The sequence below is a fragment of the Dreissena polymorpha genome, chromosome 1 (genome assembly GCF_020536995.1).
Source record: "Dreissena polymorpha isolate Duluth1 chromosome 1, UMN_Dpol_1.0, whole genome shotgun sequence".
Classification (NCBI taxonomy): domain Eukaryota; kingdom Metazoa; phylum Mollusca; class Bivalvia; order Myida; family Dreissenidae; genus Dreissena; species Dreissena polymorpha.
This window is the reverse complement of record NC_068355.1, coordinates 73,473,337-73,534,284: the sequence shown is the minus strand read 5'-3', so window position 1 is coordinate 73,534,284 and position 60,948 is coordinate 73,473,337. Positions and strand designations below refer to the sequence as shown.

General features: G+C 36.1%; 2 protein-coding genes and 1 long non-coding RNA gene across 6 annotated transcripts; 2 read left to right on the top strand and 1 right to left on the bottom strand.

Moving 5' to 3' along the window:
* The first annotated feature begins 1,685 nt into the window (after positions 1-1,685).
* Positions 1,686-4,495, top strand: LOC127835132 (uncharacterized). 3 transcript variants are annotated; one of them, XM_052361444.1, is made up of 3 exons: positions 1,686-1,768; positions 2,563-2,782; positions 3,550-4,495. In XM_052361444.1, the coding sequence occupies exons 2-3, from the start codon at positions 2,587-2,589 to the stop codon at positions 4,245-4,247; spliced, it is 894 nt and encodes a 297-aa protein (XP_052217404.1). In that variant the 5' UTR covers positions 1,686-1,768; positions 2,563-2,586; the 3' UTR covers positions 4,248-4,495. The 3 variants fall into 3 exon arrangements, with proteins under 3 accessions (XP_052217404.1, XP_052217398.1, XP_052217411.1); XM_052361438.1 differs by lacking the exon at positions 1,686-1,768 and having other exon boundaries at positions 2,323-2,782; XM_052361451.1 differs by lacking the exons at positions 1,686-1,768; positions 2,563-2,782 and adding an exon at positions 2,984-3,110.
* A 1,641-nt stretch (positions 4,496-6,136) lies between these two features.
* On the bottom strand, positions 6,137-37,246 carry LOC127835111 (1,4-alpha-glucan-branching enzyme-like). The gene is made up of 16 exons (XM_052361429.1): positions 37,104-37,246; positions 33,103-33,272; positions 31,525-31,640; positions 27,532-27,648; positions 24,484-24,628; positions 24,244-24,334; positions 23,636-23,845; positions 21,098-21,213; positions 20,464-20,594; positions 18,957-19,055; positions 18,509-18,619; positions 18,053-18,224; positions 14,990-15,177; positions 12,193-12,326; positions 10,506-10,623; positions 6,137-8,799 (listed from the first exon to the last, which is right to left on the bottom strand). Exons 1-16 carry the CDS (start codon positions 37,190-37,192, stop codon positions 8,752-8,754), a joined length of 2,055 nt encoding a protein of 684 aa, XP_052217389.1. The 5' UTR covers positions 37,193-37,246; the 3' UTR covers positions 6,137-8,751.
* Positions 37,247-37,272: 26 nt separating this feature from the next.
* LOC127835204 (uncharacterized) lies at positions 37,273-49,405 on the top strand. Of its 2 annotated transcripts, none has more exons than XR_008028413.1 (3): positions 37,273-37,425; positions 43,612-43,710; positions 48,146-49,405. It is a non-coding gene; the product is annotated as an uncharacterized LOC127835204 (long non-coding RNA). The 2 variants fall into 2 exon arrangements; XR_008028414.1 differs by lacking the exon at positions 37,273-37,425 and adding an exon at positions 37,442-37,587.
* Positions 49,406-60,948: the final 11,543 nt, after the last annotated feature.

Here is a 60,948-nt window from a genome sequence, read left to right as displayed (position 1 = left end):
TTAAAACACTTCACAATAAATGAGAAAAATTGTAGAAAGTTATTGAGAATCCCTTGATGCATAGTCATGCCATGTCTAAATTATGAATAATTCATCAAATTTGTGATCTTTGACCTCAATGTATGATCCTGACCTAACCTTTTGAATTATTTGACTATTATTATTAAGAAAGAGTGTGGTAAGTTGCATGGCAGTGGCAAAAGAAAGATATTAAAGTAAAAAATGTCCTGATCCGGGTTTCATTCCACAAGTCAACGACCAAAATGAAGTCGCTGTTGTTTCGTGTCAATTACTTTCTTTCAAACCACATGATACATATTTTTTCTGCTTAAATATATTCAGCTTAGAATGCAATGTTAGGTATGGATGATGTATCTATGTACAAAAAGATGCATTTATATTTCGGTCATAGTTTTGGCTTTTACATTGAATTCCATAAGAATCTGTATTAGTTTATTGTGACCTGTAAGCATTGCTGTTAACCACGATCTATTGTTTAAATGCGGAGGATTCCGGTATGGCGTACCATTTGTGTCGAAAGTCAACAAGACCTACCAGGTAAAAAGAGAAATGTACTTATATATATCATATGTACGACCAAACCAAGGAGGCTATTATACATATTTTTTCCCGCAATCGTTCGATTACTGTTTGGTTATGCTAGGTTTACATCTGGCCACGATTACCACGATGTCCCCGATTCCAGAGCATCGTGGAGAAAGTAACAGAACGTGGAGTCGAATCGGGGTGATCGTGGGGGAGCGTAACGGAACGTGGTTGAATCGGGGACATCGTGGGCATCGGGACAGATTTTAAATCAAACTTAAATTTCACCACGATTGCCCCGATTCATTTTCTAATCTCAAATCGTAGGTCAAATCGCAGGAGATCGCAACAAAGCGGCTTTGTCGTGGGAGATCTTAACAGGACGTAACGGAACGTGGTGAAGCGTGGAAGCCAATCGTGTTGATCGCAACAAAGCGTAACAGAACGTGATGCAAATCGTGGGCTCGATCGTAGCAACAAAACGTGCTGATTTCGTAATAAGGAAGCGTAACAGAACGTGGAGTATACCATTTAATCGTAGAGCTCCCCGATTTTTTAGCCTCTGGCTAATCGGGGAGATCGTGGTCAGGTGTAAACTTAGCATTACCGTTTGGAATTTCCTACACAGTAATGCGCTGGACCGTGATACTCCGCTCCGCATGGTCAATAAATACTCACAATATGCTTGATAATTTTAATTTTAAAAAGGTAACCTTGAATCTTCTTCATTTTGGTATATAATCTATTTCAATGCATTAAATACTTGAAACTTCTTTGTTTTTTGTTTTCAATTTTGATTTTTGTTTCATTTGTCTACAAAAAAGAGATTTTAAACATTTATTATGAGTAAATCTGAAAAAAAGCGGCTCAAGAGGCGAGTGTTTTGATTGGCTGGTTAGAAAATTTGTACGTCGAAGAACAAATATGTACGTCGAAGTACAAATTGTACTTCGACGTACAAATATATACTTCGAAGTGTATTTATTATTTGTACGTCGAAGTACAATTTTTGTACTTCGACGTACATATTGTACGTCGAAGTATTTCTCTTTTACCTAGTAGGTCTTGTTGACTTTCGACACAAATGGTACACCATATTCCGGAGGATTATGATTACTGTTAATCAGGCAGTGCGCATGCGCGGAAAATCCAGATTGTGAACAATAACAATCACCTGATTCATTGATTGGCTTAAACTTTAAAGGGACCTTTTCACGAATTGGTAAAAAAACTAAATTTAAAAAATGTTTCAAATTTGCAGATTTTCGTTGCAGTTATGATATTTGTGAGGAAACTGCAATACTGAACATTTAACATGCTCTAAATTATCCATTATATGCAATTTATGGCGATTTAAAATCCTGACAATTATAACGCGTTGCAACGCGAAACGATTGAATAATTTGGAGAGTTCTGTTGTTGTCGTTATATTTTATGACAATAAGAGGATTGCTTTTATTAAGTGTTAAATACATCACTCATTGTTTGAGCACGGATGGCCGAGTGGTCTATGTGTTAATCTTTTACTATGTATACATGTAGGTAAAGCAATAGTTCAGAGCTTAGCCGTTCGATGTCTTGTCATGATATAACAAAAACTTGTTATGGCTCTACGGTAATGACTTATAGTAATAACATTCGTTTAAAAAGGTCAGTTTTAATTGAATGTAGAACATAGGACTATCTGCTTTAGTTTACACCATTCGCATTAAGCACATATAGATCCACGATATCAATTCAGTACGACGTTTTAGTAAAACGGGACACATGCTATCTTTATCCGTGAAACTAAAGATAACATTGTGTTCAAGTGTAGTTCATTTGGGTCAGATGAATTCTGCTATACTCTTAAATACACATTGCCTGATTTTAGTACTTTATTTTCAAACATTTACCAACCACATTAATCAAATTAAACATTAAATCCGTGTAATAAGTGAATGCACGAAAACCAATTCGCTTGGTTTCATATGAACATACATGTTTGCGCAATTAGCGGTAGATTCATATTTACAGCACAATAATCCAGAGGAAATCCGAATGTCAGGCAACAACGTCGAGTGTTTCCGACCCGGTGATATCAGTATTCGGGCCCATCGTCCCGGGGAGGAGCGGGTCATGCTGGAAATGTGGACCAGGCAGAGCGGGGACGTGTCGAGGTACGACTACAATGCCTACATGGCCATCGATCCAAATAACCTGCTGGTGGCAGTGGACTCAGTCGGCGAAATATTAGGTACGTGAACTGAATTAGTTTAAACCAGTTATTTAAGCTCGATTGCACCGAAAGCTGGTCTCTTATTGAAACGCTCTCGAGTCCGTTTCCTGTGTAGAACCAGTAATTGTTGTCCTTGGGGGAGATCTAAAGAACGCTCCCACAATTGAGATCAAACCCGTGACCTCACGATCGCCATATCCATTACGCCACGTACTGTGACCTTGATTGTACTACCAGTAAATATAGCAGATGTTAAGCACATCACTAGAGAATGTTTTGCAGACAATGTTTTAATATTTGTACAAAAAATAGTCCATGTTAAGAATTGAAGATTGTTACAAAAATGGTACGTAAAATTACGTTTAACGGTAGAGGGTACATGTTTTATATACATGTATGTCGAATCTATGTTTAGATGCATTAAACATGTAGTGTGTATGTTTTTGTGACATATGTCTGTAAACCAGTCGGATAGTTATTTCTTGCGGAACGTTTTGTTGGACGTTGATGAAATGTTCGTATTTACTAGCTTTAAAGATGTGTCAATGCTATGATAACGCATGATTTGTGTCATGGAATAATTTGAAATACGCTTATGAAAAACCCACAGCTACAACAAACACGTACATGAACATGTACTGTTGTTGCAAATAAATAGATAATTCGTATTCAGTTAACCGGTACACTGTATCTCCTCCGCACCACACCACATATGTATGCAAATGTATTTTAAAAGTCATTGACTAGGCGTGAATTGCGGTCATTGCACATTTTCTATGCCACAGGTTTTGGCGGCGTGTATCATCACGACGCAGATACCGTTTATGTCGCACACTTTATTGTGCGCCAAGATCTGCGTAAGAAAGGCATCGGGAAACAAATCTGGCAGGCTATGATGACGAGATGTGGAGAGAAAAACATCGCATTGGACGGGGCAAAAGCGATGGTGGAATTCTACAGAAAGCAGGGTTTCGTTTACAGCACTACAAGGGTGATTTTGTACTTGTTTGTGATACCAGAAACTATAGAAGTACAAATACCGCCAGACATTGACATGAGACCTCTGGAAGAAGACATGTGGCCGGAACTGCTAGAATACGACAAACAGGTGTATGTCAACTTCGACAGAGCACGCGTTTTAAGGGCATGGTACTCGCTGGATGACGTCACGGTAATGGTCGCGTTTCAAGGAGAACGAATTGTCGGTTACGGCGGTATACATAGGAAAACCGATACAACGTTTGGTGTTCGTAACGTCTTGGCTGACGACGAACACGTCGCTGAACTCATAACGCGAATACTGTTGCAAGACGTTCCAAAAGACTCCACGGTCTATGCGTGGATGGTGGAAGGAAAGCCAATCCCCGACTTTCTGCTGAGGAATGCACAGCGATCTCAACGACATTGCGAGAGGATGTACAACAAACGCTGCATTAACGTCAATCGGGAGAAGATTTGGATAGCTTCTGCACAAATCCTCTGATTTACATTGTAAAAGACTCACGAGTTTTTATGAAAACGCAAGATAATAATATTTGTTGAGTAAATTGCCATTAGAAAACATCAACGTTGCAACATATTATCTATAATTTAAGTATAGGGTAAATATTTTTTTATGTAGCTTAGTATTATTATTCAGCATTCCATTTCAAACAGGAAGTTCCGGATAAATGGAACTGAGATGCAAATAAACTCGTCATATTCCTCTATAATTATATATGAAGAAACTCGCGTGGTGACGTCTTCTTTTACTTAAGTCTCAGACTGCATTACAACGCAACTACCCTGAAAATATTTTTTTATAAATCCTTGTTATAGAGGTTCATACTGAAATAACGAAATACAAGTTTGTATACCGCTTATTCAAGCATTATCACAGTACCACATTTCAAAGTTATGTGCTCTCTGGTTAAAAATGGTTTTGGAAGTTATTATAATATTTAAGTTCACAACACCTGGTAGGTCACATATTTACTCCAGTAAAATTATTTAGAACAAACTTGGTAGAGGACCACGATTCGACGTAACATCACAAATACCAAACCTTCTGGATGTTACGACTTTTGGTGAGAAAACATGAAAGTTTTCACTGAACTGCACTTTATGAAGTTGCGAGTTAAACGGTTTTTGAAGCAATAAAAGAACAAGAGCTGTCAGAGGACAGCGCGCTCGACTATTCGAGTGCTTGACAGTATAACGTAAGCCATCATGGGGAAATTGTTCATATTCAATAATTAATTAGACGGAAACAAAAATATTTTTTTTTTTGGGGGGGGGGGGGGGGTGAGAGGGGGGTATAATGTGGGGTGTGGTAATTTATTAGATTATGTTTAAAAAAAAAAATTGGGGTGGGGGGGTGGGGGTGGGGGTTAGGGGGGTATAATGTGGGGTGTGATAATTTATAAGATGATGTTTAACAAAAAAATTGGGGGGGGGTGGGGGGTGGGGGGGGGTGAAAGGGGGGTATAATGTGGGGTGTGGTAATTTATTACATGATATTTAAAAAAAAAAAAATTGGGGGGGGGGGGGTGAGGTTGGGGGGATGAAGGGATTCTGGTAGGGGCGTGGGGTATTATTTGGGTGGAATCCATTGTGGTATTCAGGTAAGTGTTGTTTTGTCAAAGTAATAATAAAATGTGATCATAAATAAAGAAGTTATGGCAATTTAAGCAAAATGTTCAATTATCTAAGTGTAAAAGGGGCCATAATTATGTCAAAATGCTTGATACAGTGGTCTGCTCTTGTTTATAGGTTGGGGTCATGTTGGTAAACAAGTATGCAACATATAAAAGTAATATGTCAAAGAATATAGGAAATATTTGGGGTAGTACGCAAACTTTAACATAGATTTATCAACAATATGCATATTCTAAGTATAAAAGGGGCAATAATTATGACAAAATGCATGATAGAGTTGTCTGCTCTTGTTTATAGGATGGGGTGATGCTGGTAAACAAGTATGCAAAATATAAAAGCAATATGTCAAGGGACAATGAAAATAAATGGTCTAGTACGAAAACTTTAACATTTGCTGCATATTCTAAGTGGAAAAGGGGCCATAATTATGACAAAATGCTTGATAGAGTTGTCTGCTCTTGTTTATAGGTTGGGGTCATGTTGGTTAACAAGTATGCAAAATATGAAAGCAATATGTCAAGGGACAAAGAAAATATTTGAGGTAGAACGAAAACTTTAACATTTGCACGCAGACGCTAACGCCGACGCCGGGGTGAGTAGGATAGCTCCACTATATATATTTCATATATAATAGTTGAGCTAAAAACCTGATAATTAAGAACGGACAGACAGACGTGCTGATTACTAAATTTACAATACTGGGATACAACACACAAATGTCCAGGCCTTTAACAGTTGAAGTTTTTGGTATATGTAGTTTATTTCATATAGCTTATGTGCATACAAGTTTTTTTATGATAACATCAGTAACAACAAGAGCATTGCCAAGCAATAAAAGTCCCCTAACGATAAAACTCCACCATTTTCAGCAATATTTCTAGTCTATTTGTTGCCATAGAAACCAGAATTCTTGACGTAGGAACACAATGAAATGACGTGCATAATCTCCATATTGCCATCTGTCCATATTTCAAGTTTCATGAAAAAGTATGAAGAACTTTTAAAGACATGCATGATTCAAAAAAGTGTGACAGACTGACAGACACACAGAGCTCAATCCACATAAGTTCCCTCCGGTTTCACCAGTAGGGGACTAATAAAATTACTTCCAGTATGAACGCTATCAATCGTATTGAGTATTCACTGTCCAAAAACCCAAAATGCAAAGGAGTTGAATAAAGGGGGGGGGGGTGCATTTTATACAGGAATAGTAAAGTTTTCTTGACAATCTGTGTGAATAAAAAAAAACACACTGGTCCCTGATTGAAACTTGAAACTTAAGAATAATTACCAACGCACTTATATTAACGATTGAATATTAAGCTGACCGAAATGTGTAGATTTATTGATAAATATTTGCGTACACCAGGAAAAATATACAACACATCATGACGTTTAATTGAAGTAATTTGTCAATAACGAAGTTCAGTTTCAATGTGGAAAACTGAAATTAGTACGTATTTTGCCATTCATATTTACCTCAAACATATTACATAAAAGATATCTGATATTACACACCAAAGTTTTCATTAATCACGAAAATGAAGCATTTGTTTTGTTTATTTTTTTTGTTGATATTGATTGAAAACATTTTGAAAATTTTAGATCAATATTCTGTATCAAAGCAGCATTCATAAAATGAGAACCGGTGAATTAACAATGAGAACCGGTGAATCAACAAAGCAGTTTTAAATAGATAGGCATACAATTAAATATTCAATTCACAATAAACTGCAGACAAATTATACAATCAAAATATGCAGAGTAAACAACTACACAATTGTTTAAATATAGGCATATATTTAGTATTCACATTTTTGTACAGAGTTTTGATAAAAAGCAACATGCATTAAACTGTTATTGTTTTTATCCATGTCATTAATTGGTAGCACATATTTCAGTCTGAACGTTCATTTTCATTCAAAGAGAACTCTTTGAAATAAATTTCGACTCAGAAATAGAAGAGTTGCCTCCCTTGCAATGTGTTTGTTCTTTTTACCCCCTAAAAATGTTGGCTTTACAAGCATACATCACGTGAAAACACATCACTATCACAACACAACAACAAATGCACCAATAAGTAATACTCATTGTAATTCAAAATGAGTTAATTGAAGCAAACTTAACAGTTTTACCACTATATATAGTTACTAAAATTAAAAGTTTAAAAACCTTACAGTTTACCTAGACTAGTGTGGTTAACTTGTCTAGCACAACAGGGATCATACAAAAACACTGAGTAAAAGGAATACTGAACATTAAATCTCAAAATTCATTCCAACTAAGGTATGCAAGAAATACATTAAACAAACAAGTGTCAGAAATGCACAGACACACCCACCTTTAACCCTTTGCATGCTGGGAAATTTGTCGTCGATTTTTTTCAAAGAATACTATCAGAATAGCAAACAGTTTAGATCCTGATGAGACGCCACGTTCTGTGGCGTCTCATCTGGATCCAAACTGTTTGCAAAGGCCTTCAAAATTCGGTTCCAGCACTGAAAGAGTTAACTTTTGTTTTAGAACTCCGCTGTAAGCTGTTTTATTGCTAAGTTTTTACCTTTAGCATCTAAGTGTGACCTTGACCTTGAGATAGGGAGACAGGTGCTTCATGCAACAAGTGGTCTTATGATGATGGACATTTGCAGCTATATATTTAAATCCATTTAATTTATGGTTAATTTATTGCCAAGACAGGAAACTTCGCATAGACTAACAGAGGGAATGATGAGTGCAATTTGAAGGAGGTCATGAAAACAACATGTGTTCTATTTCATGTGAATAAACCAACATATGTGGGAAAAAATTGCATGAAACTTAGTTTGGTGTACCTACAAAATCTTAATTGGCGTGGATTGTAATATATTAAAAGCTTAAATGTCAAAAACTTTAAAAATATTGGATATCCCAGGCATCCCTGATTAAATTTATTGCTTAAAAAAAGCTTACACATTATTTTACATGAAAAATCACACACTTCTTTCGCCCATGTCAATACTGCATGATCAGATTCCACAACCTGTCTCTATCCACCCATCTTTTATTGATTTCAAGGAGCACATCTATAGTATATCAACAATTAAATATTGATAAAACACAAGCAGGCATTTAAAAGATATATCATTCTTGTGCAGAAAAATAATGCGCAAATTTCAACTGACGACTTTAACAGTACGAATGCCACTTGTTCAGCATGGATTATCAATTTAAAATGGGTCAATATTTTTTCTTCATATCAAAATGCATAAGTTTTTCTTCAAATTCTGTCAATATGGCCCTTAAACACTACTATGGTGATTCTGATGACCAGCCATGTAGTTGTAAGACTAGAAAAGAAGACTCCACTATCATCAGTCTTGTTTTGCAAGCACTATAGCAGTCCGGCATGGGATGTATACCTGAAGTGCAATAAAAAAGTATCAATGAATGTTCTAAATAAAATATTTTCCAACATTTTATTTAAATATATATATTTCAAATTTTGAATTTTCAATGCAAGTAAATATTGTATAAAGATGACATTGCTTCGGGAATAGCAAATTGCAATGGCATCTTGTTCTTTGAAACATAGATAAAGGTTAAAATTGAGATATTTGCTGATCTGCAGTTCTTTTGCCTGGGAATCTGCTTTAAAGGGACTGTCAACCACGACAAGGAAGAAAAGAAAAGTAGTAAAATACCGTATTTTATTACAATTATTAGTTTATGTTGATTAAAATATCACGACTGGTGGTTGACAGTCCCTCTAAGCCCCTTTATTTAAGTTTCTGTATATGCATTTTTCTCCGATTTTAAGTCATGTCATTGCTGCCAATAAATAAAATCACACTCTTCTAGGGTAAGCTGCAGTATAAAGTTCAAATACATGTGCCAGTAAGGTATGTAACATTAACCTCACATTTGTGTCAGCTGATATGGTGAATGGCTGTAGAAATAATTTCTTGACCAAAAGCCTGGAATCTTATCAACAGTCCTCTTATTTATACTATTTATCTATATTAAGCTTTTCAATGACCAAGATTAAATGATTGCGCAATATAACAAGAGGCCGATGAGGGCCTAAATCGCTCTACTGCTATAAACACTGTGCAAGTTTGGAAAGAATAAGATGAAAACTGTGTACTTAATCGCGCAAACAAGGAGAATTTTCTCAAATTCAAGGGGAGATTATTGTGTACTTATTTCTCCGATACTGCTCATATTCAATAGGGTTCAAGTCCTCATTGATATAAAGATACTGTGCAAATTTGGAAATAATTGGATGAAAACTGTGGAATTAATTGCGTAAACAAGCAGGATTTCAAAATTTTCTCATATTCAAGGGGAAGTCATTCTGGACTTATTGCTTTGATATTGCTCTTTTTAAACAAGGGTTTGATTCCTCATTGATACAAAGACACTATGCAAGTTTGCCAAGAATTGGATGAAAATTATGGACATAAAAAAACTGAATTTTCATTTTTTTCTCAAATTCAAGGGGAGATAATTCTGGACTTATAACTCCGATATTGCTCATTTTCAATAGCGCTTAACTCATCATTCAGATAAAGACACTGTGCAAGTTGGGAAATGATTGGATGAAAACTGTGGACTTTATTGCGTAAACAAGCCTTATTTCACAATTTTCTCAAATTCAAGGGGAGATAATTCTGGACTTTTTACTCTGATGTAACCCATTTTCAATAGCCTTCAAGTCCTCATTAATATAAAGACACTGAACAAGTTTGAAAAGAATCGGATGAAAACTGTGGACTTTATCGCGTAAACAAGAAAAAGTCTCACGCACGCACGCACGGACGACGGAAACCATGCCATGACATAAGCTCTTCAGGCCTTTGGCCTGTAGAACTAAAAATGGCGGCAATTTTCAGTCTGATTTTCATGTTTTTAGGTCTTAAAATTATGTTTTTCCTGCATTTTGGCTGTAAAAAAGTGCTTGCCGATTATACATAGGGGCACGCCATACATGGGAACATTTGGTAGTCAGGCACTCTTAACAGCTGAGCTTGTCCAACTATTAATTTCAACTTGGTTGAACAGAGGATACATGTAACTTTATATATAAAAATAAATAATAATCTGCCACTACTTTCCTACTACTCACCATCAATGCATTCTGCCTATCGTCCCATGCTTCGTTGAACGTGAAGAAATCAGTACTGTGGTCAAGTCGCTTGTGACCCCCATACACGCCAGAGTCAGAGTCCAGTACTATCTTGTACCTGCACTGCAGTCAAGGAACCATTGTCAGGTAAATATAACTTTTGCTCATTCATGTGATTTCTTTGAAATATTAAAAGTACATGATTAAATTTCGTCCTTATTTAATACTTGTTTTTTATGCCAGTATTCAGTAAAATAATTGATGAACAGTGAGCAATGAGTATATTTTTTATCTTATCAACCAGATTCTAGTATTTTGTATTTATTCATTACAACTTTAGGGAGTTTAAATGATATTGGATAACAAACTAATAATTATTATCCCCCGCCAGAGGCGGAGGGATATTGTTTTGGCGTTGTCCGTCCGTCCGGCTGTCCGTCCGTCCGGCACTTTTGTGCCCAGAACCATATCTTGGAAGTTCTTTGGCAGATTTCATTTAAACTTGGTATGAGTATATATATGCATAAGAGGATGATGCACCCCAAATGGCATTGTACACCATCTGTTAAAAACAGACTTATGGCCCTTTGTATCTTGAAAAAATGCTTTTTAGTGTCCGGAGCCATATCTTGCAAGTTCTTTGGCGGATTTCATTGAAACTTGGTATGAGTATATATATGCATAAGAGGATGATGCACGCCAAATGGCATTGTACACCATCTGTTAAAAACAGACTTATGGCCCTTTGTATCTTGAAAAAATGCTTTTTACTATAGGCACTTTTGTGTCCGGAGCCATATCTTGGAAGTGCTTTGGCGGATTTCAATTAAACTTGGTGTGAGTATATATATGCATAAGAGGATGATGCACACCAAATGGCATTGTACACCATCTGTTAAAAACAGACTTATGACCCTTTGTATCTCGAAAAAATGCTTTTTACTATAGGCATTTTTGTGTCCGGAGCCATATCTTGGAAGCACGTTGAATGCTTTTGTGGAAAACACACGACTTATTAATTCACCTAAATAAATTGTGAAGGCTTAAGAACCTTCCTTTGTCTTAGTTTTGTGTTATTGTCCTCCGTCCGTCCATCTATCATTATGTTCATCCGTCCAATTTGCACCCATCCTCAAACAAAGCATATGTTGCGGGGGATACCTTGGGCCTTTCAGGCCCTCTTGTTATTTATATATTTGTGTTAGTTCTAAACTACCTTGACAACACTTCATGAAGAATGAATCGAGGAACAATATTATAAACAAATCAGGTTTATTTATAAGGTATCTTAATTAGCAGGAGCCCACCAATCCATAGGCCTCTTATTAAACTTTGTGCTGGGTTTCTAAATTTTATGAAAACTCCAAAAGTAACAATGCGCTTAAATATTTGCAAGATTTATTATTATTTTTTTTTTTTATATTTTTTTTATTAACCCTGTTGGGTATAATTTGAGGCAAACATACAGATGGTGATTTAAGGAAAAAGAACTCTGACAGTAATATAAGCTAAAAAACAAGCATGATGACTGAAAGCAAAAAAAAATATTGATTGTTATAAGTCAAAACACATATTTATTTTTTAGGCAAGAGACATTGGTGTTGATTTAAAGTAAAGTCACTTATGATGATTTAAGGCAAAACACAATGACAATAATAACATTAAAAACAACAACAACAAAGGATATTTTCCAGGCACATTGACACCAATCTTGTAGTCAGTGTAGCTCTTGTTAGCGTGGAAATTGAAGATGAACACCAACTTGTTGACCCGTTCAAACACCACCACCTTGTCACTCTGGTGTTTGCGGCTCACATATTGCTGAAATTAGACAAATCGCTCACCTGGGGTGATATTCACTACACATAATAATAATGTTTTCAATGTCACTAAAGAGTAACATTTTAAAATGTTGCTTTTATTCACAAAATGCATGTTACATTATTAGAAGATGTGCAGACATGTTTGCTAAGTTTATGCTTTTTTTTTAATATTTCAATATTTGACCAGGTTAAAAAGAGGTTGTGAAGCAAAATTTGCAATTGATTTAAATGTTTTCTTTTAATGAGGAGTTTTTTATAATAATAAAAGTTATGCTGATGTTTCTCTTTTGTATTTTATCTAATAGTATACATCCAAATATGAGCATTTCAAAAGATAAATACATTCCATTTTAAGTTCATTTCAAGTTATTGTTTGTCTTTTTAGTTCATATTGCAAAAATAAACAAGAGCACCGCCTTGCGGGTGCAGACTGCTCATCTATTTTCTCTTTAAAGGTGAAGGGACTCTCATTTTCAATCACAAAGGAGGGAGGGGTGGAGTGAAGAGGGGTGCATTGTGTGGGGGTGTGGACATTTCTTACATTATCTTCCAAAAATGCGAAAAAAAGGAAAAAAAAAAATCGGGGTGGGGGGGTGGGGGGGGTGGGGGGGTGGGGATTCTTGGGTGCGATGGTTGGACGGTATTTCAAACATAAAATAATAAAAATAAATATTTGTTTTTTAACCGTTTAAAAAAAAAAAAATTGGGGGGGGGGGGGGGGGGGGGGGTTCGGTGAGGTGGGGGGGGGGGGGTATAGTGTGAGGGTGTGGTGGTAATTTGTGAGATGATTTAAAAAAAAAAAAAAACATTAGGGGGGGATTCAGGTGGGGGGAGGGGGGGTGGGGGGGGGGGGATTCATTGGTGCGATGGTTGGACGGTATTTCAAACATAAAATAATCAAAATAAATAGTTTTGTTTTTTTAACCGTTTAAAAAAAAAATTTGAGGAGGGGGTGGGGGGGGGGGGGTATAGTGTGAGGGTGTGGTGGTCATTTGTGAGATGATCTTAAAAAAAAAAAAAAAAAAAATAGGGGGGGGATTCGGGGGGGGGGGGGGGGGAAGGCACGGGCGATGGTTTGGGTGGAGTCTATTGTGGTATGTCAGGTAATTTAATCATAAATTAAGAAGTTATGGCAATTTTAGCAAAATTTAATAATTTGACCTTGAGAGTCAAGGTCATTCAAAGGTCAAGGTAAAATTCAACTTGCCATGTACAGTAACCTCATGATAGCATGAAAGTATTTGAAGTTTGAAAGCAATAGCCTTGATACTTAAGAAGCAAAGTGGATCGAAACACAAAATTTAACCATATATTCAAAGTTACTAAGTCAAAAAAGGGCCATAATTCCTTAAAAATGACATCCAGAGTTATGCAACTTGTCCTTTTACTGTACCCTTATGATAGTTTGCGAGTGTTCCAAGTATGAAAGCAATATCTATGATACTTTAGGGGTAAAGTGGACCAAAACACAAAACTTAACCAAACTTTCAATTTTCTAAGTATAAAGGGCCCATAATTCCGTCCAAATGCCAGTCAGAGTTACAAAACTTTGCCTGCACAGTCCCCTTACGATAGTTAATAAGTGTTGCAAGTATGAAAGCAATATCTTTGATACTGTAGGAATAAAGTGGACCTAAACACAAAACTTAACCAAATTTTCAATTTTCTAAGTATAAAAAGGGCACATAATTCTGTCAAAATGCCAGTCAGAGTTACATTACTTTGCCTGCACAGTCCCCTTATGATAGTTAGTAAGTGTTGCAAGTATGAAAGCAATAGCTTTGATACTTAAGGAATAAAATGGACCTAAACACAAAACTTAACCAAAATTTTCAATTTTTTAAGTATAAAAAGGGCACATAATTCTGTCAAAATGCATGCCAGAGTTATCTTACTTTGCCTGCCCAGTCCCCTCATGATAGTAAGTAAGTGTACAAAGTTTGAATGCAATAGCATTGATACTTTCTGAAAAAAGTGGACCTAAACGCAAAACTTAACCAAAATTTTCAATTTTCTAAGTATAAAAAGGGCACATAATTCAGTCAAAATGCACGCCAGAGTTATCTAACTTTGCCTGCCCAGTCCCCTCATGATAGTAAGTAAGTGTACCAAGTTTGAATGCAATAGCATTGATACTTTCCGAGAAAAGTGGACCTAAACGCAAAACTTAACCGGACGCCGACGCCAAGGTGATGACAATAGCTCATAATTTTTTTTCAAAAAATAGATGAGCTAAAAAATGACCTGAACCATGCGCACATAAAGCTTTTGTTAAATTTGGCCAATGTAACTCCATCCAGTCTAGTCAAAAGCTTTCCTGTCTACTAATGAGACCAAAAACCTCAAAAAGTGTAGCTTCAAACCAGACTGTATATGGTATAAGACCCATTTTTGCATTGTACGGTTCAAATAATGCAACTTTTGTTAAAATGAGAAGATGCTCAGATTTATCCCACCCAAGACAACATTATTCCCTTCCTTTCACTTATTCAGTCAATGAAATCAGCACCATTCCTTATGTTACTTGTATTACTTAAGAACAATAAAATGGTACATAATGTCCTTTAAGATACTTAAAATCTTAGTAATCCAAGTTCTGGTTTATAATAAACCACTGGCCCTGCATGCATCTGCTTCTTTCCATTACTGCCTTTTACCCACCTGCGCCCCTGGGGCCAGCCAGCCATAATGTTTCTCTAGATGCTGCATGTCCCGGTCAAAGTTGGCAAGGTACTTGTACTTTAGGAGGATGTCATCCACTAGATTCCACTGGCGACGGCAGTAGTGGAAGCTCTCGTTGTTTCCCACTCTGGGAAAGTCCAGCCACTCCGGGTGACCAAATTCGTTGCCTAGAAGATAAGGGGAATTGAAGGAGAGTGTTATTGAAGGCATTCAGGCTTTGAGAAAAGCCACAAACGATATGAGAACTGTGTTTTGATTACAGCCATTTTGGGGATGCTTGCAGCCTGGATTTAGATGGTAAAACCAGTTTTATAAGATAATCACGGAGGTTTCAGCCCAAAACTGTTGTATATTTTTAAAATAAAATCTATATTCCAAAAAAACACTACTCAACTGAACTATTGCGTAATACTAGAAAGATGAACATTATTTCTTCCAAAGCCTGCCATCCCAAAAACTTAATTTGAACTTTTTAAACTCATAACATTACTAGTCTCTAGATGTTTGTTGTGGTCATTCTTATCAATATCATGTTTAAACAAGAGAGCCTGAAAGGCCCAAAGTCGCTCACCTGAGATAAAAAGAAATGACCTGTTCTTTGCAGCCCAAGATATCAATGAAACACAATAATGTTCCAACCAAGTTTCATGAAGAATGAACAACAAATGGCCCCCTGGTAGCCATGTTTTTTTTAAACAGACCTGAACCATTTTTTAACTCTTCCATGATTTGTCCAAATTTCATGAAGATAATGTGTCTTCTAGACTGTTCACATGTTTTCACTTTATACATATAAAGAAAACTGCCCCACCACCTGGTGCCCATGTTTTTCCACTTATCACGACCATTTTTAAACTCGTCCGAGACATCCACATAGCTAATGTTTTGACAAAATTTCATGATGATTTGGCAAAAAATGTGACTTCTAGAGTGTTCACAAGCTTTTTACTATATAAATATAAGGAAAAAGACCCCCCCACCCTGGCGGCCATGTTTTTTTTACCGATCCAAACCATTTTCGAACTCAACTGTCGTATCCAGGTGTGGTATTGCGGTCTTGTTTGCTTACGCAAGTGAACCGGTCACGGGATGGTTACGGGTTATGTTACTTTGTGAGCGCTTATGTAATGCGGAAATATTTATTCGACAAACGCTTATTTCCGGTCAGGATGACACTGATTGGTTGTAATTCAATAAACTAAAGGTATTGCCGTTTTCTTAAATATAATTTTATAAACATATGATTCAACAGTAGGCTGTTTTACACTAAGCAATTTAGAACTATGAAAATGTATCGATTTTATATTTCATTTTATTTAATTTTAAGAATCTATAGATTATTGCAAGTTTATTATGCAAAATAGGAAGGATATTAACTTAACATTGTCTTCATTGTAAGAATACATTAAAGCAGCACTTTATAACATAACTAGAGTGTTTTACTATAGTCATTTATGAAAAAATGCTCCGCCCCCTAGCGGCCATGTTTTTAAACTAACCGGCATCATTTTCAAACTAGTCCAAGATATCATTGGGATCAATGTTCCGACCAAGTTTCATGAAGATCGGACAATAAATGTGGCTTCTAGAGTGTTATCAAGATTTTAATATAGCAACATATAGCCATATAAGGAAAAATGCCCCGCCCCTTGGCAGCCATGTTTTTCAAGCAAAGGCTACCATTTTTGAACTCATCCAAGATATCAATGAGACATATCATCTGAGCAAGTTTCATGAAGATTGGAAAATAAATGTGGCCTCTAGAGTGTTAACAAGGTTTTACTATAGCCATATAAGGAACAAGGGACAAAATTGTCACAAAACCAGGTTTTCATTGTGAAAAAAAATGTGATAAAGGGAGAAAACTCAAACTGAACTTTTGAAATGAACAAACAAAATTAACCCCCTTTGTAAGTTTGTTTTTAAAAAAAATCTATTTTTAGTCGTGGCGACCTTGACATTGGAGATATTGACGTGATTCTTTAGTGCGACACACCGTCCCATGATGGTGAACAAATGTGCCAAATTATTTTAAAATCTCACAATGAATGACATAGTTATGCCCAGGACAAGCTAATTTATGGCCATTTTTTACCTTTGAACTCAAAGTGTGACCTTGACCTTGGAGATATCGATGTAATTATTTCGCGCGACACACCGTCCAATGAAAGTGAACAAATGTGCCAAATGATTTTAAAATCTGACAATGAACGACATAGTTATGGCTCGGACAAGCTTGTTCCGCCCGCCCGCCAGCCCGGGTAGGGGCGTGGGGTATTGTTTGGGTGGAATCCGTTGTGGTATTCAGGTAAGTGTTGTTTTGTCAAAGAAATAATACAATGTAATCATAAATAAAGAAGTTATGGCAATTTAAGCAAAATGTTTAATTATCTAAGTGTAAAAGAGGCCATAATTATGTCAAAATGCTTGATACATTGGTCTGCTCTTGTTTAAAGGTTGGGGTGATGTTGGTAAACAAGTATGCAAAATATAAAAGCGATATGTCTAGGGACAATGAAAATAAATGGGGTAGTACGTAAACTTTAACATTTGCTGCATAATCTAAGTGGAAAAGGGGCCATAATTATAACAAAATGCTTGATAGAGTTGTCTGCTCTTGTTTATAGGTTGGGGTCATGTTGGTTAACAAGTATGCAAAATATGAAAGCAATATATTAAAGGACAATGAAAATATTTGGGGTAGTACATAAACTTTAACATTTGCACGCTAACGCTAACGCAGACACCGGGTTGAGTAGGATAGCTCCACTATACATATTTCATATATAATAGTCGAGCTAAAAAAGTATCAAGTAAACAGTCTATCAAGTAAACAGTCTATCAAGTAAACAGTCTATCAAGTAAACAGTCTATCAAGTAAACAGTCTATCACTTTGTGCAAAGAAAACTTTAGATTAGACATAGGCATTTTTGAAATTCTCAATAAGGTACACAACAAGTAAAGATTTTCTAAAAGTTAAGTTAAGATTTATATAAGGAGCATCATGATTCAGTACTGACATCATTTTAGATATCGAGTACCTATGAAGTTCAGGTAGCCCTCCCCGCCAAGGCCCATGGTGATCAGACGTATCATCTTGTGGAGTGCCATGCCTCGGTCGATGATCAAGCTGGGTGGAGCCAGCTCAGACATGTGAGTGTACATCTCCTTGTCCATCAGCCAGAAGGCCAGAGTTTTGTCACCCACAAGCGCCTGAAAAATGGATCATTCTTTGTTTTTAATTTTATGTTGACCAAAATTTCGTACAACATGATATTGATTAACAAGAGATTGCCAAGCAATGTTGTCCCCTATCGGTGAAACTCCATCATTGTCAGATTATTTTTGCACAATAACACTTTCAGATGGTTCAAAATCTTTAAAGTATAGATTTCAACATTAAAGCATACAAGCACACTGCTTTGAAATCATGCATGTAATAATGCAAAATGCAATGAAAGGAATACTATAGAACCACTGTTTAAATCTGCCCGTACCTGGTCGTGACTTTCTGCGTATGCAATACACTTTTCAGTGTAGCGTCGGTTGGTCAACGTGTGAATGATGTTGGAAAAATCCCAGTCATCGTCCGATTTCTCTTTTAGATTCTACAATAAAGTTCTATTGTGTAATAGATTTCTCTTTTAGATTCTTCAATAGAGTTCTTTCATGTCAACAAGACTACAATTTCTCTTCAGACCAATCGCTTAATTGGTGTTTGATGCATTCACTTTAAGGTTTTTATAGTTCAAGTACTATGTTGTGCTGAGTACCCAGTAGTCAGAACTGCAGTTACTTAAAATAATTTTCAACAGTTTATGACAACTGATGGAAAAGTGAGACACATCAAAAAGTATGAAAATAACCATTCTCTTTTCATAAATGGAAGGACATTTGTGTTGAACACAAAATAAGAACTGCCATTGTATGAACACAAGTACAGACCTTTATCCACATGTCAGGTAGAGCCATGGCAAGTCGATAGTCAAAACCACCACCCCCTTCTGACACGTGCCTGCATAGAGCTGGCATTCCGGATACATCCTGTAGATAACAGAGAACATGAAGTTATGAAGTTTTAACAAAACAAGAGGGCGATGATGGCCCTTGAGAGCTCACATGAGGTTTTTGCCCCCTTTTTTTTTTAAGAATTGGTGATTTTGTTTTTGACCGCACTTGAGCTAGATTTCAACATAGCTCTCACATTGTCCAGATGGGCATTCTTACCACATTTCATCATGACTGAGTAATACATTTGGTTGCAAGAGTGGAAACACTTTTTTTTCTTAAAATTGAACTAGTTTTTGGTAGCTTTAGACTTGGATGATTTAAACTAAGCATTGATACATGTATTGTCAAGATAAAAATCACACCGAGTTTCATCAAGCTTTAGTCATAAATGTTGCCCCTAGAGTGTTAAGATTTGAAATTAAAATATGACCTAATGACGGAGCTTGTAGACAAATGTCACCCAGATTCAAAGATGGTGCAGATATTGTAAAGATAAACCTTCAAAACTTCAGGAATAGTGTATCATAAATGTTGCCTCTAGAGACATCACAAGTTTTTTCTAAGATTGCACCTGGGGACCTAGTTTTTGTACGAATGCTAAGCATAAGTAAACATGACTTTTACAAATCCCTGGATATTTTCCAGAAAATCATTCTGACCATCATGTGTAATCAAGATTTGATGAAAATATGTGGCCTCTAGAATAATAACTAGCGAACAAATAACACAAGACATAGGATGACACTATAGCTCACATTGAGCACTTAGTGCTCAAGTAATCTGAAAATAGATGGCATGTTAACATTATATGTATGTACAGATGTTCAATAAGAATACCCCAACTCAATTCGAAATTAATTACTTCAAATCTTTCAATAGAAACATAAGCCACAGTCTAAATCTCACTTTACAAAAATTGTTTAACATTTATTTCTATGAAATTCCAAAAACATTTTCATCTTTCTTGTTTGCCAGAATTTGCTTTAAGAAATGGCTCATATTGTGGTTACAGCACACATATCTGGCACACAGCACACATATCTGGCACACAGACCTCTGTTACAGCACACATATCTGGCACACAGACCTCTGTTACAGCACACATATCTGGCACACAGACCTCTACAGCACACATATCTGGCACACAGACCTCTGTTACAGCACACATATCTGGCACACAGACCTCTACAGCACACATATCTGGCACACAGACCTCTGTTACAGCACACATAGCTGGCACACAGACCTCTACAGCACACATATCTGGCACACAGACCTCTGTTACAGCACACATATCTGGCACACAGACCTATGTTACAGCACACATATCTGGCACACAGACCTCTGTTACAGCACACATATCTGGCACACAGACCTCTGTTACAGCACACATATCTGGCACACAGACCTCTGTTACAGCACACATATCTGGCACACAGACCTCTGCAATGGTGATTATGAAGTCTGGGTACAGTGTATGCAGCATGTGGTTGGACATCATCATGTAGACCAGTGAGTCAGTGTCAGTGTTCAGTCCAAAGTACTCGTTATAGTCCCCGCTGAAGCCATGACCTAAAATAAGCATCGTTTTGGGAAAACTGGGTTTAATGCATGGCTAGTTACAATCATACACATTATAATAACAAATCAGTCATTGTTATGATTAATTTCAAATTTACTATTTATTTTAAGTTTGTTTATTATTTATTTTGAAAATTGATCAACGGTACTGATTACATATTTGTGCCATGTACCTGTCAACAGACATGAAACAGTTAACATATAAGCCTTGTTCTAAGAAAACTGGGCTTCATGCATGTGCGTAAAGTGTTGTCCCAGATTAGCCTGTGCAGTCCGCACAGGCTAATCAGGGAAAACACTTTCCGTCTTTACTGGATTGTAGAAGAGACATCCTTTAAACAAAAAAACCCCATAAAATCGGAAAGTGTCATCCCTGATTAGCCTGTGGGACTGCACAGGCTAATCTGGGATGACACTTTACGCACATGCATTATGGCTAGTTTTCTCAGAAAGCGACTCATATAACCCCAAAACCTTTACAAAACTCATCAAACCTATTCCATGGGAGTGATAGAGCATGGAAGTGACGCCGTCGAAGCGGAAGCCATCAAACTGGTACTCTTCAATCCACCAGCGGAGGTTTGACAGCAGGAACCTCAAGGTCTCCCACCTTATGGGAATAATGAGAGCAATTGATGCTAACAAACTAGGCAACTAGGTCCCTGTGGCTACCATGATACGATGGTTAACAATAGGTTTTGTAAATAAATAAAGTTAATTGTGTGTGTACATTCCAGTACATGTGTAAGAAATAACAACAGCTATAATAAACCCCATTTCATAAGGATGTCAGCTCATTGCATGTGGCAGTTTAAGAAAATTTAAAAGAGAACATAAAGGATCATTCCATCTATTTTGGTTTCAGTCTGACAATGACCAATCAAACATTAACTAGATCAATTTTTACTGGACATTAGTACCTGCACAAATGAAAATTGTTCATGACCTCCACTAGATTTACAGGACTAATCTGTTTCGAAACATTATTCATCTATGAACACTTATAAACAAAGGTTATGACTAGGTAGAACAAGAAACTGTCGGAGAGGGGTGATGCTCCCCAAAGTTTTTTTTGTCACAATATTGAACTATATATTCAGATAAAAGGAAACGTCTTGAGGGCACAGTAGTTGGGGGGACAAGAATTTTTTTAAAGAAAATTTCAAAGGGCAATAACTCTGTGAAAAATCATCCAACCAGAACCCGCTGATAATATGCACATCTCCTCTTGGTAGTGAAGCTTCCCATAAAGTTTCATTGAATTCCGGTCATTAGTTGCTGAGAAATAGCCCGGACAAGAATTGCACTATATGTACAGTTAATGGAAAATTTCAAAGAGCCTTTACTCTGTGAAAAATCATCCGACCAGAATCCGCTGATAATGTGCACATCTCCTCTTGGTAGTAAAGCTTTCCATAAGTTTCATTGAATTCCAGTCATTAGTTGCTGAGAAATAGCCCGGACAAGAATTGCACTATATGTACAGTTAATGGAAAATTTCAAAGGGCCATAACTCTGTGAAAAATCATCCGACCAGAACCCGCTGATAATATGCACATCTCCTCTTGGTAGTGAAGCTTCCCATAAAGTTTAATTGAATTCCGGTCATAAGTTGCTGAGAAATAGCCCGGACAAAAATTGTGCATGGACGGACAGAAGGATGGACGGACGAGCAGACGCACGGACAGATGAAGCGGCAACTATATGCTTCCCCAAAAATAAATTTTGGGGGAGCATAAAAATGATAAATGTATTATCATTGATGATTGATTCTTATTGAAATATAACTTTTTGTTTGTGTTGCTTTATAATTTTTAAAATAGATTGAATGCTATTTATGCAGTGTACATGAATTATAAATGATTTAAATTATAAATTCAGCTTTAAAAAAAAATATACAATTATGTTTTATTTCAATTTTTGACTTGGTGCTGTAAATTTGACCAACATGCAGGACCTTAAAAGATGCTGTCCAAAGCAAATTTTTAATGCCAAATTAAGATAGACAGCCATGCATCACAATAGCTCAACATGGAATTAGTTAAACATCCTAGTCACTGTTACATACTGTGTAATGTTAAACAGTCACTGTTACATATATTGTATAGTTAAACAGTCACAGTTACATTATGTGTATAGTTAAACAGTCACTTTTACATACTGTGTATAGTTAAACAGTCACTGTTACATGATACTGTGTAATGTTAAACAGTCACTTTAACATACTGTGTATAGTTGAACACTCACTGTTAAAAACTGTGTATAGTTCAACAGTCACTGTTACATATTGTGTATAGTTAAACAGTCACTGTTACATACAGTGTATAAACAGTCACTGTTACATACTGTGTATAAACAGTCACTTTAACATAATGTGTATAGTTAAATTGGCACTGTTACATATTGTGTATAGTTAAGAAGTCACTGTTACATACTGTGTTTAGTTATACAGTCACTGTTACATACTGTGTATGGTTAAACAGTAATTGTTACATACTGTGTTTAGTTATACGGTCACTGTTATATACTGTGTATAGTTAAACAGTAACTGTTACATACTGTGTTTAGTTATACAATCACTGTTTCATACTGTGTATAGTTTAACAGTCACTATTACATACTGTGTATAGTTAAACAGTCACTGTTACAGACTGTGTATAGTTAAACAGTCACTGTTACATACTGTGTATAGTTAAACAATAACTGTTACATACTGTGTTTAGTTATACAGTCAATGTTACATACTGTGTATAGTTAAACAGTCACTGGTACATACTGTGTATAGTTAAACAATAACTGTTACATACTGTGTTTAGTTATACAGTCAATGTTACATACTGTGTATAGTTAAACAGTCACTGGTACATACTGTGTATAGTTATACAGTCACTGTTACATACTGTTTATAGTTAAACCATAACTGTTACATACTGTGTTTAGTTAAACAGTCACTGTTACATGTACATGTACTGTGTATAGTTAAAGAGGCACTGGTACATACTGTGTATAGTTATACAGTCACTGTTACATACTGTGTATAGTTAAACAGACGGGAGTCCCACAGATCATGGGTTCCTTTCCCGCCGCTGTGGAAGTAGCATGAGTCCGAGCCGTCAAACATGTTCAAACCGTCGACAACATTCTTGGAGGCGTGGCTATGTACGACATCCAGCAACACAACGATTCCTAGGCTATGAGCTGTGTCAACAAGTTCCTTGAGTTCTTCTGGGGTGCCAAAGCGACTGAAATGTGGTTATTTCATTGAAATACTATTTGCTTAAACTAATTTATATATTTCATTTACAAACGTGTATGTCAAATCACAGGAATTTTTACCAAAAAGTGCTAAAACTGAATAATGACGTATATGGCCTAAACGTACAAAATTATTATCAAAATGTATGATTACATTTTTATGTTGTCATAGAACTTTGTTGAAGCATGGGTTCAAATATGGATGGAAAAGAAGACAAACCTACAATTTTGCCTAAATAGCACAAATTGCTTTTTAATAAAAGTTGGTATATCTTATGTGTAACCAGATCAAAATTTTATGACACCACATAATCAGAAAATGTGTTGATTAATAAATATAATGTACATCAATCATGAATAAAACATAAAAATCATAAAACTTTACCCAGAAGCAGCAAAGAAACTTGTCACTTGGTACCCAAAGCTGGCATAGTAGGCATGCTCCATTATAGCCATCAGTTGTATGGCATTATAACCTTAAAAATAATAAAATAGGCAATGAATTTCGTTTTGATATTGTTTCGTCTGAATTACCATTACAACAAGCAAATTTGTTCAATTAATAGTGCCCGCCAATTAAATTTTTGTTTTTGGAAGGTAGTGAATCCCTTGATATATGGTATACCTAGTTTGGCGATACGTGGCAGCATATCTCTGGTGAATTCTGGGTAGGAGGCCACTTTTCCCTGCCATGAGGCTATTCCAACGTGACTTTCGTAGATTCTTAAACTAGCTGGCTGCTTTGGGTGCTTGTGTTTAAACACATATTGCTGTGGAAGAAAATGTCCACAATGTTAACAAGAAACTAGTTTGATATAAAAGACTTCACAAATGTACTATAAAATCATTTACATTAGTCAGCATGTAATTTCTTAGTTAAAAAAAGACCAACAAAATTTCCTGGACAGTAAATTTGTGGGAAAAACAACACCTACAAACATGTGTTCGTCATTTGCAGATGTGATTGTAACACATGGGGAAAAGATTGAGTAATTTACAGCAGGTGGGCAATGTTCATGTAAATCACAGTCTAATGCATTCAAGTGATTGTAACTGGCCCAGTTTCTTACATGCCAAATCACTTGTACATTGTTATAAAGTGATAGTAAATGGATAAGCAGAACTGAATAACCTTTACAGAGTGTTTGAAGCCGATTTCTTACGCGTCATATTGCATAACAATCATCTCCAAACTGATGACAATCATACCTGCACCAATGAGAAGAAGCCAATATTTGTATTTGCAATATAAGTCAGCAAATAATTTTGCATAGTTTTCAATAATGCTGTAGTTCTATAGCTGATATAAAAGCACAGAAGCTATTACAATAAGGTATTGGTCATCCATAATCATCTAATCATATATTGTCTTCAATCTGCAAGGTAATGGCTAACAAGAGTTCCGCGGTCGGAGATGACTGCATTGAAGCCGGATTTTTGATTTAAATGACAGGAAAGTACCTTTCGTGTTTTTGTCAATGCAATACTTAAATTACTGAAATATTGTTCAAAGGTCAAAATGAAATGTAAGTACTTTTCAAGGCATGAGCAAACCTTGTGTTATGTTAAGCTACCCCAACAAAGTGAAACAGCAAAAATTATAATATTTTAGAGCCCTTTCACATTTGAAGTTGCCGCAACTCTGAACCTCAATTGAATGTCCTTGAAATTACCAGTGGTAAGCATACCAAAGTTAAATCATGAAAAAAATATTCACATTTAAGGTCACTGTCAATTGAAAGACTTTAAAATGACCAGTTGTTCTCTTGACCAGTGGTCATCTGTTAGTCATGGCAAAGTCCATGTCCAAGCATACGAAAGTTAAAACAACTTTTAATTTTTAACATTCAAGGTCACAGTGACCTTGACCTTCAATGACCTTAAAATGACCAATTGTCATCTACTAGTGCTGGCCAACCTTCATGTCCAGTTTGAAGACTGTAAGTCCAAGCATAAGAAAGTTATACCATGAAATAAGAATTTTAACATTTTTACATTCAAGGTCACGGTGACCTTGACCTTAAAATGACCAGTGGTCATCTACTAGTTCTGGCCAACCTTCATATCAAGTTTGAAGACTCTAGGTCTAAGCATACCAAAGTATTAACAACTTTAACATATTTACATCCAAGGTCACAGTGACCTCGACCTTCAAATGAATGACCTTGAAATGACCAGTGGTCATCTAAGTGTGCTTGCAAACCTTTACGTCAAGTTTGAGATTCTAGGTCCAAGCATACCAAAGTTACAACAATTTTAACATTTTAACATTTAAGTTCACAGTGACCTTGACCTTCAAATGAATGACATTGAAATGAATGACCTTGAAATGACCAGTGGTCATCTAAGTGTGCTTGCAAACCTTTACGTCAAGTTTGAGATTCTAGGTCCAAGCATACCAAAGTTATAACAATTTTAACATTTTAACATTTAAGGTCACAGTGACCTTGACCTTCAAATGAATGACATTGAAATGACCAGTGGTCATCTTCTAGTACTGGCCAATCTTTATTTCAAGTTTGAAGACTCTAGGTACAAGCATACCAAAGTTATAACATAAAATAAGAACTTTAACATTTTTACATTCAAGGTCACAGTGACCTTGACCTTCAAATGAATGACCTTGAAATGTCCAGTGGTTACTTACTAGTTCTGGCCAACCTTCATGTCAAGTTTCAAGACTCTAGGTCCAAGCATACCAAAGTTATAACAACTTTAACATTTTTACATTCAAGGTCACAGTGACCTTGACCTTCAAATGAATGACCTTGAAATGTCCAGTGGTTACTTACTAGTTCTGGCCAACCTTCATGTCAAGTTTCAAGACTCTAGGTCCAAGCATACCAAAGTTATAACAACTTTAACATTTTTATATTGAAGGTCACAGTGACCTTCACCTTCAAATGAATGACCTTGAAATGACCAGTGGTCATCTGTTAATCCTGGCCAACCTTCATGTCAAGTTTGAAGACTCTAGGTCCAAGCATACCAAAGTTATACCATGAAATAAGAACTTTAACATTTTTACATTCAAGGTCACAGTGACCTTGACCTTCAAATGAATGACCTTGAAATGACCAGTGGTTACTAACTAGTTATGGCCAACCTTCATGTCAAGTTTCAAGACTCTAGGTCCAAGCATACCAAAGTTATAACAACTTTAACATTTTTTATATTGAAGGTCACAGTGACCTTGACCTTCAAATGAATGACCTTGAAATGACCAGTGGTCATCTGTTAATCCTGGCCAACCTTCATGTCAAGTTTGAAGACTCTAGGTCCAAGCATACCAAAGTTATACCATGAAATAAGAACTTTAACATTTTCGAGCACGCCGCCACCCCGCCCGCCCCCCCCGCCCGCCCGACAACATCAATCTATAAGCCGAGATTTTTTCGAAAAAAATCCGGCTAATTAAAATACAACATCCATGAACACCATATTACACATACTGGGAATTGCAGGGGTTAAAAATTTGCCCTAAACCTTACTATTCTACATAAACACATTTGACAGTAAGTGCTTACCGGTAACTGTATTTGTGGTTTACATGAAATGTCAAATGTTGTATGGTTAAGCATGTAAATTCAATGGTTTAACCGGAAATTATTGCCATAAAGATGCCAATATAAAGATGCTATTTCCACTTTACTGTGTTTACACAAGTTCTTACTTCTGGTGGGTCCCAGAACACCTGGTCATATACGGGAACCTTCTCTTCTCTCGTGACTCTCTTCGCCCAAGGGCACAAACGGTCCTCCATTTTACCTCCCCTTGTGTGCATAACCAACTGGAAAAATATAAATTGTAACGTAGTAGGGATATTTCAGTATTCATATGGCTATAATACCATTAATTGTTTGTATCACCAACTGCACAATTTGAAAAGGTACAATAAATGTGAAGTTTTATCATATATTTGCAACAATATCATACACACCCATTGAAAGCATCAACAATTTTGAAATAGCAGAAATGTTGCAGCATTTATTCAGCTTTAGTGCCATACATCACAAACTGAACAAGAGATTGCCAAGCAGTATTGTCCGCTACCGGTGAAATTCCACCATTGTCAGAATTAAAAAAATAAATAAATAAATATTTGTTGCCATAGCAACCAGAATTCTTGACGTAGGAACAAAATGAAATGACGTGCACATTCTCCATATTGCCATCTATCCATGTTTCAAGTTTCATGAAAAAATATGAAGAACTTTTAAAGTTATTGCAGGATCCAGAAAAGTGTGACAGACAGACTGACAGTCATGTAGTAAAATTATCCAGCATTCATATTGATAAACTCACATACCTCCCATTGTATGCATCACAAATACAAAAATAGAACTTATGTGTCAGCATTCATATTTCTGAAGTACACTACTGCCAGGCAGACATTAAATCAGAGATAAGCTGATGATGAATATTCAAAGCTGAACCAAATATTTCCCAACTTAAACAAATTGTATCTTCAAATCAGATCTTATACAAAAAATGCTATACGTACATTTATATATATACTTTGAATACGAAATGTCAGCGGTAATAATAAAAATTCATTGGCTTCATGAACAAGAGATGTCATTCACCTTATGACTGTGAAGCCAAATATAATTGTGAACATATGTATGATTTCAATTGAATATTGTAGTAGTTACAGAGAAATATACTTACAGCAATTTTTTCCTTCTTTATAAAGAACCCGAAAACAGCACTTTCCCAATTAGGAAAAAATACATATTTCCCAATTGCTGTCAAAATTTCCCGATTGAAGGTTTCAAATTTTTTTTTTTTTTTTTTTTTTTTTTAAATTATAAATAAAGTGCATTATTTAGTTAGTTTTCCTATGCAGCTCTGTGACTCGAACCTACATTAATATAATATTGACAACTTCAGTATATAGTTATCAATTTTAAAGTATTTGGGAGCAAAAAAAAAACAAATTCTCCAACATGTAGACATTTAGACGTGTATTTTCAAAATTGCAGGGGTTTTCGTACACAATTTTCGCCATTGGGCTGAGACCGACACTTTTTCTAATTTGGAAAAAAAAATCCATAACTTTTTGCATGAAAACTTTTACAAGGCTTTTATAAGTACAAAGGGGCATACTCATTAAAAAATGCTGGTCAAAGTTATAAGTATGGTGAGTGGCTGTTCTTATTTCCCTGTACAGTTTCATTATGTAGAAGATTGAGATATGGAGTATTTGCACTCAAACCGTAACCTGAATTTTCTGAATTTAGATAACGACATAGTCAAAAAGCAGTGATATGGCAATGTGGAATGTTCATTTACAGCAGAGAATTATGCAGACATCAACATTTGAGTCGTGTTCTGAGAAAACTGGGCATAATGCATGTGCGTAAAGTGTCGTCCCAGATTAGCCTGTGCAGTCTGCACAGGCTAATCAGGGAAGACACTTTCCGCTTTTATGACATTTTTCGTTTAAATGAAGACTCTTCTTAGCAAAAATCCAATTTAGGCGGAAAGTGTCATCCCTGATTAGCCTGTGCGGACTGCACGACACTTAACGCACATGCATTATGCCCAGTTTTCTCAGAACACTACACATTTATACATTGGTGAGTAGTTTAGCTTGAACTTTCAATTAATAGTAAAGCTAAAAACAACAACACAAAACACATAAACATTGCAACACCTTGAAACCAGGATATGAAACTTAAATTTTTTATTTTAATTCAATAAATTGTGCAATACCAGGATAATGTTTTTATTTTTGCATACCAAGAAATCTTGACCTTACCTCAAATAGCCCCAAAACTAATCCATGTTAGACCCGAGTATAAGCTACCTCACCAATTTAAACGTCATACCATATGTCTTCAAATTATTGTTTTAATCTTAGACACAGTGACCTCGACTGTGACTAAATAGGCTACCTACACACAAAGTTTCAGCAGAATACCCCCATCCAAATATAAGTGTTTCAGCAGATTCCATTTTTCTACTTTCATAAACAGTGAACTTGCCAAGATTTTTGGGGTATTTGCACCCAAATGTTTACCAGAATTTTCGTAGCCCAAACTTAACGCATTCATGTACCAGTATGTGGTAATGCTGTATGAAGCATGAAACTTGAATTTTTGGCACCAATTTCAGGTGTATTCAATCATTAATTCTTAAATCTTAACATATGGGCACAAACTACAAGAAAAACTGTCTTTTATGCACGAAACATGTTTGCAAAACATATTTGAATAACTTGCAATATTTGCAAAAATAAAGGTTTTAATGGTGACTTTACAGCCGGTGTGTAAAACCCTGTAGATCCTGCACCCTGTACTACTTACTGAGCAGCTTATCACAGTACAATATAATGACAAATCCCCACACTGTGACCCTGTAAGTTGTAAAAATAAAAGAAATTTGGAGCCTGGGGCAGGCCAGTTTTTACCCCAGGGGCATGTTTGAACAAAGTTTGTAAAGAACCACAATATAATGTTACATACCAACACTTACACATTTGGTTCTTGTGGTTTCAAAGGAGAATTTTAAACAAGATGTGTTTGTGAAACACAAAGTCCCCCTATATGATGTTTGACCTTGTAGGATGACCTTGACCTTTCACCACTCAAAATGTGCAGCTCCATGAGATACACATGCATTTCAAATATAAAATTGCTAGCTCCAATATTGCAGAAGTGACATTACATGAGCAATTTTGACCCATATATTTGACCTTGAAGGATGACCTTGACCTTTCACCACTCAAAATGTGCAGCTCCATTAGATACACATGCATGCCAAATATCAAGTTGCTATCTTCAATATTGCAAAAGTACTCATAAAATGAGCGATTTTGGCCACATATATTTGACATCTGACCTTGAAGGATGACCTTGACCTTGACCTTTCACCACTCAAAATGTGCAGCTCCATGAGATACACATGCATGCCAAATATCAAGTTGCTATCTTGAATATTCAAATACTGCAAAAGTATACATTAAATGAGCGATTTTGACCCATATATTTGACCTTTGACCTTGAACGATGACCTTAACCTTTAACCACTCAAAATGTGCAGCTCCATGAGATACATATGCATGCCAAATATCAAGTTGCTATCTTCAATATTGCAAAAGTTATTGCAAATGTTAAAGTTGGCGCAAACAGACCAACCAACCAACCAACAGACCAACCAACCAACAGACCAACAGACAGGGCAAAAACAATATGTCCCCCACTACTATAGTTTTTACTAAATAAAAACTTATTTATTAAGTCTATAGAAAAAATGCAACCCCACGGTGTGACCAATTTTATGAAATTAAGCAGAGAGCAAATATACAATGTTACATGTACACCTGACCATAAATAACACATCAGAATGTTGTAGTTTCAGAGATGCACATATTATAATTTTTTATTAAAGATTCTACAGTAAAAATAGTGATGAAATTCTGTTCAGTGGAATTGTCTTAGTTATTGAAATTGGCCTCCTTTTTATGCTATAAAACATTTTTTGAAAGTTTGGTGACAATATGATGGAAACAGGTTGAGTAACAGCAGAAACAAAAAAATGCCAAATGACACCACTGAGTGACAGACATTTCGGAAACTCTATGCCTGCCTTAATGGGCATAAAACACAAAATCATATAAACTAACAGCAAAAACGTTATCAGCTATGCTTTTTTTCTTCACCTTTACTTTGGTGTTGTGCTTGATGGGACAGCTTCCATCAGGATTCGGTGGAATGGTCAACTCCCATTTCCCAAAGTCCAGCTTCTTGAATGGGTACTGGGTCTGGTTCCAACTATCTGACGCAAACAGAAGGACTGCGCTATGAAACATACATTATTTATCTATATACAAATATGTTGCATATAAATACATGTGTACGGTGAGGATGAAATACTCTATTGATTGTTTTCACACACAGTGTATTACTATATAAAGTATTGTGTAAAATTAACAACTCAGTTGTGTGACACATGCATTTAAAAATTATATTATAACAACTTTTCTGATTATGTGAATGAATAGAAAGTAATTTTCATCAATAGTCTGCAGTATATTTTATGATATGCTTCACATTACAGAGATCTATTATTTACCAAACTAAAACAATGTTTAACATTATAAAATACAAAAGTCTACCAATAATATCCTAATGGCAGTTGATTTTTAGAGTTTAGTAAATATCTAAGTTCTTTTTTATACCTTATTTCATCCACACAAGACCTTTTTTAAAGCAGAAAAAAAGCAAGATGCTGCATTCAAAAAACACATATGCCGCTGGCAGAAGCCTCGTTTCATTGGCCAATATGAAATTGAATAAGTCGAAGTCCTAAAGTAAGTCAATGCCATGGTCAAAATGAGGTAAGGTGATATGTGGGTGCCGAGTGTTTAATTAAACTTTCAAACCTTTTTAGTAAGCAACATTTATGTATAGAACATTCCAGTGGTTAACTCTTTCAGTGCGGGAACCGAATTTTGAAGGCCTTTGCAAACAGTTTGGATCCAGATGAGACGCCACAGAACGTGGCGTCTCATCAGGATCCAAACTGTTTGCTATTCTGATAATGTTCTTTGAAAAAAATCGAAGAAAATGCTAATTTTAGAAATTCAGCAGACGACATTTAAGCAGACGACAAATTTCCCAGCATGCAAAGGGTTAAATAAGAACTTCTGAGTTATTCCGAAAGTAGGTCAATGTAAAGATCAAAATGAGAAGAGGTGATGTGAGAGTGTTGAAAGTGTTCATAGATAACGAGGTGATGTGAGTGTGTTGAAAGTGTTCATAGATAACATCCAAGAGGTGATGTGAGTGTGTTGAAAGTGAAGAGGTGATGTGAGTGTGTTGAAAGTGAAGAGGTGATGTGAGTATGTTGAAAGTGTTCATAGATAACATTCAGAAGAGGTGATGTGAGTGTGTTGAAAGTGTTCATAGATAACATTCAAGTATCACTGATTTGTTAATTACCTTAACATTTTAACCAAGTTTCATGAAACTGTTGTAGCAATAGGTATTGATGTTAAAAAGAGCATCATTTTGAGTAAACCAAAGATTTAGACTCTCTGAATTAGTCCGAAGTACAAAAGTAGGTAAGGGGAGGCAGTTGTGTTTTTAGAGCTCAAATACATCATTTTGCAAGTACAGAAGCTATGTGAAAAACATTATTGTTTTAAGACAAAACGTGTCATATCAACAGACAGACAAATGGAAAATGAATGACCCTACCAGCCCATCGCTATGTAAAAAAAAGTTGTATAACTTACTGAAATCTCCTCTTAGGTAGATTCCCTCTGCCATTGGTGCCCACTCTAGCACGTGGATGCCGTTATCCGAGGTCCTATGAATGCCAAACCTCTCATAGCCACGTGTAAACTTCTCGAGACCACCTTCGTTTGCATCTATCTGGCTTAACAGGTTCTTGAAGCATCCATACCTGCAAAGTTATTGGTTATATCTCCACATATTGTTATATTATTGTGTTCCATTGTAATTGTGAAAAATAAAAATAAATTAAAACCATTAGGAACAATGACCCTGGGTTGATAATGATGATTATGATAATAAAATGATATGCTAAGAGCATGGAATTACCATGGTTTGAGGATGATGAAAGTTAAATCCTTTGATACAAACACAGTGATTTTTTTTGCTTTTATTTGTTACAGCCTGTGCCATTTAAATTGGGAAAATTAGCGCGATAAACCGTGAAATTGGGAAAAATAGCACGATAAACCATGAAATTGGGAAAAATTAAGAATTATAAATATTAGTGTGAGTAACAGAATTAATATTGTTTTTAAGTGCATGTTCAGGGGGTTTTCTAGCCATTTTGAGAAAAGGAGTCTGGTGAAATTGGGATTTTTTTTTCAATCAATAAGTGGAAAATTTGGGAATTATTTATCAACAAAAAGGACTAAATTAAAGGTATACAGTTTGTAAGATGTTAAAAAAAAATAAAGTTGAGATCTAGAGTTAAGAAATCATAAGACACTTCTTTCTTAAAAAAAAAGTGTTTTTTTTTGGGGGGGGGGGGGGGGGGGGAATTTGGATTTTTTTTGGGAAATTTTGGTCAGATTTTTGGGAAAAAACGTGGAATTTCGCGATTGGGAAGCAGCCGAAATTCGGCGGTAATTTTGTGCAAAAAAAATCACTGAATCAGATTGGTGTAATTGCAAACAGTGACTTGTAGACTTTCTAAAATGTTTTATTCTCACATTCAATAATTCATTATAAAAAAAAAACAAATAGCTTGCATGAATTACAAAAATATATATGTACAGAGTTCCAGGAGTTCTAATTGAACTCTAAGCGCACAAAGTGGAATACTTAAGAGAGCAACTTCAGTACTGCCCCACTTGAATCATAGAGGGACTAATTATTGGGGACTAATTATCAAAGATATAATTTAAACAATTCTAGCACAAGCTTAATTCTTCTTGCATGCTCTGAGATTTTATTATATATATGTTCATTCCTATACGGTCGCACCCAGCAGGTTGCCGTCGAGGGCCATAACTCTGACAACCTTCCAGTCCTATCTGGCGTCCCCCAAGGCTCGGTCCTCGGACCTTGCCTGTTTCTATCATACATTAATGACCTCCCTGACAGTGTTAAGAGCAAGGTTAGGCTTTTCGCAGATGATACTATTGTTTATTTAACAATTAAATCTACCCAAGATGCACAAACCCTCCAAAAAGATCTCTTAAATCTTGAAAACTGGGAATCCGATTGGTCAATGGAATTCAACCCCGATAAATGTGAAATCCTTAGAATCAGCCGCAAAAAACATCCTTTCCTTTTTCCCTACAAACTTCATGGTATAGAACTAAAAGCCACAGAGACTGCAAAATACCTAGGTGTCACCATAAGTAAAGACCTGTCTTGGACCAATCACATAAACAACATAACATCAAAGGCCAGTAATTCACTCAGATTCATTAAAAGAAATATCAAAACTTCAAATAAAAAGGTTAAAGAGACTGCCTACAAAACGTATGTTAGGCCCCAGTTAGAATACTGTTCAACTGTTTGGCATCCTTGGCAAAAATATCTCATTTACAAAATTGAACAAGTCCAAAGATCAGCTGCCAGGTATGTTTGTAATGACTACAACTATACCAGTAGTGTTACCCAAATGCTAAATGATCTCAAATGGCAAACCCTAGAACAGCGTCGTAACATCAGTAATGTCACATTATTATACAAAATCCAAAATAATCTTGTGTGGGTTGACCATCACCACCTGACACCCACCAGAAATCTGAACTACCTGGTACCGTACTCAAGGACACAGTATCACTCGAATTCATTTTTCCCGCGTAGTATTCTTCTGTGGAATGGCCTGCCTGTGTCCTTACAAGCTAGTCCCAGTTTAGACATCTTTACTGGGCAGCTGCATCGTTTCCACCAGTTCTAATCTATTGTGTTTTTAACTTTTTATCTTAGTCTTGTAGCTTCTTTTATCTTTTTATCTGTACCTAGTAAATTGCACTTAACATATCTTTAACAGCTATTTTCTGACAACGCGCCTGCTTCTGATAATCGTTCAACGATTGTAAAGCAGTACCATGTAGATAGGTAGATAGATAGATAGATACAACTAAGAAATGGAGCGTCAATAGCTGCGAGTCATTTGGATTATTGCAACTTAAAACACAAGTTATGAAGCTTATAAGGCTGTGAATTAAAATCTGATTTATTGACTAGTCATTCCCAACAGTGTTAGATGTCATATTGCACCAAATATAACCATATCCAGGTTTTTTTTTTCCTTCTTTGGGACCTGCCGAAAATCGGCCCTTTCCCCTCGGATTTTTTTTCCCCTCAGCTGGTCAGCTGGTAAATTTTCCCCTAGATTTCATTTTCCCCTAAAAAAAAAAAAAAAAAAAATTTTTTTTTTTTTTTTTTTTTTTTTTTTTTTTACCTTTAAATATATAAGTTAACCTGATCAACTGTAGAAACTAGAAAAATCTTGCATAATTAAATAATCTGTTGCATTGAATTTGTTTTAAAAACAGTAAAATATGTTAAATTGTATATTTTAGACTTTGCTTATTTTCCCCAAAATCCGGCTTTTCGCACAATTTTTTCCCCAAAGTTCGACGTTTCGCGCAATTTTTTTCCCCTCAAAAAAGGCCAGGCCCTTTCCCCAAAATCAGATAAAAAACCCTGATATCATTCTTTGTTAGTGTCATACTGTTTAGTACCTTATGATGGTCATCAGGAACACTTTATGAAATAAAACTAACTACAGGATATATGGTTATACACTCTAGAGTTTATTATGGGTAGTATCTATGGAAAAAAACTTCAAATTTGATCAACAAAAGTGACAAAAAACGCAATGCAAGCTATTCAACTGCATAGTCAATATAAATTGCCGCCTAAGAGTCTTTTGATGATTTTTGCTTTGGCAGACTCTTGGCGTCAATAGTCCACTCTATCTTTTTAATAGCGAGAGTTTTCCTTCTTTGTCGCTATTGATGCGCAAGGAATTTGGTGCGCAACATTCAAGCCCCGATATCAGACAGTTAATATCAACGGATTGCAATAATATTTACATACCTGTGTAGATAATTCATTTCTCAATAATGTTCCGTAAGAATTATGTAATGACTCTTTCAATTTTGCACGCCTGACCAATTTAAATCAACACACTACTCACATTTTCAATTCCAATTGCTGTGCCCGCTGTATACGGCAGGTAGATTTTAATCGATAACGCAGCCTATTACACCGCAATGCCTTCTTCTGATTGGTTGATATTTACATATTTCATAACATGGCGAGAGGTCAGTGATTGTATTGCGATTAAAGCAGAAGTTTAACTGAAACAAATTATGCCTTTTAACTTCAATTCGACGCTATTTGAGGTAAAAATGGACTAATTAACTAAAACATTATGAGTTGGTAATGTTATTTTGCAATTTTAAGCATATTGATGTACTAGTATTGTATTTATTTTTCGTAATGGTTTTTGCAGACCGGAGTTTCAGCGTTCAGATATATTCTGACCGCGAATTCTTTCATCTATTCAACTGCACTATAATTACAGATACGCGAAACAAGATTGCTTGAGATAAGAAATACATCCCTTGCAGATAGTTGCAATAATCAAACCCCCAGCTATTGCCCTCCGGGTCGCTAGGAGCTGTACGTGTATACTCATAAAAGCTCAGATCATTCGAGAAGAACCATGAGTATGAGTCCGTTTATATGGACTAGCTTGTCAGCAAATCCCAAATTCTCATAACAGTTTGCATACCTTCTACGGATTTCTCCCTCATGTAGTCTCAAATACCCATCAGCTTCGAACAGTTTGTCGATATACGGCACCTCGATCTGAGATGACATACTTTCTATGTGATGCAAACCGAGCAAAAGTAACCGCACATGTGAAGCTTCAACCTTCAGAATCTGCAGGCTGTCAACAATCCGAAAGGTCAAGGTCACTCACACACAAAAAATCCGACATCATGCAATGTGCGTGTGCTATTTTGTCGCAATCTTTTAAACAAATAAAAAAAGAAGAGCTTAAATACTTTTTGTGTCGCCATACGTTAACGTGAATTGGAAATTCTTAAAAAGTAAGTTATTTTGTAGATTTTTTTGTTAATTGATTTATTTAAAGGTAATGGAAGTGACATCCCCTAAATGAACTCTTCAAAAAAAGATCAGCTGAGTGAGCTGTCAAAAAATGTAAACATGATTGATTGAAAGTTGCGGAGTTGGCACGTTTTGTAAAACATGTAAGTTCAACATTTCCTTAAGATATTTAGTTTGTTTAAGAAGTCTATAGTAACGAATAATTTATTTGTTATTCTCGTTTATTCTTTTTTGTCTAACTGTTTTGTAATGATTCTATACATCCGGATTTGGTACCCATCCGGATTGACAACTGTGAAGTGTGATTAAATTTAAAACAACTGATTGTCAATGCCTGAGTAAGTCTTTGGAAACCAATATGTATCATCGCAATGAAACCTGCAAATGGACCAGGATCTGTATGGGAGTTATGGAGGTTTCGGTAAATGACAAGTTCGGTAAATTGATTTATATAGTAAATGCCGTGGAGGTTTCAGTATAGGTCTAAATAGGGATTATCGCACCTTTTGTCGATAAGCGTGTACATTAATTGAGTTGTTTGGCACTAATTAAATTATCTGTTTAAATGTACGGAGTTGATTTTATCAATTTAGAGATGTTTGCAAAGTGTTAATATTAATAATCCAGACTTGCAACCTATTAATATTCTAATCAAGGGAGGTAAATTATATATTAAAAGTTTATCTTTAGGTCATGATCGTTTTGTATTTTATATATGTTTTTAAACAATTAGTTGATAAAAACCTTAATAAAAGCGTATCAGATAAAAAAATAATAATGTGGCTATTACAAGAGATGGCCTCCACGTGGCAAGAGCTGGGCAACATATTCATTATGTTGGCATACTACCTTATGTTTATATAATGAGAAATTTTCGGTGGTTTAAAATACTAAGATCAAATATGTTTGTTTCTTATATAAATAAATTTCTCGCTTCTTCTTCCTACAATAAGATCAGCACATAAGGTATTATTCCTAAAATAATCTAGATATGTATGTTAAGATCGTGAACATGCTTTAACACGGCCGAGTTTTTACATACACGATCAGTAACTTTCAAACTGTGAAATGAACAAAAGTTTTCCTTCTTTAATCATGTTTACAAAAAATACTGCTGGTGACATCAACGCACGAGCGTGTTCCGCAAACCTTGGTCTGTACAAGTTGGCCAACCTTCTCTGAGAGGAATCTGAGACAGTTGATCTTCATATTATACGGCTGGTGAGCCAGCACCTTCTCACGAAGATCAGACGGAAGAAATATGTTGCGATACACGGCAGACTATATCAAGCATGGGATGACTACGAAGAGGAGATGCTGACAACCACTGATCTACTGAGGATCATCAGCCATATCAATGCCCTGGGACCATCCACGGCAGTCCACCACATGCTCGACGCCGACGAGTTTTGAACGATGTGAATGACTGATATGGTTGAAATGTCACATTAAATTGTACTGTGTCATAAATGTATCTCATTTTTATTAGAAATGAAATTAAATCAGCATGCGGAAAATCTGAATGATAATAATGTGTCGTATTAATATTGTACTGTGTCATAAATGTATCTTATTAATATGTGACTACTCCCTCATTTTTTTTAAATGACATGAAATATTCAAATATATCCTTTTTTTATTCAACGGATTTGTTCAGGCTAAAAACGATATCAGTTATTTGGCCGTAAAACCCATTGTTCCAGTACAGTAGCCAGGTGCCTGTGTATTAAGATAGTGATCATCACAGCAGCTTGCTATTACACAGTGTATTCATTCTGCTGGCGTTGTGTTAGATGTCATTTTTATCAGTTTTCAATTATGTGTATCTCTTCCCTTAACTCAACGTTCAATGGCACGCGCATTTAACATAATTATAAAACATAACGCGTATCATTATATTACTTTTTATTAATTACGTACACGTATTAGATTTTATTTTTTTTTTTTTTCTTGTGTTTTTCTCAACCAGACAGAAATAATAAAACATGTAATATAAAATTCAACATTTGGCTCTTACAAGAGGTGGCCTCCACGTGGCAAGAGCTTTGGTTTCATAATCATTATGTTGGCAAACTACCCAATGTTTATATATTGAGAAATTGAGTGTTTATCGGTGGTCTAAAATACTATTGCGCTTTATATTTAAACTGAAATCATTTTTATTAAATCATATTTTACAAGAAACTTTTTTAAATAGCATTAAACTTAATTAAAGGTCTTACATTGATTCCGCCATAAATCATTATTTATTATTACTATAATGTTATTTAAATAAAAGCACCAATTATAAAAAAAACAACAACAGTATTGCATTATTTAAATCGTAAATTTACCTACAATTTCCTAACAGAATTCGTTTTTCAGAGGTAGCTCATTCATTTCCCTTAATTCTTTACCGTAGCATAGCATTAATAACTCAACTCAAAATTAATCCACAGTTTGCAAATAAATGCCCCTAATGTTATTGTAAGCTTATAATAGGTGTCATTAACACCTCGTTGTAGGTATACCACCTCTATAAAAACCAATTTACCGAAACCTCCACGGCATTTACTATATAAATCAATTTACCGAACTTGTCATTTACCGAAACCTCCAGCACCCCTGTATGGCAGGTAGCTCAGGTAGCAGAATTATAACCTCATTGGAAATAAGTTGTAAAACTTTCATGGGACATCCTGTGTTATATATATATATATGTCATGTCTTGATTTCATCATCTTGTAACTTCTTGTTATTTCATGTATTTGCTTTATATACTGACTAGTTACTTGTAAATGAATGTAACTGATTAACTTTGACTGATATTTATAAAATGTGATTTATCAATGCATTGTGATGCAAAATCTGTGATACCGGGTAATTGCAATTATATATATATATTTGCATGGATAAATAAGTAAAAAAATCCACCTGCTCCCTCATAGCCGCCCTCAACCTGAACCCTTATGACCTCTCATTATTCTCAAATGACTCCTGGCAGAAGAACTGCCTTAATTTTTATCTATTGCTCTACAAGTCAGTCACAGGGGACTCACTCAAGCATTGACCATCTGTTCATTGGATCACATTTATTACTCTAAATATAGAAAAACGTTTATAACACAGCAATTAAAACGAATTGGTACATACATATTTATTCAGTAAGACAAGGGGGACGAGTACAATTACAAATGTTAACTATAAACCAATCATCCTTTTAAGTGCAAAAGTTTTAAAGAAATTCTTCACAAATATATCTTAAACCATTTCAAGGCTACCTACTTTAACCCCATTTCAATCTGGTTTAATACCAAAAGTTTCCACTGTCCATCAATTTGCCTCAGTTTGTCACTCTTTTTGTAAAAGCCCTTGCCATGCAAAATATAACAAATTCATACCAGACCTCACTAGATTTTAATGGACTTTGTTCTTTGTTAACCAAACAATAGCAATACCTTGTATAGAGTTTAATTTTATTATAATGACGTTCACAATGTATTCCAATTCTAAATACAAAAAAATAACAACTTAATTAAAACCCGTAACCGTTGCATGAAAACGTATGGAAAAAAACACTTTTATTTAAAAGGGCAGATATCTTTGTGATTTTTTGTGTACATTACAAGTAATTTTAAACAGATATATAAAAAACTAGTACTCTCAGAGGGGTAATCAATTGTCGAGCAAGATGACAATATCCGATTTGAAACAGGTAATTTTTGCTGTATAATACCCTTTCTTACTTTTGTGAAATTTTAAAATGCCAATCACTTTCCAGCCATATCATTAAGAAAGTGATAAGCATCTATTTTGTATTTAAATTCTCTTTTTATTTCGACATTACTCGCAACAAACTTTCTTAGAAGAAGCTATAATTTTGGGATCCCACTAAGAAACAAGGTGCAATATTTGATTGGTTCTAAGAACTGCACTTGGAGAGCTTTTACGTCACCAGCAAGATAAAACTTGTTGGTAAAATCTGTTTTATCTTAAAGTTAAATAGATTATGTAAAATTTTGTGTTGATTTTTAACCCAAGTTTTACGTTTGTTTGTTGAACACAAGGTCCAAAAATTTGGAAATATTATTGGTTATGTCCGAGGTCCGACGTCTTTCACATGGGCTGCCGTTGAAATAGTTTAAGAGGTTAAAGCCATATTTTGTAACATTTTAAAGGCATTCAATAGAGAAAGGCTCATGGGAATTATTCATAAGGTCTACTCCCACTAAGAGGTATCTCGGGCAATATTCTACCCTAGTAAATGACTGGTTTAAAGACTTTTTAAATGACAGGAGACAGTGTCTTGTAATTTCTGGCTCATTACCCTCCTTGCTTTGTATACATAAATGACATTGTACAAGATATACATATCCATTTAGAGATTTCTTTTAGAGATGCTTTTGTCATGTTTCAATCATATGTTGCCATGATCTCAGTGCTTTGTTAATGATGACAATTTAACACTGTCCTTAGTTGTCCTTTTAATTTTTAGTTAAAGTTTTACATTATATACATACGGTAAATTGAACAAGACAATCCAGCGTTAGCCGTCTCTGAGATTTTTTTGACCTGAAATGGTGCCCTTTACTTTTAGCAATCGCATTCGACTCTCAAGACATTCTCAAAATGACAATAATTTTTCTTGATTTTTCTTGAAACTTCTTATAATTCAGACTTTTTGAAAAACGTTGGTATGATTGAATAACATTTTTAGCTAGTCCAATATTTATCCCCCAAAAATTTATTTGTCTGAATGTTGAAAGTATTATCATGGTAAAATTGTATATGTACCTTATTTAATAAAACAAACCAATATCAAAGTTATTCAATATAGATCCACAATTTTGTTGACATTCTAAAACTTATTGATCGTCATGTTCTATAAATCTGATAATATTATTTTATGCTATAGTATTAATAATGCATGTCTTCAAATGTACGAAGTGAAGAAGTATTTCAATTTGTTAATTCAGTTACCAGAACTCACAACTTTTTATCCCCAACAAAATTTCGGATGATATATAGTAATTGGTCCCGTCTGTCTGTCCATCCGTCCTTCCGTTCGAAACTTTGTCCAGAGCATAACTCCAAATCTATTCAATGGAATTACTTTAAACTTAAAATATAAACAGATGGCAACTATGAAGAGTGCAGTGACCAAGAACCATAACTCTATCTACTTAAGTTTTTGAATTATCTCAGTTTATATAATTTTAAAGTAAATTTTTTCCCGGAGCATAACCTTAAATCTACGAAAAGGATTTACTCGAAACTTGAAATATAAACAGATCGCAATTAGAAAAAGTGCAATGACTAATTACCATAACTCTATCTACCTAAGTTTTTGAATTATCTCCCTTTATTTAATTTAAAGTAAATTTTTGTCCAGAGCATTGCTCTAAATCTACTGAAGGGATTTACTTGAAACTTGCAATATAAACATATGGCAAGTAGGAGAAGTACAGTGACCAAAAGCATAACTCTATCTACCTTAGTTTTTCAATTATCTCCCTTTATATAATTTCAAAGTAAATTTTGTCCGGAGCATAACCTTTAATCTACTGAAGGGATTTACTTGAAACTTGAAATATAAACAGATGGCAAGTAGGAAAAGTGCAATGGCTAAGAACCATAACTCTATCTACCTTAGTTTTTTAATTATCTCCCTTTATTTAATTTCAAAGTAATTTTTTGTCCGTAGCATAACTCTTAATCTACTGAAGGGATTTACTTGAAACTCGAAATATAAACAGATGGCAACTAGGAGAAGTGCAGTGAACATGAACCATAATTTATCGTCGGTAGTTTTTTTAATTATCTCCCTTTATTTATTATTCTACTCTCTAAAACAAATGTTCTCATACAAGCAAACACATTTTTGCGGGGATGGCCATGTTAACATGGCTCTTGTTAATGTTAAAATGGTAAGCTTTTACGAATAACACTTTTTCAGTTGACAAAATATTTTGTTTAATTTATTATAATGTGTGTTTACTTAAATCAACAAAACAACCAGTTTGACAAAACTAGTAATTATGTACACAATTAATTATTATATTCTGACAATTGTACCTAATTAGGTTAGTCAAGTAATATTTAAAATTTTGTTAAATTGTTGCTGATTAAATATTGTGTTTTGATTAATTTACACATTAATTTGCTTTGTATTTGTACTATATTTTCAGTTCAGTGACATAGCCATCTCATTGACATTCATATATACAACAATAATGGAATCATCTCATGGAAAAGAAGCAAATAGTTCTGGTTTAAATGAACAACAGGTTTGTTAGTTTGTTAGTTGTAGAATCGATATGACCTTTTTATTAACATACATTTTAATCTTCACAATTTAAGCTAGACTATTAAACAAATATAGAGGAAATATAGTACTATATAACTTCATAACTCACCTAAATGTTGGCATCCATGTCTGTGTACTGCTGCGGTTAAGATAAACATGCAACATCTCAATATCACTGTCCATAGGTCCATAACTTTTACTGTCAATTTAGTAGAATTTTGTCCCTTTTTTGTAATGTATAAAAAAAAATGTGCAATTCTGCAATTTTGTGTCCACTTGTGATATTGCACATACACATCACACAGTTGTTGACTAAGACTGTTAACTGTGACCAGTCTTTTAGCAGGATTGTATCCTTTGTTGTACTTAACAAGTTAAGATTTGGTGGAGGTCAAAATTCAGTTTTAAGTTTGCATTCAACAAGTACATACTGATATTTCTGTAGCTACTACAAATATTCAATTGAAACTTTACGCATTTGTTTTGGATCATCATGTCCTGGTCAACAACCAAAGCCCATAAGTTTGACCTTCAAGTTGGTAGATTTAAAGGGATCTTTTCACGCTTTGGTAAATTGACAGAATTGAAAAAAGTTGTTTCAGATTCGCAAATTTTCGTTTTAGTTATGATATTTGTGAGGAAACAGTAATACTGAACATTTACCATGGTCTAATATAGCCATTATATGCATCTTTTGACGATTTTAAAACCTAAAAGTTATAAAGCGTTGCAACGCGAAACGATTGAATAATTTGGAGAGTTCTGTTTTTGTCGTTAAATTTTGTGAAACTACGAAGATTGCTTATATAAGGTATAAAATACGTTCAGTATGTGTACACGGCGGAATAGCTCAGTAGGATTAAGCGTTTTTACTTCAGGACTCTGGCAGGACTCCAGGGGTCACTGGTTCGAAACCTGGTCCGGGCAATGTTCTTTTCCTTTTTTTAATTTTATTCTTGATTTTTTACTGGAGCTTTTACGATCCAATGTTTACATTTATCGATATAAAGCATTTAATGAATAAGTTAAAAAATGCCAAAATCTGTGAAAAGGCCCCTTTAATATGCCCATATATTCCTTTTGGTAGTAATGAATATCTATTACTCCTACATGTATCTCTAGCTGACATGCAGAACTGTGGAGGGAATGCAGTAGGGCCAGTTTGGTCAAGGTCACTGTTACAAAAAATTGAACGTCAGTAAGGATGGAGATTGTGCTGAAATTTTGTTTGTAGCTATGGACATGTAACAGGCTGTCCTCAGGTAAACAGAGGGATTGTATCTGAGGCCAGAGGAGTTCACTGGCAGTATAATAAGACAAAAGAGGTCATTGGAACTTCAGAAAGGACCTGTAACTTGTAAATTAAAAAAAAAAACGGTCTAAATGAAAAAAGTTTCACATTTTTTATCATTTACGCTCAGATTTAACTGGATACCTTAAGCTTTAACATAAAGAGTTGCTGTATTTTTGCTTTGTATGGAAAAAGATTTAGACATTTTAATTCATGTGTAGTTGTAATCTAACAATCAAATAACATGGATTTAATAAATAAATTGAATAAACCCCTCTACCAGGCAAAACACACTGCACGAGTATTGCAAATACGGAGTTGTGATGAATACATCAAGCCACTTGATGGGTGTGATGAATACATCAAGCCACTTAATGGGTGTGATGAATACATCAAGCCACTTGATGGGTGTGATGAATACATCAAGTCACTAAATGGGTGTGCTGAATACATCAAGTCACTAAATGGGTGTGATGAATACATCAAGCCACTTAATGGGTGTGATGAATACATCAAGTCACTAAATGGGTGTGATGAATACATCAAGCCACTTAATGGGTGTGCTGAATGAATCAAGTCACTAAATGGGTGTGCTGAATACATCAAGTCACTAAATGGGTGTGATGAATACATCAAGTCACTAAATGGGTGTGCTGAATACATCAAGTCACTAAATGGGTGTGATGAATACATCAAGCCACTTAATGGGTGTGATGAATAAATCAAGTCACTAAATGGGTGTGATGAATACATCAAGCCACTTAATGGGTGTGCTGAATAAATCAAGTCACTAAATGGGTGTGCTGAATACATCAAGTCACTAAATGGGTGTGATGAATACATCAAGTCACTAAATGGGTGTGATGAATACATCAAGCCACTAAATGGGTGTGATGAATACATCAAGTCCCTAAATGGGTGTGATGAATACATCAAGCCACTTAATGGGTGGGATGAATACATCAAGCCACTTAATGGGTGTGATGAATACATCAAGCCACTTAGTGGGTGTGCTGAATACATCAAGTCACTAAATGGGTGTGATGAATACTTCAAGTCACTTGAAGGGTGTGATATTTTTGCCTAACAACCCAATGTGATTATTTAAGTAACTGAATCAAGTGGATATCTAATGATGCAAACACAATTGCGCTATAACAAAATGGTATATTTTTATTTTCTCTGTGGCAATATACCTTTTAGCTCCTTTGAGAAAAATGTGCTTAGCATTATCTTTTGTGATTGCCTTTTACCTGTTGTGCATAACCATAATTTGCATCGTTAAAACATTTATTGCAAATCTTTATAAAATATGAACATTTATCCCCTTGACATATCGGCTGAGTTTGAAAATTTTGAGTCAAAAACTAGGTCACAAGTTAAAACTAAACAAAACCTCATGGACACTCTAGATGCAAAACTTATTTACCAATGGCTATGGCATTTGGTCAGAGCATTTGTCCCACTGCTATCTTGATCGAGAGCAATATTTAAAAATTAAGATCACTTGATTGGATAAAAACTACTTTCATTTATTTTAATTGCTCATTAGCTCTGTTTATATATAGGTATAACTATTTTTAACTTACCATTGGATTACTAGCTCATCATGATGAATATAACTGTGGTCGCCCTGGGTCTGATGTCTGTCAGCGTCGGCTTACATTTGGTCGTCAATTTTCACATTGTTGCCACTCTAGAGGTCTCATTTTTTTTTAATCTTGATGAATCATGGTCAGCTGGATGATTGATGTTGGCACTCTGGATCATCTGCGTCCAGATTCCAGGTCAAATAAAACTAGAAATGGCGCGGCAGAGGCCGACGCTTAACCCCACACCGCATGTTTGACCCAGGGGCGTCCCAGGGTTGGTTATGGGGCCATGCATAGTTGAGATTGACCGTATTGTCATAAGAGAAGTTCAGTATCAATTAGAAGTGAATTGGTGTAGAAATGAAGAAGTTATAGTAAAAGGCAATTTTGGGTGGGTGTGGCCTATGTGGGCGGGGCGCCCCATGGTTGGTAATGGGGCCATGCATAGTTGAGATTGATCGTATTGTCATAAGAGTAGTTCAGTATCAGTTAGAAGTGAATCGGTGTAGAAATTAAGAAATTATAGTAAAAGGCATTTTTGGGTGGGTGTGGCCTATGTGGGCAGGCGCCCCAGGGTTGGTAATGGGGCCATGCAAAATTGAGATTGACCGTATTGTCATAAGAGATTTTCAGTATCAATTTGAAGTGAATCCGTGTAGAAATGAAGAAGTTAATGTAAAATAACATTAAAAAAATGAGTGAAAATCTCTGACCCGGCCCCACCCCAATCCCATAACTTTTGACCCAGGGGTCAGATCAAAATTACAAATAGTGCAGGGTCGCACATATGCTCCTATCTACCATGTTTGTAAGTTTCAAGGTTCTAATGCTTATAGTGTAGGAGGAGATAGTGGCCAGAACGGACAGACGGACGGACAGACGGCGGAGATAACCACAATATCCCCACGCTTTTCAAAAAGCGTGGGGATAAAAAAAATGTGCCTAGTGCCACATTGATTAATTAAACTTGTTCAGAATGTGTATCTTGACAATATCTAGGCCAAAGTTTAGTGTGAACTATGTGTTTCCAAAATCTAGGTCACAATTACCATTATAGAGGCTACATTTATGAATCATAAATGAAGAAATTGGTTTAAATGTTTATCTTGGCAATATCCAAATATATATTTAAACCTACATGTAGGTTGCATGCATAAAAAAACTGTCATCAAGTGACAAGGTAAAATCTTAGAACAAAATTTTTACCACTTCAGACGTGGCAGTATGTCTCAATCTCTTAATCTCTTGACACTTGATCAGAATGTTTCTGTCAACTATATCTAGACCAAGTTTCAATTTCGTTCTTATGTGTCCAAAAACTACGTCACCAATTAAAATTTTCGCAAGCTTTTCCCCACTTAAAAAGCCACATTTATGATTCTATATATAATCGTGGTTAAACATGATCAGAATGTTTAAGTTTACAATCATGTTTGAAATTGGGCCAATATTTGTAAAAAAAAATAGGTCACGTTGTTGACAACTGGAGTAGCTTAACTCAGATGAGCACTTCAATGCTAAATGATTTTTAGGAGACCGAGCCAACAACCCCCTCCACCCCAGGGAAAATGAGCTGCGCCAGTGCTGAAGCCATAGCGCGATTCCGGAGTTTCAACATGCCAGAGGAGCTGAATTGCGCAGATCATGTCACCCATTCCGGAACTCATGTGGCGGAAGTGGTATACACAGAAAGAACAGCGTTGTGATCATACAGAAATGGGTTGTGATCTCATGTTGCCTTATATATACATGTATGCATATTGTATTTATTGAGTCTATAAACACATATGCATTTATTAGCTCGACTATTATATATGAAATATATATAGTGGAGCTATCCATTCCTACTCACCCCGGCGTCGGCGTTAGCGTGCAAATGTTAAAGTTTGCGTACCACCCCAAATATTTCCTATGTCCCTTGACATATTGCTTTCTTATTTTGCATACTTCTTAACCACCATGACCCCAACCTATAAACAAGAGCAGACGACTGTATCAAGCATTTTGTAAGAATTATGGCTCTTTTTCCACTTAGAATATGCATACTATTGATAACTCTATGTTAAAGTTTGCGTACCACCTCAAATATTTTCAATGTCCCTTGACATATTGCTTTTATATTTTGCATACTTCTTAACCAACATGACCCCAACCTATAAACAAGAGCAGACAACCGTATCAAGCATTTTGTAGGAATTATGGCCCTTTTTGTCTTTGTAACTTTGAATATTTTGTTAAATTTTGCGTTAAGATCCACTTTACTTCTAAAGTATCAAGGCTATTGCTTTCAAACTTCAAATACTTTCTTACTATCATGATGTTACTGTACCTTGTAAGTTGAATTTGACCTTGACCTTTGAATGACCTTGACTCCAAGGTCAAATTAATAAATTGTGCTTAATTTGCCATAACTTCTTTATTTAACATCAGATTTGATTTATACTTTGACAATACAACACTTACCTGACATACCACAATGGACTCCACCCAAACTATCCCCCACGCCCCACCCCAGAATCCCCCCCCCCCAAAAAAAAAAATAATTTTTTTTTGAAAGATCACCATTAAATGACCACACACCCACATTATACCCCGCTCTCCATAATGGCTTGCGTTATACTGTCAAGCACTCGAATAGTTGAGCGCATTGTCCTCTGACAGCTCTTGTTTATTTACTTGCAAATATAGCATTGTCTGTTTAGGTTAACAATCAGTGGCCTACAAAGTTTTCGTGTGTCTAATTGTACATGCTTTTCTCCTGATCATGGTATTAAAATGTACAGGTCTTTTTAGCTTTGACAATGTTTGATTTCAGTTTTCTGGTAAACTCCGCTACGGAATTGTTTTATACCCCCACATTTGGAGCTATTGCGCAATTGTCCATCTGTACATACATTTGCACTTGTCCGTCTGTACACAAATCAAGGTGTTGTGTACTCAAGTCTCAACTAATATTGAACTGGCGAATAACCTGAATGTGTAGGCGAGCGTGAAGGAAGTAACATTGTGACTGAAACCAGTTTTGGCTCATGTTAAACCCTTTGTCTTTTTCCATGATAACACATATTGTTCTACACAAATTCTGTTTTTCTTCCTGGCCGATTTTACTTAATTAAACTTTGACAGCCAAGAAGTGTATGCGGTTTTTGGGGATAGAAATTTGGCTGCAAACAAATGTGATCCGTGGTTATTTCGTCCAAGGCAACTCCTCTTAAAGGGGCCTTTTCACAGATAAATATATTGATAAATGTAAACATTTGATCTAAAAAGCTCAAGTAAAAAAAAACAAGAATAAAATTAAAGAAAGAAAAAAAGTAATTACTTAATAGGGACACGAACCACTGACTCCTGGAGCCCTGGAGTAAGTCTACCGCTTAGACCACTCAGCCATACGTGCTAATACCATATCTAATGAGTTTATACTTTATATAAGCAATCACACAATATTACAACAACATAACTTTCCAAATTATTCAATCGTTTCACGTTACAACGCTTTATAATTTTAATGCCCCCCTCCGAAGAAGAGGGGGTATATTGCTTTGCACATGTCGGTCTGTCGGTCGGTCTGTCTGTCGGTCCGTCCACCAGGTGGTTTCCGGACAATAACTCAAGAACGCTTGGGCCTAGGATCATGAAACTTCATTGGTACATTAATCATGACTCGCAGATGACCCCTATTGATTTTGAGGTCACTGGGTCAAAGGTCACGGTGACCCAAAATAGTAAAATGGTTTCCGGATGATAACTCAAGAACGCTTAGGCCTAGGATAATGAAACTTGATAGGTAGATTGATCATGACTCGCAGATGACCCCTATTGATTTTCAGGTCACTAGGTCAAAGGTCAAGGTCACAGTGACCCAAAATAGTAAAATGGTTTCCGGATGATAACTCAAGAACGCTAAGGCCTAGGATCATGAAACTCGATAGGTAGATTGATCATGACTCGCAGATGACCCCTATCGATTTTGAGGTCACTAGGTCAAGGATCAAGGTCACAGTGACCCGAAATAGTAAAATGGTTTCCGGATGATAACTCAAGAACGCTTATGCCTAGGATCATGAAACTTCGTAGGTAGATTGATAATGGCTGGCAGATGACCCCTATTGATTTTCAGGTCACTAGGTCAAAGGTCAAGGTCATGGTTACCCGAAATAGTAAAATGGTTACCGGATGATAACTCAAGAACGCTTATTTCTAGGATCATGAAACTTCATAGGTACATTGATCATGACTCGCAGATGACCCCTATTGATTTTCAGGTCACTCGGTCAAAGGTCAAGGTCACGGTGACCCAAAATAGTAAAATGGTTTCTGGATGATAACTCAAGAACGCTTATGCCTAGGATCATGAAACTTGATAGGTAGATTGATCATGACTCGCAGTTGACCACTAATGATTTACAGGTCACTATATCAAAAGTCAAGGTCACGGTGACCTGAAATAGTAAAATGGTTTCCGGATGATAACTCAAGAACGCTAATGGCTACGATCATGAAACTTCATAAGTAAATTGATCATGACTCGCAGATGACCCCTATTGATTTTGAAGTCACTAGGTCAAAGGTCAAGGTCATGGTGACCCGAAATAGTAAAATGGTTTCCGGATGATAACTCAAGAACGCTTATGCCTAGGATCATGAAACTTCATCGGTACATTGATCATGACTCGCAGATGACCCCTATTGATTTTCAGGTCAAAGGTCAAGGTCACAGTGACAAAAAACATATTCACACAATGGCTGTCATCACAACGGAGAGCCCATATGGGGGGCATGCATGTTTTACAAACAGCCTTTGTCAGGTTTTTAAATCGTCAAAAGCTGCATATAGTGGATATTGTAGAGCATGGTAAATGTTCAGTATTACTGTTTCCTCACAAATATCATAACTACAACGAAAATTGCGAATCTTGAATTTTTTTTTTTATTTTGTCAATTTACCAAAAACGTGAAAAGGACCCTTTAAACTTATTTGCAGATTTCGCCAAAACGTTCGCAGCTGAAGAACTTTAATGTATTGGTCATGTAATGGCATCACTTTTGACTGCGACCAATTTTTGCAGAATTATGACCTTTTGTAATTTTAGCAAACTTTAGTAAGATGTGTTCGTTTGTAATTGCGAGCATTCTTAAGTAAAATGTGTTCGTTGGGAGATTTTGTGATTGCCTGTTTGTCCATCGTCTTCAGTGTGTCATCCATTGTGCGGAGATTTTGTGATTGCCTGTTTGTCCATCGTCTTCAGTGTGTCATCCATTGTGCGTCAACAGTTATATTGTTAACATTCTTGAGGCCACGTTTATTATCCAGTCTTCATGAAACTTTGTTAGAACATGTGTCCCAATGCTATCTTCGTCGAGTTCGAAAATGTTGCTTGAAAAACATTGATGCCAGGGGCCGGGAGGTTTTCCTTATATTGCTTAACTAAATCTTTGTTTTAGCTCTAGAAGTCACATTTAATGTACAATCCTCATGGGAACATTTGATCCAATGATATCTTGGATGAGTTCGAAAAAGGTTCCGTTCAACAATCGGTTAAACAATATTGCCACCAGGAGAAGTCGAGCATATGTCCTTATATGGTTATATTAAAACATTGTTAACACTCTAGAAGTCACATTTATTATCCAAACTTTATGAAACTCTGTGAGAATATTCGTTTTAATGATCGCTCGGCTGAGTTTGAAAATGGGTATGGTTCGTTGAAAAACAATGCCGATAGGGTGCGGGACATTTTCCTTTTATGGCTTTAGTGAAACCTAGTTAATACTCTGGAAGTCAAATTTTTAGTGCAATCTAAATAGACCTTAGTTAGAACACTTTTCTAATGACTCTTGGTGGAGTTCGACAATTCTTCCGGTTTTCCGAGGAGGTGGGGGGGGGGGCAGTTTTCCATATGTGGCTATAGTGAAAACTTGTTGACGCTATATAAACAACATTGTGTGGCCACTCTTTAAGGAACTTGGCCAATCATCATGAATCTGCACGTTTTTTCTCAGAATAGTCTAGTTCCTTTGGGTCTCAGTAGAGCGCCTTAGGTCCCATGGTCCTCTTGTTTCTAGTTTTATTAGCCGGATTTTTTTCGAAAAAATCTCGGCTTATAGATTGATGTTGTCGGGCGGGCGGGGGGGCGGGGGGGGGCGGGCGGGGGGGGCGGGCGGCGTGCTCGAAAATGTTAAAGTTCTTATTTCATGGTATAACTTTGGTATGCTTGGACCTAGAGTCTTCAAACTTGACATGAAGGTTGGCCAGGATTAACAGATGACCACTGGTCATTTCAAGGTCATTCATTTGAAGGTCAAGGTCACTGTGACCTTCAATATAAAAAATGTTAAAGTTGTTATAACTTTGGTATGCTTGGACCTAGAGTCTTGAAACTTGACATGAAGGTTGGCCATAACTAGTTAGTAACCACTGGTCATTTCAAGGTCATTCATTTGAAGGTCAAGGTCACTGTGACCTTGAATGTAAAAATGTTAAAGTTCTTATTTCATGGTATAACTTTGGTATGCTTGGACCTAGAGTCTTCAAACTTGACATGAAGGTTGGCCAGGATTAACAGATGACCACTGGTCATTTCAAGGTCATTCATTTGAAGGTGAAGGTCACTGTGACCTTCAATATAAAAATGTTAAAGTTGTTATAACTTTGGTATGCTTGGACCTAGAGTCTTGAAACTTGACATGAAGGTTGGCCAGAACTAGTAAGTAACCACTGGACAGTTCAAGGTCATTCATTTGAAGGTCAAGGTCACTGTGACCTTGAATGTAAAAATGTTAAAGTTGTTAAAACTTTGGTATGCTTGGACCTAGAGTCTTGAAACTTGACATGAAGGTTGGCCAGAACTAGTAAGTAACCACTGGACATTTCAAGGTCATTCATTTGAAGGTCAAGGTCACTGTGACCTTGAATGTAAAAATGTTAAAGTTCTTATTTCATGTTATAACTTTGGTATGCTTGTACCTAGAGTCTTCAAACTTGAAATAAAGATTGGCCAGTACTAGAAGATGACCACTGGTCATTTCAATGTCATTCATTTGAAGGTCAAGGTCACTGTGACCTTAAATGTTAAAATGTTAAAATTGTTATAACTTTGGTATGCTTGGACATAGAGTCTTCAAACTTGACATGAAGGTTTGCAAGCACACTTAGATGACCACTGGTCATTTCAAGGTCATTCATTCTAAGGTCAAGGTCACTGTGACCTTGAATGTAAAAATGTTAAAGTTCTTATAACTTTGGTAGGTAAAAATGTTAAAGTTCTTATTCCATGTTATAACTTTGGTATGCTTGTACCTAGAGTCTTCAAACTTGACATAAAGGTTGGCCAGTACTAGAAGATCACCACTGCTCATTTCAATGTCATTCATTTGAAGGTCAAGGTCACTACATTTCATTTTGACCTTTGAACAATATTTCAGTAATTTAAGTATTGCATTGACAAAAACACGAAAGGTACTTTCCTGTCATTTAAATAAAAAATCCGGCTTCAATGCGGTCATCTCCGACCGCGGAACTCTTGTTTGATTGATAAAATTACTTAAATTGATTACCCAACTCCACTTTGAATTCTGAGCTGTTCGCATTTGAACAATTACACAATTATTATGACAAGAAATAAAGAATTGTAGCTGAACCAATTGATTAAGTATGGACAGTTTGACATTTTTACAAGTATTGGCTACATGTATATATTAAAGGGGCCTTTTCACAGATTTTGGCATTTTTTTTAACTTATTCATTAAATGCTTTATATCGATAAATGTAAACATTGGATCGTAAAAGCTCCAGTAAAAAATCAAGAATAAAATTAAAAAAAGGAAAAGAACACTGCCCGGACCAGGTTTCGAACCAGTGACCCCTGGAGTCCTGCCAGAGTCCTGAAGTAAAAACGCTTTAGCCTACTGAGCTATTCCGCCAAGTACACATACTGGACGTATTTTATACCTTATATAAGCAATCTTCGTGGTTTCACAAAATTTAACGACAAAAACAGAACTCTCCAAATTATTCAATCGTTTCGCGTTGCAACGCTTTATAATTTTTAGGTTTTAAAATCGTCAAAAGATGCATATAATGGCTATATTAGACCATGATAAATGTTCAGTATTACTGTTTCCACACAAATATCATAACTAAAACGAAAATTTGCGAATCTGAAACAACTTTTTTCAATTTTGTCAATTCACCAAAGCGTGAAAAGATCCCTTTAAGCTGCATTTGTGTTTAAATGCGAGTCCTCTATAACTAGTTAGTGGATTTGTATGTGTCCACTCACGTGTCTGTGGGGCATGAATATCATTGATCCATCTAGTTGTGTTAAAGTTACCTGACTAGGCAACAATAGATGTTACTTTAGTTGGCGGCGTCCACTTCAGTAGTCCGGCGATATCAAACAATTGGACTGCACAGGCTAATCTAGGACGACACTTTACGCACATGTATTATGCCCAGTTTTATCAGAACAAGACACAATTGATGAGTGAACTTGATGACCTATTGGTAGAAAACAAGAGGCAAATAGTATCCGTACTAAACATTGAATTATACCGTTGAGTTCTCCGAGTGCGCCTCATGGAAGTGCCATAGCGTATTTTTAAATTTGGAACATACAAATAAATGAAGAAAGATGGTTCTTTATCAGTATATTCGCTCAGTTGAACATTCACATCACATTGTTCTATTTCTAGTTGTTTCATGACATACTTTGAGTATACAGGTAAAGTGGATCACGTTTTTAAATCAAAATGCACTGGGTCTTGTATTCGTTTAAATCCAGCGTTAACCGGTTTTGTGCTTCGAAATCAACAACGATGGTCGACCTCAAATCTGTTATCGTTTGAATACCAAGCTGTTCCATTTTCGCATCCTACTTTTCTTCGGTTACTAATATAGCAATTTGCAAAAATATTTCGCAAAATATTTCAGAAAAAAGTTCAAATATACAAAATTAGTATTCCTTATGGCTATAGCCAAACTTTTAACGCTAGATGTGGTATGGTAACATAGATTTAACGAGATACAAAATGGTCGTTTATAGAAAAAAATGTTGCAAAATATATTCCATGTTAATTTCCTGCAACGATATCAATTACTACGACACACGAACACTTACACGGTACATGAACATATGTTGAATATATTGACCCTTAAATAAGAAAAACGAGCATTTCGTATCTTGATTAATTTATGTTACCAGACCAGATCTAGCGTTGAAATTTTGGCTATAAGTAATATTGATTTGTATTAGTTAACTTCATTTTTCGAAATATTGTACGAAATATTCGTAGATTTTGAGTGTTTATGGGCTTTTTCAGATTTTTTCAAATGTTTTTCAATAACTTGAGATATTTGCAAAAGTACAGTTCTTAATGGTGTGTTTACATTCCGTCCAGCCCGTCTGTAAACCCCATGTGAACCCCGTTGATCCTGCACTGTGATAAACGTGCAAGCATATGTTGTTTCGATTCACACATACAAGAAATACAGGATGCGTCATTCTACATATTTTAAAACGAAAGGATCAACAGAATCGATATTGTTTGTAACAGTACACGATTAATTCTGTCCCTATATGTACATGTATCCTGATTCCACTGTGTTGCTGCAGTTCTAATGATGGTCTGATCCGCTTTCATCTCGCTTAATTATGTATACGCGCCGTCCGCACATTCTACTCAGGGATGCCACTTTCTACTTGTGTAGATTGTTTCGTATAAAAGAAGTCTCTCCTAAACGAAAATCCAGTCTAGTTGGAAAGGGTAGTCCCTGATTAGCCAGTACGGAGTGCACATTGGACGACACTTTACGCATACGCATTAAACCCCGTTTTATCATAGCGAGCCTCAAATATGAATGAAATAATATGGTTAATACAAACCCTTTGTGTTTATGTTATACTTGTTCGGTGTATAAGGATCCAGGCAATTATCAGAAAATGAAACTTATTTAAGAAGGTCATGAACACGAACGACTTATAAACACTGGTGAAAGGTAATGAGAATTCTCACATAGTTTCAATACACACACACACACACCAGGAAAAACGTTTATGCTATCTGTATACAAAATATTTATTAAAAAAAATACTCGTCTTTTAAGTAAATTTTCGAATTTTTAGCTCACCTGATTGCTCACCGGTGACCGGTCTTTGTCCGTCGTCTGTCCGTCCGTCGTCCATATTTGGTTTGTAAACACTCTAGAGGCCACATTTCTTGTCCGATCTTCATGAAACTTGGTCAGAAGCTTTGTCCCCATGAAATCTCGGTCGAGTTCGAAACTGGGTCGTGCTAGGTCAAAAAACAAACAAACTTGTAAACACTGTCGAAGTCACATTTCATGCCCAATCTTCATGTAACTTTGTCAAAATGTTTGTCTTAATGATATGTTGGTTGAGTTCAAAAGTGGTTCCGGTGCGTTGAAAAACATGGCCGCCATTGGAAGGGGCAGTTTTCCTTTTTTGGCTATAGAGAAACCTTGTCAACACTCTAGAAGTCACAATTTTGCCCAATCATCATGAAATTTGGTCAAAACATTGGTTTTATTGATATCTCGAATGAGTTCGAAAATGGTCCAGATCGGTGAAAAAACATGGCCGCCAGTGGGCGGGGCATTTTTCTCTATATGTATATAGTGAAAACATGTGAACACTATAGAAGTCACATTTTTGGCCCATTTTCATGAAATTTGGTCGGAACATTTGTTTCCTTGATATGGGAGTTGAGTTCGAAAATGGTTCCGGTCAGTTGAATAACATGGCTGCCAGGGGGGATGGGTGAGGCAGTTTTCCTTATTTGGCTATAGAGCAACCTTGTAAACACTCTAGAAGTCACAATTTTTGCCCAATCATCATGAAAGTTGGTCAACACATTGGTTTCATTGATATCTTGGACGAGTTCGAAAATGGTCGAGATCGGGGAAAAAACATGGCCTCCAGTGTGCGGGGCATTTTTCCTTATATGTACATAGTGAAATCATGTGAACACTAGAAGTCACATTTTTTGCCCAATTTTAATGAAATTTGGTCAGAACATTTGTTTCCTTGATATGAGAGTTGAGTTTGAAAATGGTTCCGGTCAGTTGAAAAACATTTGGCTATAGAGAAACCTTGTAAACACTCCAGAAGTCACAATTTTTGCCCAATAATCATGAAAGTTGGTCAAAACATTGGTTTTATTGATATCTCAGACGAGTTCGAAAATGGTTCAGATCGGTGAAAAAACATGGGCGCCAGTGAGCGGGGCATTTTTCTCTATATGTATATAGTGAAAACATGTGAACACTCTAGAAGTCACATTTTGCCACAATTTTCATGAAATTTGGTCAGAACATTTGTTTCCTTGATATGGGAGTTGAGTTTGAAAATGGTTCCGGTCAGTTTAATAGCATGACTGTCGTTAGGGGGGGGGGGGGGGGGGCAGTTTCCTTATATAGTAAAAAAAAAAGCCTTGAACATTCTAGAAGTTACATTTTTTGCCCAATCATCATGAGCTTGGTGAAAAGATTGGTTATATATATATATATATATATATATATATATATATATATATATATATATATATTTATATATATATATCACATAATTAATGCCATAATTATTGCCCTTATATTGTCCAAATTTTCATTATATTGTACAAAATCCTTGTAAACATTCTAGAGATCACTATTTTGTTTCAGATTTTAAGAATCTTGGTCATAATATTTATTTTTGTAAGCAAAGTTTGATGTTTGGTTAGGGGGGGTCAACTCAAAATATAGGTCACCAGGTCAAATCTTACAAAAACAAAATCACTCCATATGCCATAGTTTTGGTTCAATAATGATGAAACTTTACCAGGATGTTTGTCTGGAAAATATCTAGGTCAAGTTTGACGTTTGGTAAAGATTGAATGAACCTCTCAGGTGAGCAAAATAGGGCCATCTTGGCCCTCTTGTTATCTCAGGTGAGCGACTTTGGGCCTTTCAGGCCCTCTTGTTAAAAATTGCTTGACGGCTGCTGTTCCACTATTTTTCTAAATTAAATCACGGGTTCGGCATTCCATTTAGCCCGTCTTTTACTCGACGCTGAATAATCATTCCCTGTCAATTCATGAAAAAGATGAAACTGTTCTTTCCTCAGGTTTGATGAACGAGGACATTACGAGGAATGGGTTTATGGTTACTTTTTAGATCGCTTAATGCGTTTTCGTTGAGGATCCAAATGATGCTTCCAGGTCTCACCGGTAGTCTTTATCTGACCAGACCCCTACCTTCGAATACGGTATTGATGCAAAATGACGATGAACAGTTCATGTTAATTGCTTTATTCTATATCTTCCACTGATTTATTCATACCGTACATGTATCTTCCCACTGGGAGTCGTGAGCGATGTGCTTTGGTACAACACTGATTGCAGCAAGATGTGATGCCCCCCTTCGACTGAAATCATCGCAAGCAGCTCGTAAGTAAGATCAGAGACTATCGACACGCCCACATGACACAACCCTGGAGGAGACTATCGACACGACAACAGGACACAACCCTGGAGGAGACTATCGACACGACCACACGATACAACCCTATAGGAGACTATCGGCACGACCACAGGACTCAACCCTGGAGGAGACTATCGACACGACCACAGGACACAACCTTGAAGGAGACTATCGACACGACCACATGACATAACCCTAGAGGAGACTATCGACACGACCACAGGACACAACCCTGAAGGAGACTCTCGACACGACCACAGGACACAACCCTGGCGGAGACTATCGACACGCCCACAGGACACAATCCTACAGGGCACAACCCTGGAGGAGACTATCGACACGCCCATAGGACACAACCCCGGAGGAGACTATCGACACGCCCACAGGACACAAGCCCGGAGGAGACTTTCGACACGATCACAGGACACAACCCTGAAGGAGACTATCGACATGACCACAGGACACAACCCCGGAGGAAACCATCGACACGTCCACAGGACACAACACTTGAGGACACAGGAGGGAAGCCCATATTATTATTTTTTTCATATATAGCATTTATATGGAAAAAATAATAATACTATGGGCTTCCCTCCTGTGCTGGAGGAGACTATCGACACGACCACAGGACACAACCCTGGAGTGACACGACCACAGGACACAACCCTGGAGTGACACGACCACAGGACACAACCCTGGAGTGCAATTCCAGTAGGTATGCACCTCGCTTGTAAGGAAACATATACGACACAAAAAGGTCGTGTCTGCGGTATCAATTAAACATTCTCCGTTGAGTGCTATTTGGCACGATGTCGTGTTGCTTCTGCTTGTGACAGACAGTTAGTATACACCGCGTGATTGGTATTTGGAAATAGATTTTGACTTCGGTGAGCAGCGTACGCACAAAAAGTGACCTATACACAGTCTGCGTGAAACGCACGCAATAGTGGTGTACAAAAACATATGTGGTTATTTCGCCTTTACATATTAATCATAATGACACATGACTGAATGAAAGTACCGGATCCATTTAGTAAAAACTTGATAGCAAAGATAGATAGATGTCAATAACACTAAATACCAAGCGAATGTTTCTAAATTAATTGTATATAAATGTTTCGTAGATCTACATGCATCTCGTTCTGCCAATACTAGTTGCAGCAAAAATGCAAAGTCAGCACGGGAAACCCATCATAGCTTGACAAACATAATTATGTTGTTTGCATAACATGGGTCATTTGTCGTTGCATACCATACACTTGACTACTGTTCAAACTGTCCATCTGTATACTTTGTTGGCACCCAGAAGAAATGTAGTGAGATTAATCCCTCTATACAATGGTGTCGATCGTCTTAAATGGGAGGTTAAACTGCTCTTTGAATGTAACAAGTACTTCTAAGATGTGGACTGGTCATGTGTTTGAATGACATGGCTGACCATACATTCCACTTTTGACTAAAACCTCAACCAATTGCGAACCAAGCTAATCAGGTACACTTCTTGTCATTCAGCTCCTCCCCACCACCTGGGTTTTAATATATTAATACAAATAAATGTAAATAAAAAGTAGAGCGAAATACATGAAATAGCTCAGAACAAATAGCAATATCGATACTAGTTCGCCAAACACATACGTCTACTTAAAATCGATGTCGGACTAAGTGCGTGAAGTTGGCTCGCCGTTCGACATTAGCACAACATTCAAATTACCGAATGTTGTAACGGCTCGACATTCCAGCTCGACATTCAAACCGAATGCTGTGCTGGCACGGCATTCCAGCTCGACATTCAGTTCGACATTCGGATATAGTGTTGTACGCTTATTTTCGAGTGTTGAGCTGGCACAGCATTCCAAT

What these genes read in the sequence shown, in the direction of transcription:
- LOC127835111 (XM_052361429.1), bottom strand. Translation starts at nt 37,192, where the DNA reads ATGTCATCTCAGATCGAGGTGCCGTATATCGACAAACTGTTCGAAGCT. An exon ending in CTACCTAAGAGGAGATTTCA is followed by an intron (nt 31,641 to 33,102) that starts GTAAGTTATACA and finishes TGTTTGCGTCAG; the next exon opens with ATAGTTGGAACCAGACCCAG. An exon ending in GCCACGTATCGCCAAACTAG is followed by an intron (nt 24,335 to 24,483) that starts GTATACCATATA and finishes ATTATTTTTAAG; the next exon opens with GTTATAATGCCATACAACTG.
- LOC127835132 (XM_052361438.1), top strand. Translation starts at nt 2,527, where the DNA reads ATGTTTGCGCAATTAGCGGTAGATTCATATTTACAGCACAATAATCCA. An exon ending in CTCAGTCGGCGAAATATTAG is followed by an intron (nt 2,783 to 3,549) that starts GTACGTGAACTG and finishes TCTATGCCACAG; the next exon opens with GTTTTGGCGGCGTGTATCAT.